The 71841-nt window shown below is 43.6% G+C and overlaps 5 protein-coding genes across 5 annotated transcripts; all 5 read left to right on the plus strand.

Moving 5' to 3' along the window:
* Positions 1-1239: 1239 nt before the first annotated feature.
* On the plus strand, positions 1240-2190 carry LOC114707781 (olfactory receptor 12-like). Its single transcript, XM_028890612.1, has one exon. It carries the CDS (start codon positions 1240-1242, stop codon positions 2188-2190), a length of 951 nt encoding a protein of 316 aa, XP_028746445.1.
* Positions 2191-9117: 6927 nt separating this feature from the next.
* LOC114707816 (olfactory receptor 12-like) lies at positions 9118-10110 on the plus strand. The gene has a single exon (XM_028890667.1). It carries the CDS (start codon positions 9139-9141, stop codon positions 10108-10110), a length of 972 nt encoding a protein of 323 aa, XP_028746500.1. The 5' UTR covers positions 9118-9138.
* Positions 10111-32352: 22242 nt separating this feature from the next.
* LOC114707820 (olfactory receptor 12-like) lies at positions 32353-33324 on the plus strand. The gene has a single exon (XM_028890672.1). The coding sequence runs from the start codon at positions 32353-32355 to the stop codon at positions 33322-33324; it is 972 nt and encodes a 323-aa protein (XP_028746505.1).
* A 14689-nt stretch (positions 33325-48013) lies between these two features.
* LOC114707780 (olfactory receptor 12-like) lies at positions 48014-49006 on the plus strand. Its single transcript, XM_028890611.1, has one exon. It carries the CDS (start codon positions 48014-48016, stop codon positions 49004-49006), a length of 993 nt encoding a protein of 330 aa, XP_028746444.1.
* A 20990-nt stretch (positions 49007-69996) lies between these two features.
* On the plus strand, positions 69997-71465 carry LOC114707805 (olfactory receptor 12). Its single transcript, XM_028890643.1, has one exon. The coding sequence runs from the start codon at positions 70087-70089 to the stop codon at positions 71056-71058; it is 972 nt and encodes a 323-aa protein (XP_028746476.1). The 5' UTR covers positions 69997-70086; the 3' UTR covers positions 71059-71465.
* The last annotated feature ends 376 nt before the right edge of the window (positions 71466-71841 follow it).

Here is a 71841-nt window from a genome sequence, read left to right on the forward strand (position 1 = left end):
TACAGAGCAGAGCTGGCAGTGAGATCAGTTTGAGGGCTCAAGGATGTCCCAAATATATCAAGGATGTCCCAAATATATCAAGGATGTCCCAAATATATCAAGGACCCATCCTGCTGTTTTTTATATGCTGAAACTGGGCTGTCTCCTCTCCAGGTCCTATTCAAAAAGACATTGACAGGAATTCCCTGGCACACACTGATGGCCACTGAATTCCATGTTCAGAATAAGAAGACTTGGTCCTGCATGGGACAGACAAGGCTCAGCCTCAGCCTGGGGAGGGCTGCTCTTTGCCTTTTGTTTTCAGCCTGGAGATGGAAGGATAGGACCACACAACCCAACTTCTGGAAGGGCAGGAGGCCCTTGTAATATTCTTGAATCAATGAGTATGATGAGGTGTGGGAGACACAGGGCAGGAGTCAGGAGACAGCTGTACTGATGACACAGGCATCCCTTGAAAGCCCCGAAGCTGAAGCAGAATAGAGACAGAGCTGGCAGTGAGGCAAGGTTCAATGCCATGAGCATGTCCTAAACATGTGTGGGCCCCAGTGTTGGTAATTGTCAGGACACGGATCTGGGTGAAGGTAAGGTTATACCCTCACCACAATCTCCAATTATTGACGTTTGCAGGGACTCCTCACATCCTCAAGGAAGCAGAGTCTGCGCATCAGACTTGGAGTCAGAGCTGCTGAGGCGAGGTCAGGAATCCTGCAGGGGACATGGGCACAGCCTGGAGAGAGCTATTTCCCTACTCTGAGCCCAGCCTAGAGATGACAAAGTCACCTACCCCATCTTCTGGGAGGTCAGCAGGTTCTGTTGTCCATTCTATGATTGGTGAGTAGGATAGAATGTCAGGGTAGGGTTTGGGGACATCTTTAAAAACGGTAACACTCTGGAGTGTCCACTCAGGTGGACAGCAAACAACTCAGAAGCAAGTGTAGAAGCATTGAACAGCTGTCTGCACCTAAAACTCAGCTCAGAAACCATCTTTATATCCTCACAACCCAGCCCAGGCTTCCGCACAGACAGGGCTCACTCAACACAGCCTCATGAATTATGTAAGTTGGAGGAAATGTCTCCTTTAATGCCACACTGGTCTATCCAGAAGGAGATCCAGGCCTCCTGGTTTGTGGGCAGCATGTCCCTGATGAGTCTCGGTACTCCACGGGACATGTGACTTTAGAGGGAAGGACTGTCTCCTTTCTGCCTCCACCACCACCCTCTCTGCATCCGTCCCCACTCATGGCCACACCAGTCCACAGAAATGCGAGTCTCTCAGCAGTGTCCTTGCAGGGGTTCGTGCTGGTGGGATTTGAGGGAAGCGCAGAGACCCAGGCCCTGCTCTTTGCTGTCTTCCTGGCTCTGTACATGGTATCCATCCTGGGCAACCTCACCATGATCGTGGTCATCACCCTGGATGCCCGCCTGCACTCCCCCATGTACTTCTTCCTCAAGAACCTGTCCTTTGTCGACCTCTGCTACTCCTCTGTCATTGGCCCCAAAGCCATGGCCAACTTCTATTCTTCCAACGCCATAGGTGTTGCTGGCTGTGCCACACAGTTGTTTTTCTTCTCCTTTCTGGGAACCACTGAGGCTTTACTCTTGGCCGTGATGGCCTACGACCGCTTCGTGGCCATCTGTAGTCCTCTGCACTACCCAGTGACCATGTCCCCCACAGTCTGTGCTTGCCTTGTGCTGGCTGCCTTCTGTGGAGGCTGCCTGAACTCCATTGTGGAGACCAGCCTCACTTTCCAACTTCCCTTCTGTCGCTCCAATCGCATCGACCATTTCTTCTGCGATGTGCCCCCTCTCCTCCAGCTTGCCTGTGCCGACACCTCTGTGAATGAGTTGGTGATGTTTGCTATCTGCGGTTTCATTCTAATGGGGGCCACATTAGTCATCCTGATTTCCTACGGCTACATCACCATGACCATCCTCGGCATGCACTCGGGATCCAGGCGCAAGGTCTTCTCCACCTGTGGCTCCCACATGACAGCTGTGTCCTTGTTTTATGGGACTGGCATTGCTATATACGGCCAGCCAGGTGGTGTGGCATCTAGAGAGCAAGGCAAAGTGGTCTCCATCTTCTACACCCTGGTCATCCCCATGCTCAACCCCCTCATCTACAGTCTGCGCAACAAGGATGTGAAGGACGCCCTGCAGAGACTGGGACAGAGATGTGGAGCTGTGTGAAGGAAGGTAGCCAGTAAAGGATGGTGTCTGGGAATGGAGGGAATGGTTGTGTGGAAGACACATCTCATTACTAAAACAGTTTATGTGTGTTTTGAGTCTTGCTTTCCGGCTTGCTTCTGGGTAGCTTCCTGTATGCTCTCCTCCCTCCCAAACCCTTGTTTGCCTCCTTCCATGACAAACAGCAAAGGCTCACGGGGCAGACACTACTATATTAGGACAATTATCCATGAGCAGAAATAATCACCCCCTGGGAACCAGCTTTTCCTTCAAACAGTGAGGGGTTTCTTAGGCCACTCTGTAGAATGGAGAACCCCATGGTGAGCATGACCAGCCACACTACACTGCTGTCCTCTGTCTCAATGCCTGTCCCATTCAACTTACAACTCCTGTCGGTACCCCAGAAATGGACTCATGTCACTAGACCTTGCTGTCCTCACTCTGCAGTGTCGTTACAATGGTCAAACTTCCTCTCCTTCACTCTAGCCATCACCGGACTCTGTAAATGGCATATTGGGACAGGTGGCTAAGCCCAGCCCATTGGGGCTGCTTGGAGCTTGGGTTTCTTTCTTAAATCACCTGCTACACTATGAGCTAAAGAAAACTTGGGCTAATTTTATGTGAACTCTCATTTTATGTGTCAATTTGAACTAGATCCTTTTTGGGGGAAGATTACTTATGATGTAAACACCAGCTAACACATATCATACCCAGACAGCATCGAGGAGCATACCCATTACCCATTTATGCAACTTCTGCATTAGAACCTTGGTCAGGACACCAACACAGCAGAGCAGATTTACCAGTCTCTGAAGGAACATTGAACCTACGCCTATGGCAGAACCAAATGCACTAGGATCACGTTTTTATCTGGGTCAGTTCACTCTAAAACCTCTTGCTATTGTTGTTGTGAAGCCCAAATAAACCTCAACGATGCAGTCCCAAGACAGACTGACACTAAGTCCTGCAGTTCTCGACTTTAGCTAGGATGGGTTTGAGGTGGCAATGTTGGATAACTAACTCTTTTTATTAGAATACATAAAAGAAAAAAGAAAGAAAACACCCAGATAACTAGCTTGAGAGGGGGAAATCAAAACTCTGTGTTAGTATCACATGGAAATATACATACAACAAGAACAGCAATTCAGAGACACATGCCAACAGCGAAACCAAATGGCATGTAAGGCTAACATGAGACTCTGCCCAAACTTCCCTTACACACCCTACCCCTGGCACCGACAGGTAAAGTGCCCCCAGGGCCCATCTCCAGGCCCAAACTTGCCCAGCCTGCCCAGCCCCTAGTGCTGATAGGAGAAGAGTTCTCAGACCCCACCATTGAGTCCAAACTTCCCTGTCTGCACAGTACCTAGTGCCAATAGGAAAGGCATCCCAGTGGGCTGGCTCGCCCCTGACTTGTGCAGTTCCGCCCAACCCCCATGCTGACAGACAAGCACCCCAAGGCCCTGAGGCCCACAGTTCCACTCACCCAGCCAATTCCAGATGTTCAACTGCCCTTACAAAAACAGAAACAACCCAAAAATGTGAGACAGCACGTCTCTTCCAAAAGGACTAATCCTATAATAACGGCCCCCGGTGAGAATGGCCTCCAAGGTCTCCCTGATGGAGTTCAAAAGAACAGTGATAGCTACATTTGAACAACTCAAAGAAGACATGGACACACTCCACAGAAAGAATACCAAAAGGGAGTAAAATAAGGAAGGCAACGCAAGGCATGAAAACAGAGCTCAGCAGAAAGGTAGAATTACTGAAGAAAAGCTAAACTGAATGATGGTAGAAATGGCTTTCTTTTCTTTTTGCTGTTTTGTTTTTTTTTTTTCTAAGAGACAGAAAAGACATGAGTTTGGGTGGGTAGGGAAGGGGGTGAGGATCTAGAAGGGGTTGGGGAAGGGGAAATAATAGGGTCAGAATATACTGTATGAAGTTTTCAAAAAGAAATAAAACAAAAAAATACGCTTTAAAAACAACTTAAAAATAAAAGTTTAATCAGATGACTCTTTCAAGAGCCAGGGCCACAAGAACCAGTTGGCTGAAATGGGCAACAAATAAAGAGAACTTGCCCATCCTCCCAGGGGCCTTTGGGCACCACCCTGGAACAAGATATATTGTTTTATCCAAACAGGGAATGTGGTTAGGAGGTCAAGACTGAGGCAAGTGGTGGCTGGCAGGGACACTGTCCCAAGCAGGGGTTTCCTTCGTATTGGGCTCAGATGTTTCCATCACCATCACAGGAGTCATGGTGGAGCCTGGTTAGCCTAGGGACTGTTGTAGGGCTGGGATCAAGGACATAGCATTTCATTAGGGAAACAGTTCTCAGAAGTATAACCACAAACATGTGAGACACAGGAACATGGATACAACCTCACTGAGAGGGATACAGGTGTTCACTAAACACAAGCTCACCTTGTCCACCAGACATGTTGTATGAAGATGGTGGAGAACAACTTTTTTTGAGGGATGGGAAACCCAGGCTTCCACGTGCCATGCAGAGACATACTCCCTGTTTCTGAAGGAAACAGGAAACAGTAGCGCTGTTGCTGACTGCTGTATAACATAAGATGCTGCTCAGGACACAAATGGCCAAAACACAGCAGAAGCACAGATGATCCATTCCTGATACATCCCAGGCCAGGACAGAAGGGGTCATGTCAGGCTGGCTGTCACTAGAGGAACAAGGAGGCGGTACCCTCGCCACCCACAGACGAGCTTGACAGAGGCAGCAAAGCCAGGCACCCATCATGAAGCGACTATCAGAAAGACCTTCTCAGGAAGACTCCAGCTTCTCAGGAGAACAGGCCAACAGTTAATAAGTACGACCTCATGAAATTAAAACAAACAAAACAAAATTCCGTACACCAAAGGACACAATTAATTGAATGAATAGATACACAGAATTGGAGAAAACATTCTCAACTTATAAACATGACAGGATTGGTGTTTAGAATATAAGAAAAACTAAAAAACAAAACCCAGAACCTAAACTACACATACATAGATGGTTCCACACCCATGGACGCACAGACAACACTAACTGAACTCCTGAATTAGAGAGAGAGCACGCTCATGAGCACACGTGAAGCTGGGACGGGAGAGGGATGGGGGGGGGGATAGGGGAGCAGTTGGAGCGTGGATTTGGCGTATGGATTTGATTTTTTAAAAAACATTATATTCCTGTATGAAATTCTTGATCAATAAAAAAGGAAATATGTTTCAACAAAATCAACCCAAACAATAGATGAAACAAATAGACATTGCTCAAAAGATGGAACACAAATGGCCAGTAAACATAGGAAATGCTCAGCGTCAGGAGCTGTCAGGGAAATGCAAACTAAGACTCCTGGGCGGGGGCAGGGGGGGGCAGGGGGGTAGAAGCGGTTCAGTGGTTAAATGCACTTGGCACCCCTGCAGAGGGACCAGCACCCACATGGCAGCACACAAACATCTGCGACTCCAGTTCCAGGAGATTCAGCTCCCTCTGCCAGCCTCCGTGGGCACTATACACGTGTGGTACACATACACACATGGGTACTATACATATGTGGTCACTATAGACATGTGGTACACATACACACATGGGCACTATACACATGTGGTCACTATACACATGTGGTGCACACAAACACATGCAGCCAAATACACATAAAATAAAAAATAAATAAATCTTAAAAGAAACAACACCAAAATTCATTTTTACCTCAGAATATGACAATTTTGTTAATGAAATGAAATCATCTTGATGACAGTCATTAAGAAAATAAAAAAACAATAAATGCTAGTGAGGACGTGGACCTAAGGGAACCCCCTATACACTGCTGGTGGGGATGTAAACTAGTCCAGTCACTATGGAAGTCAGCATGGAGGGTTCTTGAAAAACCAACAACAGATCTTCCACAGAATCCAGCTGCAGCTCTTGTGGGCGTTTCCCTGAAGGACTCTAAGTCAACGCATCACAGAGACATTTGCACATCACGGTTTACTGCGGCACCCGTCATAATAGCCGAATCATGCAGCCAACCGAGGTGCCCAGCAGCAGAGGAATGGATGGCGAAAATATGGTATGCATACACAATGGGACTTTTGCCAACCATAGGAAGAACCAAGCTATTTCATCTGCCGGAAAATGGATACAACTAGAGATAATCTTATTGAGTAACTTAAGACAAGTGCCACGTTTCCTCTGATCTGTGGATCCTAGATTTTATATAGACACATAAAGTCATGCTTGTACATACGTCACGGAAGTGGGACTGTCTGGGGAGAGAAGCCACAACAACAGACTAAGCTAAGTGAAGGGTGGGTCTAGGGGTGTGAGGGGGAAGCGGTTCAACACATGTATGTAGCCTGAAGATTAAATTATTAAAAGAGATGTGAGCACTGATGCATTATCGGGGTGCATGTCAAGTGTAGGATGAGTGAGTACTGTGATCCAGTTGTATGAAGATGCCAGCCAAAGCCACGGGGGTAGAGTCACCTGGGGATCACAAGGCCAACAGCTGAGGGAAACGAAGGGGTCACTGTAGTCCGGGAGAAGCACTTTCCCTTAGTTCCGATGGCTGTTACTACTACTGGCTTGGATTTTGAGTTCCTTTAAGCAGGAACTGTATGTTTCAAGGAGCTGAGTTCTTTAAGCAGCGGAGGAAGAGCCGTAGCTAGAGGTTAAACTGCATTGCCCTGATGACTGTTCTAGGCATTGGTCCTTCTGAACTGACTCAGCCATACTTCTGATGGTCCTTCTCTGGGTCTCTGAGGACCAAAACTTCCTGCCAATCAACCAGGAGAGGATGTGGTGAGGGAGAGATTAGCCAGAGCCAATTCTGAACCTCTGGAGCCCAGGAGTGGGGGTGGAGTTCCAGCCATCACAGAGGACAGTGTCTTCCTAATTGGACACTGGAGGCCAAAAGTCCCAACCCTGCCAGATGCAGAGAATCCTCCCAAGCGGAGTGAACCCGACACGCACTGCCCATCTAAGAGGGACCTGAGGGGAACCCGGGCAAAGGAGGCAGGAGCCCTCCCTCTTCACAGGAAGCAGAGTCTACTCAGCAAGAACGTGCATACCAGACCCTCACGGGGACCCTGGTACCCTCTTACACTCACCTCACTCCACCGCCAAGAAAGCCATAAATAACTTTAAGAACAGACAGCAACTGATGCCCATCTTCAGCGAAGACCAGGCTCGCCAGCCCGAGGACCCTGGGAGAGAGGTGTGGGCTGTGTGATCTTGCTGCAGACTGGACTCTCACCTAGAAATGGTAAGTGTGACACTGTCAGGACTGCAAGTGCAGGAGACTCCACGGCGACAAGGCAGCGGGGCCAGCATTCAGGAGGAAGGGATGGCTTGCCTCAGCAGCAGAAATCCTGTCCTGACCAGCCCCGGGCTTGGCCCAGTTCAAAGCTAGCAGTCCTGGAGCCTCCACCCTAGGCTTAGCTTGTTAGACATAAGCTCCGCTTCTGCAGTCAGGTGGAATAAAGCGCTGTGCCCGGCCAGCTCACCAGAGGCTGTGATGGCGCTGGCTCAGGAGGGGAAGGGCTGAGGAGAGCACAGGCTGCCCATTCACTGTCAACCAGCTGCTCTTTCCACTGATTCTGTGGGCACCCTGCGCCCTTGGTGAACTGAAAGATCAGACGTGTCTTTGCTCTAGCAGGAAGCAAAGGCCCAGATATGGCATGGGCATTTCCATCACATTTAGCACGGAAGAAACCTGTGTGGTCAGTACCAAGACCCCTGGTGGGTGTGTCAAGGCCCATGTACTCATTTGAGCTTGCACTGGGAAAGTTGGCTACATCATAAATGGTAGGCTCAAATGGGTACTCCAAGATCCATGTCTCCACTGTCAGTGGTCTATGGAGGATGGTAGTGGTGGGTTTCGCAATAACTGAACAGAGACTTCCTTGAGACCCCAGGGTAAGTAAATTAGACACCTGTCCCTATCTAGCCAAGCTCCTAATGACAGCAGCCTCCTGCATCCATCTCAGGGATTTTCAGAGTAGTGACCCATGACCAGTCCCAAACAGGATGTTCCTGTCCTACTGCTGTGGACCCTAGGTTTGAAGAGAAGGTAGCCACAGAGGGGCATAAGGTACTAGGCAGAGGCCAGTCTTGTCTGCTTTTCGAATTAGAAAGAGAAAAATGTTTTAAACTCCTAAAGCCGAAGTAAGGCAGGTAGCAGAGTTGGCAATGAGATCAGGTTGGAAGCTATGAGCAGGTCCCAGATATGCATGAGTACCGGTCCTGCTGTTTCTCAGAACACAGGCCTGTGCTGCCCACTTATCACATATAGATGTTGGTTGGCAGGAACGTTTCATATCCTCAAGCAAGCAGAGTTTCTGCATGTTGCTTGTGACTGTGGTCCAGGCTGGGGATTAGAGGTACCTAGGTGAGGTCAGAGTCCCGTGGAGGACAAAGGCACAGCCTCGGGGTGAGGGCCATTTTCCTACCCTCAGTCATGCCTGGCGATGACAAGATCACCCACCCCAGCTGCTGGGAGGTCAGCAGATCCTCGTGCCCATTCTATGGTCAGTGAGTAAGATGGAAGCGTAGGGTGGGGTTAGGGGCAGCTCGACAAACGACACCACTGAGGAATGTCCCTGGAGGTGATGAGAAAACCACCCGGAGGCAGCTGAAGGGACGCTGAAGGCTGTCTGCACCTGAGCATCACACAGCTCAAGCAGTCTCTTTGCCTCCTTAGATGCAGAGTTCAGCTTCCTGCACAGACAAGGCTCAGCACAACCTCATGAATTAAAAAAGTCAGAGAAAATGTCCCCTTTCAGGTCATCCTAGCTCAACTAAAAGGAGATCAGAGGAGCTAGCGACCTCTTGCACAGGGGACAGCATGTCATCAACAGGTTCCTGCAGCCTGTGGAACTTCCAACGGCACCAGTGAGATCTTCTCCCTATCACTGCCTCCATCTACCCCTCCGCATCTGTCCCCACTCATGGCCACACCAGTCCACAGAAATGCGAGTCTCTCAGCAGTGTTTGTGCAGGAGTTCGTGCTGGTAGGATTTGGGGGAGGTGCAGAGACTCAAGCCCTGCTCTTTGCTGTCTTCCTGGCTCTGTACATGGTATCCATCCTGGGCAACCTCACCATGATCGTGGTCATCACCCTGGATGCCCGCCTGCACTCCCCCATGTACTTCTTCCTCAAGAACCTGTCCTTTGTCGACCTCTGCTACTCCTCTGTCATTGCCCCTAAAGCCCTGGCCAACTTCTTTTCCACTTCCAAAGTCATCAGCTTTGAGGGCTGTGCCACACAGCTCTTCTTTTTCTCCTTGTTGGCTACCACTGAGGCTTTTCTCTTAGCCGTGATGGCCTATGACCGTTTCATGGCCATCTGCAGTCCCCTGAGGTACCCTGTGACCATGTGCTCTACAACCTGTGCTCATCTGGTTCTGGGTACCTACTGTGGAGGCTGCCTCAACTCCATCGTGCAGACCAGCCTCACATTCCAGCTGCCCTTCTGCAGTTCCAACCGCATCGACCACTTCTACTGTGACGTGCCCCCCCTGCTCCAGCTGGCCTGTGGCAGCACAGCGCTCAATGAGCTCCTTCTCTTCGGCCTCTGTGGGTTCATCATTGTGAGCACCACGCTAGCTGTCCTGGTCTCCTATGGCTACATCACTGTGACCATCCTCAAGATGCACTCAGGATCTGGGCGGCACAAGGTCTTCTCCACCTGTGGCTCTCATATGATGGCTGTGTCCTTGTTTTATGGAACTGTGTTTGTCATGTATGCACAGCCAGGAGCAGTGGCATCCATGGCACAGGGCAAGGTGATATCTGTCTTCTACACCCTGGTCATCCCCATGCTCAACCCCCTCATCTACAGTCTGCGCAACAAGGATGTGAAGGATGCCCTGCAGAGGCTGAGACACAGACACAGCCTTGTGCAGAAAGGAGGCAAGTAGGGATCATGTCAGCATAATGGAAAGAAACCATCCTTGGCAGACACTAGGTGCCTTTAGTTTGCTGTTTTCTTTATTATCCGGTTTCTCTTGCCTTTTGATTTAACATGTTCCTGCCTTATTCCTTTGTTCCACTCTTTAATCCATTTACCCATTCATCCATGAACACGCCCATCTGTCCACTGTCTACCCCCACTTTCATGAGTGCATATTATTCTCCAAGCATTTACAAAATGTGAATGAGGCATTTGTTTGCCATAACAAAGCAAATGGTTCATACTTGGAAGAAGCCTGAATCCCTTTCACTTTGGTTTGACAGAAGGCAGAGTTAAGACAAGAGTCCTTGAGAACAGCATGAGAACCGTTGGCAACATCTCCCATGAACTACACAACAGTGGACTTCTCAATGGTCCTTTCCTTTTCATTCATCACTGAATCTAATGTCAGTGTGGTAGGAACATCTAAGACTGTGGCCCTTAGAAGCTGTGTGTTGACCCATCCTTACATTGATCTAGTATAAGGATGGGCTAAAGGGATGGCAGACTTCTTCTTCAGCTTGTCAACGGTTCTGCCTCCTCCACCTTCCTCTGCTCATGGAGCTGCTCTTCTTGTGGAGTATCACAGTGCATGGCTGGAAGCAGGAGGAGCCCATAGCGCACAGGCTCCAACAAATTCCTTCAACCTGCAGCAGTATGAAGCCTCAGGGTCACAATTCAGGGAACCTTTAAAACCTGGCCTGGCAGGGCTGCAGAGATGGCTCATGGGCTAGGAGCATTGGCTGCTCTTCCAGAGGACCTGGGTTCAATTCCCAGCACACACATGGAAGCTTATAACTATCTATAACTCCCGTTCCAAGAGATAAGACACGGTCACACAAATTCACTTAAAATAAAATTAAATAAATAATTTTTAAAAAAGTTGATAATGGGTGTCTTTTCTTATCTATGTTCCATCAGGTGGCTTTATGCATTAAAAAAAGAACCTGGCCTGGCAGTGTGTGACTTTATCAAGGGCTCCTTGATCACCACAGATGTCTCCACATAGGGATAAAGTCTCAGTGGCTACAACAGTGTGAAGAGTGAAGAATGGAACATCATTTTCTTGTTGTAAATTCTGGAGTTCTGCTGAGTGTAGGTTCTCTCTGGCACTGACCAAGAGCCTGAGCCTGAGCCTGGTCTCCCAAGGGGCTCCCTGTCCTGTTCCCCATCCTCATCCCTTCAGTCCCTGGTTTGTGGCGGTGTGCCTTCTGGGATGTGTCTCCCTTTCTCACATCCATCCATTATCCTGTGTCTCACCAGCCAGCTGTCCTCCAGACATGGTCTGTGTCCCTGCCCTGTGTGTCTGATCCCAGCTCTCATTCTCCTAATGTACCTGCCCAGGAAGCCTGCAGAGAATGACCTCTAAGCAGGGCTGAAGGCTTCTTCCCATTTCCCCTCCCAGAACACCCTGTGGGTCTCCAGTTACTTCCTGTGGCCATCTGGTCTCAACTTCCAGACTCCAATCTCATTCCCTGGCTTTTCTGTCCAGTTGGTACCCTAGTCTTCCTTTGTTTGGGCGGTTCTGGGACATTCTGCTCTGTGAGTGGCATGCATCTCATGTGTAATGGCATTCTCTCCCCTATCTTCTTTTCCTCCATTCTTTCATTCTCTCGTGTAACCCCCACATGCCCAGTTGGTTTTAGCTGTGAGGATGGAGTGATCCACAACTTCCACTCTTCAGGTCCTCTCCAGTCTTCACCAGTTCTAATGAACACTTGTAATTTCCAACACTGTCCAATCTTTCTCTTTTTGAAAGTCTCCTTTCTCTAGTCTCCTGATCTCATTTGCTGTGCCACAGGGCAGCAGCTTCTAACTAACCTCTCAGCTTTCCTGGTGGAGATGGACATTTTCAGATGCCTTGTGCTGCTGCTTAGCAGCCTTTCCACCTGGGGAGCCTCTTCCAGCTCTTCCCATAAGCTAGGTCAGTTTTGAGAAACACCCTCTGTATCAGTTTCTCTGGAAAACCCCTTTCCTTGCCCGCATTATTATATCTAGACTAGAGAGTAAATGCCAAGAAACAACCAATGGTGTCTTGTCTGTCCTTGAATATAATGTTGCTTTTCAGTTGCTGCCTTAAAAATCCCCCCTTTCTATTTGTATTTTGATAATTTACCTCATGTAGGCATTGTTAGTTCTAGCCTCTGAAGGATCTTTAGAGCTTCTTGAATTGGGGTGTCCTTTTCTGCTCCCCATAGAGGAAGCTCTGTGTCAATATTTCTTTAAACAAATTTTCTGCCCTTTCTCTTTCTGGTCCCTTCGGTGTGTTCATCTCACCTGTTTTATAATGTAGGACTCAGGTCCTCTCTACATTCTTTTTCTTTTTGTTCCACTGACTGGGTGATTTCGACATATAATTTAATATACACTATAAAGTGTAATAGACCTCCACTTCCCTGTCCCTCACCCAGACTCAGGTCTTGGCTGCTCCTGCTTCCACCGTCCCTTTCTTAGCCCATCTTCCACAATGTCACCAAAGAGCTATGTATTATTTAAACGTTTTAATGCATCATTAACTTTTCCCAACAGTAAATAGTGTATCAGGATGAATAGATGTGGTAAGGGGCCCTGATATATCATGAACTCTTTCGAGAAGGAGCTAGCTGGCCTCCTGAGGGGCGTGTGGCAATCTAATATGGCAGCATAGGCTTTCTTGGACCCTATCACACAATAGTCTTGGATGGCATTGTCTCAGAGTCGTGGCCAAGACATCTACCCTTCTAGTTCCAGGATGGAAGCTACAAACTCTAAAGTTCCCTAATTAGTTCCTAACTCTCAGGTCAAGGAAGAAAAATATTGCCCAAATCCCTTTAATCCTTTTATGGCCTCTCCCAGTCATTATCTTTAAAGATTTAATACCATCATGACTATGTATTCAAGACTAGTCCAGTCTTGATTGAATTTTCCTAGCACAGGAGTGAACCAGTTCTAAAATGGTATGCGCAATGTCAATTGATTTATGAAAATAAGAACAGGAGGAGAAATAGAGCCTGCAAAAATAAAACTTTTTGATATCACAGTTACAGAACATAGAATACTATCAAATACCTAAGACAGAAAACAGTAAGCTGAATTAGAATAGACTGAAATCCTCTGGAAACTTACTGGAATTCTAAATGATCTATGTTATATACTTAACACACCCATCAAAATGGAGACAGATGGATAAACATGGAATTTTCTGGTAGTGTGTCATTAAGAATCACTTTAAAGAAATTCGGCAGTTACAGTGTGTGGTCATAAAAGAACTTACTATGAGGACGTTGCTCACCAGGGACATTCCGAATTCAGAATGCTTCCCAAAGAGTTCCTTTGCCTTCCTTTTCTTAGAGCTGTTGGGATCCCAAGCATGACAGACCCAGTTAGACTTGGTGAAGAATCACAAACAGAAGAGAGAGAAAGAAAGCATAAGGACAGACAGCTCTGCATCCCCACAGTTGGCCACCATGATGGCCTCTCACTTCTTATTTATTTTTCTCTGTCATTTTTTATTAAGGATTTTTTAATTCATTTTACATACCAACCACAGATCTCCTTCTCTTCCCTCCTCCCTCCAGCCTTCCCCAACCCACACTCCATTCCCTCCTCCAACAAGGTATGGCCTCCCACTGGGACTCAGCAGGGACTGGTACATTCAGTCAAGGCAGGTTCAAGGCCCTCCCCCTGCATCAAGGCTGTGCGATGTGTCCCACCATATGTAGTGGGCTTCAAAAGTTCATGCACCAGGGATGGATTCTGATCCTACTGCCAGGGGGCCCCTTAAGCAGATCAAGCTATCTCAACAACTGTCTCACCTATGCAGAGGGCCTAGTCCGACTAGTCCTGTGGAGGCTCCACAGGTATTGGTCTAAATTTCATGAGTTCCCACTAGTTGGTTTGGCTGTCTCTGTAGGTTTCCCTATCATGATCTTGATGCCTTTTGCTCATAGAATCCCTCTTCCCTTTCTTCAACTGGACTCAGGGGGCTCAGTCTGGTATTTGGCCGTGGATCTCTGCATCTGCTTCTATCACTTACTACAGAAAGGCTCTATGATGACAGTTAGGGTATTCACCGATCTGATAACTGGGGTAGGCCAGCTCAGGCATTCTCCCCACTATTGCTAGTAGTCTAAGCTGGGGTCATCCTTGTGGATTCCTGGGAACTTCCTAGCACCCAGGTTCTCCCTATCCCCATGATGTCTCCCTCTATCATGGTATCTTTTTCATTGTTCTCCCATTCCATCCCTGTTCCAGCTCGACAATCCCATTCCCTTATGTTCTTATCCCCATCCCCTACCCTCCATTGCTCACCCTCATCCCTAGTTTACTCATGGAGATATCATCTATTTCCTCTTCCCAGTGCGATCCATGCATCCCTCTTTGGGTCTTCCTTGTTAGTTAGCTTCTCTGGAGCTGTGGATTTTAGTCTGGTTATCCTTTGCTTTACAACTAGTATCCACTTATGAGTGAGTACATACCATGCTTGTTCTTCTGAGTCTGGGTTACTCACTCAGGATAATATTTTCTAGTTCCATCCATGTGCCTGCAAATTTCACAATGTCATTGGATTTTACTGCTGAGTAGTAGCCATTGTGTATTTGTGCCACATTTTCTTTATCCATTCTTCAGTTGAGGGGCTTCTAGGTTGTTTCCAGGTTCTGGCTATTATGAATAATGCCTCTATGAACATAGTTGAGTCTGTGTCCTTGTGGTTTAATTGAGCATTCCATGGGTATATGCCCAAGAGTGGTATAGTTGGGTCTTGAGGAAGATTGATTCCCAATTTTCTGAGAAACCACTATACTGATTTCCAAAGTGGCTGAAAAAGTTTGCACTCCCACCAACAGTGGAGGAGTGTTCCAACCTAAGGAAGTCAAAAGCACCAATGAAAACATAGGCAATAGATAACCCCACAGCAGCAAAACCCAAAGATACACTACCACATACACTACCACCAAAAATAACAGAAATCAACAATCACTGATCATTAATATCCCTTAATATCAATGGTCTCAATTCATCTATAAAAAGACAAAGGCTAATGGAATGGATATGAAAACAGGATCCATCCTTCTGCTGCATACAAGAAACACACCTCAACTTCAAAGACAGACACAACCTCAGAGTAAAAGGCTGGGAAAAGACTTTCCAAACAAATGAACTTAAGAAGCAAGTTGGTATGGCTATCCTAATATCTAACAAAATAGGCATGAAACACTCACTTCTTTCAAAGAAGTCCTCTTTGTAAATGAGATTGGAAGGTGGTCTATAAGGTACATTGGTTAGGTTTATGAATTAGATAGGAAAATACAGTTAAAACTGGTAGAAGTGTTGACTAGCTGTTTTATCACTCCTTTTCTTTTTTAAAAAAATTTTATTTATAATTTAATTTAATTTTACATATCAGCCACAGATTCCCTTGTTCTCCCCACTCCGGGACCCTTCCCCCATATCCCCCCCATCCCATCCCTCATTCCCATCTCCTCCATGGCAAAGCCTCCCCTGAGGATTGAGTTCAACTTGGTAGATTCAGTCCAGGCAGGTTCAGTCCCCTCCTCCCAGGCTGAGCCAAGTGTCCCTGTATAAGCCCCAGGTATCAAACAGCCAGCTCATGCACTGAGGACAGGACCTGGTCCCACTGCCTGGATGACTCCCAAACAGATCAAGCTAATCAACTGGCCTCACTTATCCAGAGGGCCTGATCCAGTTGGGGGCTCCTCAGCTAATGGTTCATAGTTCATGTGTTTCCATTCGTTTGGCTATTTGTCCCTGTGCTTTTTCCAAGCTTGGTCTCAACAATTCTTGCTCATACAAACCCTCCTCTTTCTCACCAATTGGACTCCTGGAGTTCCACCTGGGGCCTGGCTGTGGATCTCTGCATCTGGTTCCCTCAGTCATTGGACGAGGTTTCTAGCACGACCATTAGGGTGTTTGGCCATCCTATCACCAGAGTAGGTCAGTTCGGGCTGTCTCTCTACCATTGCCAGCAGTCTATTGTGGGGGCATCTTTGTGGATTTCTGTGGGCCTCTCTAGCACTTTGCTTCTTCCTATTCACATGTGGTCTTCATTTACCATGGTCTCCTATTCCTTGTTCTCCTTCTCTGTTCTTGATCCAGCTGTGATTTCCTGCTCCCCTAAGCTCTCTTTCCCTCGACCCTTGCCCTTCATTACCCCCACTCACGTCCAGGTTGTTCATGCAGATCTCATCCATTTCTCTGTCATTTGGTAATCCCTGTGTCTTTCTTGGGGTCCTGTTTTCCAGGTAGCCTCCTTGGAGTTGTGAGTAGCAGTCTAGCCATCTTTGTTTTACATCTAGTATCCTCCTATGAGTGAGTACATACCATGTTTGTCTTTCTGAGTCTGGATTACCTCACTCAGGATGATTTTTTCTAGATCCATCCATTTGCCTGCAGACCTCATGATGTCATTGTTTTTCTCTGCTGAGTAGTATTCCATTGTGTATATGTACCACATTTTATTTATCCATTCTTCAGTTGAAGGGCATCTAGATTGTTTCCAGGTTCTGGCTATTACAAACAATGCTGATATGAACATAGCTGAGCAAGTGCCCTTGTGGTATAATTGAGCATTCCTTGGGTATACGCCCAAGAGTGGTATAGCTGGATCTTGGGGGAGATTGATTTCCAATTTTCTAAGAAAGCACCATATTGATTTCCAAAATGGTTGTACAAGCTTGCATTCCCACCAGCAATGAAGGAGAGTCCCCCTAGCTCCACATCCTCTCCAACATAAGCTGTCTTCAGGGTTTTGATCTTAGCCATTCTGACAGGTGTAAGGTGGTATCTCAGAGTTGTTTTGATTTGCTTTCCCCTGATGATTAAGGAAGTTGAACAATTCCTTAAATGTCTTTCAGCCATTTGAATTTCCTCTGTTGAGAATTCTCTGTTTAGTTCTATAGCCCATTTCTTAATTGGACTGTTGGGCATTTTGATTTCTAATTTCTTGAGTTCTTTATATATTCTGGATATCAGTCCTCTGTCAGATGTGGGGTTGGTGAAGATCTTTTCCCATTCTGTAGGCTGTCGCTTTGCCTTGTTGACTGTACCCTTTGCTCTACAAAAGCTTCTCAGTTTCAAGAGGTCCCATTTATTAATTGTTTCTCTCAGTGTCTGTGCTACTGGTGTTATATTTAGGAAGTGATCTCCTATGCCAATGAGTTCAAGACTTTCTACTTTCTCTTCTATCAGGTTCAGAGTAGCTGGATTTATTTTGAGGTCTTTCATGCACTTGGACTTAAGTTTTATGCATGGTGACAGATATGGATCTATTTGCAATCTTCTACATGTTGACATCCAGTTATGCCAACACCATTTGGTGAAGATGCTTTCTTTTTTCCATTGTATAGTTTTGGCTTCTTTGTCAAAAATTATATGCCCATAGGTGTGCAGATTAATGTCAGGATCTTCAATTCGATTCCATTGGTCCACATGTCAGTTTTTATGCCAGTACCAAGTTGTTTTTATTACTGTAGCTCTATAGTAGAGCTTGAGGTCAGGGATCATGATGCCTCCAGAGGTTGTTTTATTGTACAGGATTCTTTTGGCTATCCTGGGTTCTTTGTTTTTCCATATGAAGTTGAGTATTATTCTTTCCAGTTCTGTGAAGAATTGTGTTGGTATTTTGATGGGGATTGCATTGAATCTGTAGATTGCTTTTGGTAAGATTGCCATTTTTACTATGTTAATCCTGCCTATCCATGAGCATGGGAGATCTTTCCATTTTCTGATTCTTCTTCAATTTCTTTCTTCGGGGACTTAAAGTTCTTGTCATACAGGTCCTTCACTTGCTTAGTTAGAGTTACCCCAAGGTATTTTATATCATTTGTGGCTATTGTAAAGGGTGGTATATCTCTGATTTATTTCTCAGCCTGTTTGTCAATTGTATATAGGAGGGCTACTGATTTTTTTGAGTTGATCTTGTATCCTGCTATGTTGCTGAAGGTGTTTATAAGCTGTATCAGTTCCTTGGTTGAATCTTTGGGGTCACTCAAGTATACTTTTATGTCATCTGCAAATAGGGAAAGCGTAACTTCTCCCTTTCCAATTTGTATCCCCTTAATCTCCTTATGTTGCCTTATTGCTCTGGCTAGAATTTCAAGTACTATATTGAATAAGTATGGGGAGAGCAGACAGCCTTGCCTTGTTCCTGATTTTAGTGGAATCACTTTGAGTTTCTCTCCATTTAATTTGATGTTGGCTGTTGGCTTGCTGTAAATTGCCTTTATTATGTTTAGGTATGTTCCCTGTAATCCTGATTGATTCAAGACCTTTATCATGAAGGAGTGTTCAATTTTGTCAAGTGCCTTTTGTACATCTAGTAAGACGATCATGTGGTTTTTTTTTTCTTTGAGTTTGTTTATATGGTGTATTACATTGACGGACTTTCATATGTTGAACCACCCTTGCATCCCTGGGATGAAGCCTACTTGATCATGGTGGATAATTGTTTTGATGTGTTCTTGGAGTCTGATTGCCAGTATTTTATTATTTTTGCATCAATGTTCATGAGGGAGATCAGTCTGTAGTTCTCTTTCTTTGTTGTATCCTTGTTTGATTTAGGAATCAGGGTAATTGTAGCCTCATAGAAGGAGTTTGGTAATGTTCCTTCTGTTTCTATTGTGTGGAACAATTTAAAGAGTATTGGTATTAACTTTTCTTTGCAGATCTGGTAGAATTCTGCGCTGAAACCATCAGGTCCTGGGCTTTTTTTGGTCGGGAGACTTTTAATGACTGATTCTACTCCCTTAGGGGTTATTGGACTATTTGAATAGTTTATCTGGTCTTGATTTAACTTAAGTATGTGGTACTCATCCAGAAAATTATCCATTTCTTTTAGATTTTCTAGTTTTGTGGAGTAGAGGTTTTTGAAGTATGACCTGATGATTCTCTGGATTTCCTAATTGTCTGTTGTTATGTCCCCCTTTTCATTTCTGATTTTGTTAATTTGGGTGCTCTCTCTTTGTCTTTTGATTAGTTTAGATAAGGGCTTGTCTATCTTGTTGATTTTTTCAAAGAACCAACTCTTCATTTCATTAATTTTTTTTGTGTTGTTCTCTTTGTTTCTATTTTATTGATTTCAGCTCTCAATTTGATAATTTCCTGGCGTCTATTCTTCCTGGGAGACTTTGCTTCTTCTTGTTCTAGAGCTTTCAGGTGTGCTGTTAAGTCACTAGTGTGAGATTTCTTCAACTTCTTTATGTGGGCATTTAGTGCTATGAATTTCCCTCAGCACTGCTTTCATAGTGTCCCATAAGTTTGGGTTTGTGGTGTCTTCATTTTTGTTGATCTCTAGGAAGTCTTTAATTTCTTTCTTTATTTCTTCCTTAACCCATTGGTGATTCAGTTGAGCATTATTCAGTTTCAATGAGATTGTAGGTTTTCTGTAGTTTTTGTTGTTGTTGAAATCTAACTTTAAACCATGGTGGTCTGATAGAACGCAGGAAGTTATTCCAATTGTTTTGTATCTGTTGAGATTTGCTTTGTGGTCAAGTGTGTGGTTTTAGAGAAGGTTCCATGGGGTGCTGAGAAGAAGTTATATTCTTTTTTGTTAGGATAAAATGTTCTGTAGATATCGATTAAGTCCATTTGAGTCATAACATCAGTTGAGTCCTTTATTTCTCTGTTAAGTTTCGATTTGTCCAGTGGTTAAAGTGGGGTGTTGAAGTTTCCCACTATAAATGTGTGGGGTTTTATACATGGTTTAAGCTTTAGTAATGTTTTTTTACATATGTGGGTGCCCTTGTGTTTGGGGCATAAATGTTCAGAATTGAAATTTCATCTTGGTGAATCTTTCCTGTGGTGAGTATGTAATGCTCTTCTTGATCTCTTTTGATTGATTTTAGTTTGAAGTCTATTTTGCTGGATATTAGGATGGCCACCCCTGCTTGCTTCTTAAGACCATTTATTTGATTGGAAAGTCCTTTCCCAGCCTTTTATTCTTAGGTAGTGTCTATCTTTGCATTTGAGGTGTGTTTCTTGTACGAAGCAGAAAGATGGGTCCTGCTTTCATATCCATTCTGTAAGCCTGTGTCTTTTTATAGGTGAAGTAAATCCATTGATATTAAGGGATATTAATGACCAGTGATTGTTCATTTCTGATATTTTTTGGTGGTATTGTGTGTGTACTTCTCTTCTTTGGGGTTTACTGCTGTGGCATTATCTATTGCCTGTGTTTTTGAGCATGTGTCTGACTTTCTTAGGTTGGAATTTTCCTTCTAGTGCTTTCTGTAGGGCTGGGTTTGTGGATAAGTATTGTTTAAATCTGACTTTGTCTTGGAATGTCTTGTTCACTTCGTCTATGATGATTGAAAGTTTTGCTGGGTATATTAGTCTAGGCTGGCATCCATGGTCTCTTAGTGTCTGCATTACATCTGCCCATGTCCTTCTGGTTTTCAAAGTCTGTTAAGAAATCAGGTGTTATTCTGATGGGTTTGCCTTTATAAGTCACTTGGCTTTTTTCCTTTGCTGCTCTTAATATTCTTTCTTTATTCTGTACATTTAGTTGTTTAATTATTATGTGGTGAGGGAACTTTGGGGGGGAGTCTAGTCTGTTTGGTGTTCTGTAGAGGCTTTTTGTATCTTCATAGGCATTTCCTTCTTTAAGTTGGGAAAGTTTTCTTCTATGATCTTGTTGAATATATTTTCTGTGCCTTTGAGTTGGTATTCTTCTCCTTTCTCTATCCCTATTATTCCTAGGTTTGGTCTTCTCATGGTGTCCCAAATTTCTTGGACATTTTGGGTTATGACTTTTTTGGCTTTAGTGAGTTTTTTTTGACTGATGAATCTATTTCTTCTACTGTATCTTCAATGCCAGAGATCCTCTCTTCCATCTCTTGCATTCTGTTGGTTATACTTGCATCTGAAGTTCCCGTTCGTTTACTCAGATTTTCTGTTTCCAGCATTCCCTCTGTTTGTGTCTTCTTCATTTTTTCTATTTTCCTTTTCAGGTCTTGGACTGTTTCCTTCATCTGTTTCATTGCTTTTTCATGATTTTCTTTCAGGGATTTATTGTTTTCTTCTGCTTTATTTGTCCTTTCCTGTAGTTTTTTATAGTGTTCTTCCCATTTTTTGTTTGTCTTTTCCTCAATTTCATTTGTGATTTCTTCTATATAAGCCTCTACCCTATTCATGATGTTATTCATAATGTTGCTTTCTTCTGCTTCTTCCATTTTGTGATGTTCAGGTCTAACTGTTGGAGGAGGGCTAGGTTCTGGTGATGCTGTATTGCTCTTCATTTTGTTGTGTGTACTTCTGCCTTGACATCTGCCCTTCTCCTTGTGGATTCATTCTTGGTCTTATCAGCACTCTTGGTCCAGACAGAGCTGACAGATTCAGGAAGCCTCTCTCTCTTGTCCAGATGGGAGCTCCAGGGCAGGATGGGAGATGGGAGCTGATCTTTAAGTCTCAGGAAGTGGCTGGGGTCTCAGGCAGATGGGCATGGGGGCAGGGTCTGCCAGGGGGTCTTGGTGAAGGGGAACCTTCCTGGTGGGGGGTGGAGGGGATCCTTCCTGATGGTCAGAACCTCGGACCAAGTTGGGCAGGTCTTCCCCGGAATGGCTGGTGCCCAGGGATGGGATCTAGGGGCAGACCTCTCTGGGTCTGAGCCCAGGCACTCACCTCTTGTCCAGATGGGAGGTCTGGGGCAGGAAGGGAGCTGGGGGCTGGTCTCTAAGTCTCAGAAAGTGTTTTATCACTCTTGTTTGAATCTCTCAGGAAAGAATATAGACTCTGTGCAGTGGTCTGATCAGTTATATAAAAAATACTCTCAACCAGTGTCATGTGACCAGACCCTAGGGGAGTAAAGCCTTTTTTATTCCTTTCTCATGCTCTCTAATTCCCCTGTCTTTCTACTCTGCTTCACCCCACCCTAGATTTTTACTCTTTTACTATAATTGTTTGTGGTGGTTAAGGGTTCATTTGCTGAACCTTCTTCAGGATGAACAGTAACATAGACTTTGACTATCCATGGAGCAAAAGCCTCTGCCCTCTTACATAGGACGTAGATGAGAAGTAGCATGGGCTTAAGGACTAAAGGAACATTGTTCAATCGGAACCTAGAAGAAAAGCTGTCATAACTAGAAAATAAAAATGGTCATTTAACATCTGCTGTGTGCTTTATTATTTGTGTGTTCTGATGGATTCCCAAAAGGACATTTTCCCACCCTACAGTGCCTGAGAACTAAGGTTAATGAGCAGTGATGTTAGATGGTAAGAACATGGCAGCACACAAAAGAACAGCCCACGAAGTAGGAGGGAAATAGTTTGAGTTCACAGTCATTGGTTACACGTGACAATACTAACATTGTCTAAAAGAAAAACAAGAAAGAAAATCAAACCACAGGTGTATAATTCCTGAGAGATTCAGAAGTGCAGATTCCATCTGCATTCAAGAAGTTGAGGTACATTTATTTGTTTGTTTGTTTGTTTGTTTGTTTGTTTTCTAATGAGAATCTTCAAGACTTTAAATGTTTATAGGAGTAAGAGCCTTTGGAATGCTCTGGAGTCTGCAGACACCTGGAAGCAACAGGTTTTATTCTGGAAACACAGATCCATGAAGATGATCCCTGAAGCTTCACTGAAGAGACTGTGTTCAGGAGGAGCTGGGCAGGGCCCTACCCAGCTACATGTGCCAGGATTTTAGTATTACACCATCTACTGGATGTCTCAAGTGGTTCAACAGAACCTGGAAGGCTCAGCCACTCCAAAGTTTTCCCTGTCACACAACAGAGAGCTGAGTGGTCCAAGGCTTGACAAACAAGTAACACAAATGCCCAATAGCTCCACGGAACTAAAATAGCTCAGAATCCAGAAGACAGATCCAGTCACCAAATAGCAGCTACTAAAATCAGAAAGAAGCCAAGCAGCTTAAGGGAAGCAAAAGCCTGAGGATCCTGACTGGGGAGAAACCCACCAATGGCCAAGCTTTCTTGGGAGTCCAAAACAAAGTCACTTGGTTCTCAGCTTCACCTACTAAGGTGGGAAAAGCGGCTGATGCTGGCTGGAGTGGGGAGATAAGAAAATTCACTGTAAAACAGTGGTTCCAGGAGCGATGGGAATTTACTAGCTTTCTTCCCTCTTCAGGGTCATCTTGAGATGAGTAACTAACACCCTTAGTGCTTCTTTTCTCCTGGCCATGGTTCACCAAAATTGTTACCAGAATTTTGAGGATCAAAGCCTGAGCCCTGGTAGCACTAACCACATGGGCTTGGTTACTTATCCTCAAATGAGCCAACTGAAGAAACATTGAAGATGAAAAGAAGAAAAAGAGAGGTGGTCATTACTTCTCAGCCTAGGCCTAAGATCAAGTGCAGGGTATGTAGTCAATGTGACCATATTTAAAAGGTGGGCAAAGATATCTAATGACTTTCAGCCAACTCCCGAGTCCCTCTCCAGGGTTCTAACATGTTTGGGTTTCAACAGAAGACAGAATGTATGGGTAACTAAACAGTCTGGTCAAGGTGCGACCTTGTACATCATCAGTGGGATTCAGAGAGATGACACTCCCAACAAGGTAAAGCTATTGAGAAAGTAGAGTCAGTGGTGGCAGGGGACAGTGGAGTGAGCAGAGGGAGTCTGGGGAATTCTAGATCACAGCAACTTCTTTGCATATTGTAATAGTGAGTTCATGCTACTACATGTTAGCCCAGAGCCTCAAAATGAATGACTCTCACATGTCAGTATGGGTCCATCCACCAAAACACATATCCCACTCTAGTGGAGGATGCTGATAATGGGGCTCCATGCATGGGGGTTCAGGACAGATGAGTAACCTCTGTCTTTTCTGTTTTCTTCTCAATCTCACTAGAAATCTACAAGTATTATACAAATGAAATTATATAAAATGGTGTTTGGTTTTCCGTGTGTATGTGTGTGTGTGTGTGTGTGTGTTTAGTAGAATAATCCAGGCTTCCAGGTAACGTAGATTAGAAGCCATGTATGAGTTGGAGATTGGTACAGTTAAGTGAGGCAGAAGGAGTAGGGCTGCCATGCTACCGGGTCAAGTCACTCCTGCGACCTCCACAACTCAGACCAACAGCACCCAACAGCACCGGTTCTGCATCCCAGCATCCTTCTTCCATAGCCCAGGACAGAATGCTTATGACTGCTGCCATCACTGGGGACCCTGCAAGCAAAAGCACTCGGGGTCAGCACTGCTCTTCCAGTGAGCTTGCCACAGAAGCAGCATGGGTGAACCTCTCCTCAGAAGGACCCCAGTGACCACTGCTGCTAACAGGACAGAGGCCAAACCCACCTTGGCTGCTTTTGTCAAGGCAGCCACCACCAGGCCAGGATCACGTTAACAACCCTGCAGTTCAGAGACAGTTGTCTCTACAAGTGACACCAGGCATGTCAGAGAGAAGAGCCTGATGAGTGAAAATGGAGATGAGAGCAGGCTGGGGTAATCACAGTGATGAGAGTGCACACACCAGACCGCTGGCCAGAGGAAATGAATCCCTGCTCCCACCATTGCTGCGTGGAGTTCCAAGACAGCACTATGCTCTGGATCCTGAATTCTGCCCCACACAAAGGTACTCAAGTGGGCTCTTATACATCCCTCCAGTCCTGATGGGAAAGTTCGACTCCTAATTCACTAGATTTTGTACTGCCAAGGAAGCTGCAAAACCTAGAAGAGGAAACTCTAACAGGCAGAAAGTCTATGTCTATGGAAGTCCTTGTCTGAAATGGCACAAGACTTAATTTGTGTAAACTTCTGAGCCTGGTAGTCCTACCACCCATGTGTGCAGATGGATGACATGGTGGTCCTCCTGCCCTCCTGTCTAGACTGGCAGATGGATGACATGGTGGTCCTCCTGCCCTCCTGTCTAGACTGGCAGATGGATGACATGGTGGTCCTCCTGCCCTCCTGTGCAGACTGGCAGATGAACGACATGGTGGTCCTCTTGCCCTCCTGTGTAGACTGACAGACAACAGACTAAGTGGGGAGAAATCACACCATCCACAGGAGAAAATTCAGACCTATTATTATACCTTTTATTTTGAGTTGCTGACTGTACTGGCTGGTTTTGTGTGTCAACTTGACATAAGCTAGAGTCATCAAATGAAGGAGCCTCATCTTAATCCTATCACTTGGGAGACAGAGATCTTTTGGATCTCTGTGAGTTCAAGGCCATTGTGAACAGAGCCAGGCATGGTGGCACACACCTTTAACCACAACACTTGAGATCTCATGCCTTTGCTTAAGAAGCACACACATCTTTAATCCCAGGAAGTAAGATGGCAGGGCAGAAAAAGGTATATAAGGCATGAGGAAACGGGAACTCACTGTCTTAAGACTGAGGATTTCCTAGAGGTAAGATCTTGTACCTGGCTTATTCTGCTTCTCTGATCTTTCAGCTTTCACCCCAATATTTGGCTCCAGGTTTTCTATTAATAAGACCGTTAAGCAATTCATGTTACAAGTCTCTGCATCATTATTTGTGAGCTGGCAGCCCAAGGGAAAATCCATCTACATATAGCACCCAACATGGAAGTTTGAATATCCAAACATAGGGCCTAAGAAAGCTAAGAAAAGTTCTGGATAAGGAGCCAGACAAGGCACCCTAGTCCTGAATTCTCTCAGGTGGGATAATGCTTGGTGTACAGAGGTGGGACTACTGGCCTCTACCTGCAGGTTGGAGTCAGCCACAGTGCCTTGTGCCAGCACCATACACTAAGCTGGGCTGCATAGTGACTGACATGCCAGTTTAAGCTTTGTCTCACTCAGTCAGAGAATGCTGCAGGCATTTAGTAAAGCAATATCCAGACACACACAAAAAAAAACCTCTAAAAAGGTACAGTATGTTTTAAAATGTTCTTAGATGCTAAAGAAAGAAAAGAAAATTGGCACAGACAGACATAGAAACAATAAATAGTTTAAAAATAATAAAGTATTTAAGGAGAAGGTAATATAAAAAGCATGCCACATAAAGATGGGAAATACGCAGGATGCCTGGATCCTGTATGTTGCTTTGTTGACCATGAATTTTTTTTTTAAAGATTTATTTATTTATTATGCATACAATGTTCTACCTGCATGTATCCCAGCAGGCCAGAAGAGGGCACCAGATCTCATTACAGATGGTTGTGAGCCACCATGTGGTTGCTGGGAATTGAACTCAGGACCTCTGGAAGAACAGTCTGTGCTCTTAACCTCTGAGCCATCTCTCCAGCCCGACCATGAATTTTTTAAATGATAATGTACAAGAGGCAATAGCTGCTGAGAGACATTGGATTATAAAAACTGCTAAACTGAACCAACCTATATATTTTAAGAATGTTTTAACTTCAAAATGCAAGTCAGAAAATATGGTGCATTGGAGGAGAGTTTGTGCCTTTGTTTCCAAAGGAAACACAAAGGTATGGTTCTCTTCAAAATTAGTAAAGATCAGATTTGATTGGGAGAGACCTTCTGAAATCTTGACTACAGACATGAAAAAAGAAACAAGAGAGACTACAGAACAGATGACATATATGCATATTCTTCTGCGATGGGAACAGCTCTGAGACTGGATGAGACATGATAAATCTTGTAGGCTAAAAAGTCCCCATGAATTATTATTATATGTCATCCTTTCATATGGCATGGATAGAGGTTTGATTATATAGTCCAAATGGACTTATAAAGTTGACATATCTATTTTACCTGCTCAAACATAAAACAAAAAATCATCTTTAACTGACTTGTACACACTGCACATTCCATACTTATGTTAATGCAGATATAAATGTTACCTTTAGTAGTTTGTGTGTTTTCAGGGAAAAAGGATCAGACATCAATGAAGATAATAAATAGCTCATGTGATCTAGCCTCTCAGAATGCATCTGTTGCAGTTTTCTCAGAAAAATCTACATCCAGAATAACTTCAAAGCTGCCAGCTAAGATGGTCCAGCCTCACAAACAACTTCAGTCAGACTTCAGATAAGCTCTACACTTTCCTATCACACAGAGACTAAACAAAAAATGATACAGCTAGCTCTCTCAGGACTTGACCATAATCTCAATTTTCTCAAAGTCCCCTAAAAATGGCGTCATCCCTCAGACAGCAAGAAGCGATTTTAAGAACACAACACTCACATTCCCAAGAGGTAGAGTGGGTGATATTTGGTCTTTCAATGGCTTATAGATGTTTATCATCATTGAGGGAGATTGGTTACAAGTTTCTGATCATGGGAAGGGAGGAAACAAAACAAGATGGTTGGATTCAAGGATCTGTTTCTGAAAAGGAAAGGAGGGATATGGAAAGGATAGGATAAAATGGTAGATTATTGAATCTACTTTAAACAAAAAAAGCAACTATTAATCTCAAATATTTTATATTGCTATGGATTTTTGTGTATTGATACAAATTTAAGGTTATTTTGTTAGAACATACTCTTTATATGTTTCTACTCTTGTGTAAGATATTTTTGTATATTGATACACATTTAAGGTTATTTTTATTACACTGTATATATGTTTCACTCTTTTCTAAGGTATTACATCTATGCAGCTCATTTAAAATGTATAATACAGGTGAGTAGTTAGTCATCTATAATAAAACTTGTAGTGATGTTAGATATGTTTTCAAGGTTAAACAGAGATATATTTTAAATTGATAGATGGTCTTCAAGTACTTCAAAGACCTACAGAATATGGCATTTAAAATTAATAACATGAGGCTTTTTCATGACAATGAGACATGTCTACTCCTGGCAGCACCAATTTACTTTAAAAAGGATGAAAGACATCGAAGAATTTCCATATGGAGTTTTTCAATATGGCAAAGCTAGCCATTTGGGCAAGAAACTGCTCTCGCCTCAACTACTGACAGTATGATGTCCAAACTGTACAAGCAGAACACAAGAAAGTGACTGCAGAACTTTGTCAAGACAAGGTAGGAGAGTCCTTCAGAGTTTCTGCTTCACAGAAAAGTCTGTCAGATATTCCAGGCCTGTAGACTGAAGATGGATGCTCCAACATTGCTGAGGAATGACTGTCCAGGCAGCCAGCTCTGTCTGTCATTGCTGTAGTTTTGGAAGTTGTTTGCTCTGCACTTCTTCTTATATTTTTGGTTGTGAGCCTAGCCTTTAACAGCTGAGCCATCTCTCCAGCCCTACACTTCTTCTTTACTCAAATAATATTTTACCTTTCTTGGGTCTCTGATGGGGATTGAAGACTAGATAGTCATACAGTTTTCTTTGTTACCAAATTTTTTAAAATCTTACATAAAAGTTAAAAATTTTATAAGGCTGAAAAACAAAAAAGTTAAAGTTATTTATCTAAAAAGATGTTTTAAGGTTAAAAAGATATTTTTAAAATGGTAATACAAGTTATGATAGAAAATGGCTTAGGTATAAAACTTTAAATTCATCAAGGTAGGATAAAGAATAGAGTATTTTCTCCAAATATGCTAAATACAAATGGACTGGACATTGTGAATGTAATTCTTATCTGATAATTTTTCTTACTATATAGAGTCTCACTGTGTTAGAATTAAACCCTTTCTTTTTTATTTAGACAATAAGAGAGAAATGTTATGGAATATTTGCATATTATGTGAAGATTTCTGTGACTGCTGTAATAAAGAGCTGAATGGCCAATAGCTAGACAGGGAGGATAGGCTGGATTTCCAGAGAGAGAAAAGAAGAGGAGGAGGAATCTAGACATGCAAATTGCACCAGCAAGACACCAATGAGAAATGGAGGTAGTCAGACATACAGAATTAAAGAAAGGTAAAAAGTCACATGATAAAAACATTGATTAATAAAAACAAGTTATTTTGTTTTAAGAGCTAGTGGAACAAACCTAAACTAAGGCTGAGCTTTCATAATGGATAATGAGTCTCCATGCCATTATTTGTCAGCTGGCAGTCCAAAGAAAAATCTTACTATAAGCATCAGAAAATTTAATTCATAATGTAAAGGCTCTAGAAGGGCTTGCACAAAGTAAAACAAACAACTAAAACAAATGAGAGATAAAAGGACAGAAATGATGCCTCTGGACTCGGCTCAGTTGCTGTATTCATGAGCTTAAAAAAAAAGGTGTGACTACTTGAACAGGCTTGGGCCATCAACATTGATAGCCAATGGGGAGGAGCTTATGAGGCCCATTCCTCCCCTAGGAGCTACTGGCTGTTAATGGCTGGTGGGGGAGGGAGGTCATATTAATCAGTTGTAGCCACAGGTAAGTTGCCCTTGATCAAGTAAATAAGCCCAACTCTCTCATGCTCAAGCAAAAAAGCCTAATGAAAATCAGTGAAACATGCACACACACACACACACACACACACACACACACACACACACACACGAGAATGAAGGGCGAAGAGGACTTGTTGGGTAGAAGAGATTCATAGCAAGTGGTGAGTAGTGAGAGAGGGTAATGGAAGAACTCAGTGGAGGCATCAGTCTCAGGCACTGGCCAAGTTGTCTCCCATGATGAGCTGTCAAGGTCAACATCAAGTGCAGAATGAAAGAGTATTGTGATCCCTCCTCAGAAAGACAGCAGAGGGAGTCTGCAGGGTTGAAAGCATGGGTGGGAGGCATAGCTACCCACCAAAGGATGGAGGGATCACTCACCAAAGAGAAGAGCTATCCCTGTGGTTTAGATCATTACTTACTGTCTTGAAGTTTTAATTCTTTAAATTGGAATTTAATCCATTAAGTAGGATTTGTGTTCAAATAAAACAACAAGAACAAAGGGACAGAAAGAGAGTTGAGACTACCCAGGTTCCTGGTAGTACTAAAGGGTCAATGGACTGAGAAGGCTGACTTGTGGTTGTAGGAGGAGCAGGCCGAGCAGTCCCACACAGGGCTCCTTATGTCCATTCCTCATATCGGTATAGCTAGCAGAGGTTGGAGAAAGAAATGCCATGGCCAGGAGGCCATGATGCCACTCAGGTAACAGCTTTAATGAGGGACAGTGGACTAGGATCCCTCTGAGTCATCTGCCATACTTCTGATGGAGCCTCCCCAGGTCCCTGAGGACCCCAGGCTTCCTGCCAACTCACCAGGAGAGTGTTGCTATAACGCAGAGATTGTCCACAGCCAGTGGTATACCTCTGGAGGCCAGGGAGTTTGTGTCCTAGATGCCACAGAGAACAGTGTCTCCTTAATTGGCCACTGGAGATTGCAAGTCCCAGCTCTACCATGCAGAGTACCCTTCACCACAGAGTGAACCCAAGTATAGACGCACACACACTGCCCTGATAACAGCTATGGGAGAGGAAGACAGGTCAGAAAACACAGACCTCACACTTCACAAGACACAGAACCTGCCTCAACCAGGACTTGCGCACCCAGACACTCATGAGGCTCAAGGTCTACAGCTCTGACTATATGACCTCATTCCACTGTGCAGAAAGCCATAGCTAGCCTAAAGGAGGACAAGGAATACTTGGTGTCTATCTTCAGCACAGACCAGCCTCAATACCATGGGGACCTAAGGAGCATTCGTGATTGTATCTGACTTTGTGTGAGTCCTGAGTCTCACCTAGATAAGGTAAGGTCAATGTGTTGCCTGTGAAGGATGTGGAAAATAGAACACATATATTGGGGATATCTGGGGTGGGTCCTCAGCAATAACTGTGGACTTAGCTCTGTGGAAAAAGGTGTCCTGTTGTGGTGAAGATTTACATTGTTCCAGGTCAGGGCTAGCAGTTCTCAGAGGCTCCACACAGGGTCACCATCTTGAACACCAACTCCAATCCTGCAACCTAGAAAACTGAATCTCTGCATCCACCACAGGACATGATGATGATGCTGGCTTAGGAGGGGCAAGGCTGAGATGAGCACAGACTGTCTCTTCACAGTCACTGTACCCAATCTCCTACAGCAGAGCTGTCCGTGGCCACCTGCCGTTTCCACTTATGTCTCTAGATAGATTACATCCTTGGCAAGCTGGAGAGATTATGCTTGCCCTTGCTCCAACAGGAAGCATAGGACCCACTATGACATGGACATATCTATACACATCACACTGAGTACAAAGAAAACCCATGTGGTAAGTACTTAGATCCCTGTTGGGTGTGTCAAGTGTGAGCACAAATCTTCATGCATACCTTTAAGCTTTCAGTGGGAAAGAAAGTTATGTATGTATGGTGGGCTCAGCTAGAGCACTCCAGATTCCATGCTCTCACTGTAGGCAGTGTATGATAGACAGTTCAACAACTGATCCATACAGGGACCTCCCTAAGCTCCCAGGATGATGTAGAAGAGACATTCCATTTGTCTATATCCAGGCTCCTGTCTCCAGCATCCTCTCATATTCCTCCTGGGGATTACCAATAGCAATCATAGCTAGCCCACAGGACATTTGTTTGTGTGTCCAGACTGTGGACATAATGAGAAGAGAAAGTGACATTGAATGGCCCAAGGACACTGGGCAGAGGCCAGCTTCATCTGTTTTTAAATGGCCAAGAGTAAGATCTTGTGGACCCCAAAGCTGAGGTTGGAGCAGGGAACAGAGCTAGCAATGAGATCAGGTTAGAGGCCATGAGCATGTCCCACATATGCCTGTGACACAGTCCTGGTGTTATTCAGGACATGGGGCTGCCCCTCACCATAATCCCCATCATCTAGACATTGGCAGGAACCCCTCACATCAGACAAGCAGAGTCTGCACATCGATTGTCACTGTGTGCCAGCATTTGAGCCACAGCTGCTGAGGTGAGGTCAGAGTCCTCTGAGGTTCAAAATGATAGAAAACTGAGTGTGGGAAGGGCAGTTTCCTGTTCTGATTCCATCCTACAAAGGAAAGAATCACCCAGCTCAGTTTGTTGGAGGACAGTGGGTCTCCATGAACGTTTTTGAATCAGTAAGATGAATAACTGGGTGTTTAATGGGACTCAGGAGACAGCTGCATCAATGGCACTGCTCAGGAGTGTCCCTTGGAATGAGGGAACGGGGCCCAGAAGCAGGCATGGGGGTACTGAAAGGCTGTCTGTACTCGAGAGTTACAAAGTCTGTAACCTTCTTTGTATCCTCAGAGCACAGCTCAGGCATGTACACAGAGAGGGCTCAGCACAACCTCATGAATTAAGTAAATATGAGGAAATGTCCCCTTTAAGTTCACAACAGCTCATCATGGAGATCAGAGGAGCTAGTGAATTTTGCACACTGGACAGCATGTCACCAACAGGTTCTTGCAGCATGTGGAACATTTGACTGCATTGGTGAGATCTGCTGCCTTTCGCTGCCTCCACCAAAATCCTCTCTACATCTGTCCCCACTCATGGCCACACCAGTCCACAGGAATGCAAGTCTCTCCATAATGTCCGTGCAGGGGTTTGTTCTGGTAGGTTTCGGGGGAGGTGCAGAGACCCAGGCCCTACTTTTTGCTCTCATTCTGGCTCTGTATATGGTGACCATCCTTGGCAACCTCACCATGATCGTGGTCATCACCCTGGATGCCCACCTGCACTCCCCCATGTACTTCTTCCTCAAGAACCTGTCCTTTGTTGACCTCTGCTACTCCTCTGTCATTGCCCCTAATGCTCTGGCCAATATCTTATCCTCTTCCAAAGTCATCAGCTCTGAGGGCTGTGCCACACAGCTCTTCTTTTTTTCCTTGTTAGCTACCACTGAGGCGTTCCTCTTATCTGTGATGGCCTATGACCGTTTCATGGCCATCTGCAGTCCCCTGAGGTACCCTGTAACTATGTGTCCTAAGACTTGTGCCCGTCTGGTTCTGGGTGCCTACTGTGGAGGCTGCCTCAACTCCGTTGTCCAGACTGGCCTCACATTCCAGCTGCCCTTCTGCAGTTCCAACCGCATCGACTACTTCTACTGTGACGTGCCCCCCCTGCTCCAGCTGGCCTGTGGAAGTACAGCTCTCAATGAGCTCCTTCTCTTTAGCTTCTGCGGATTCATAATTTTTAGCACCACCTTAGTCATCCTCATCTCCTATGGCTACATCACCGTGACCATCCTCAAGATGCACTCAGGATCCAGGAGGCACAAGGTCTTCTCCACCTGTGGCTCTCATATGATGGCTGTGTCCTTGTTTTATGGAACTGCATTTGTCATCTATGCACAGCCAGGAGCTGTGGCATCCATGGCACAGGGCAAGGTGATATCTGTCTTCTACACCCTGGTCATCCCCATGCTCAACCCCCTCATCTACAGTCTGCGCAACAAGGATGTGAAGGACGCCCTGTGGCGGCTGGGTCAGAGACACAGCCTTGTGCAGAAAGGAGGCAAGTAGGGATCATGTCAGCATAATGGAAAGAAACCATCCTTGGCAGACACTAGGTGCCTTTAGTTTGCTGTTTTCTTTATTATCCGGTTTCTCTTGCCTTTTGATTTAACATGTTCCTGCCTTATTCCTTTGTTCCACTCTTTAATCCATTTATCCATTCATCCATGAACACACCCACCTGTCCACTATCTACCCCCACTTTCATGAGTGCATATTATTCTCCAAGCTTTACAAAATGTGAATGAGGCATTTTGTTTGCCATAACAAAGCAAATGGTTCATACTTGGAAGAAGCCTGAATCCCTTTCACTTTGGTTTGACAGAAGGCAGAGTTAAGACAAGAGTCCTTGAGAACAGCATGAGAACCATTGGCAACATCTCCCATGAACTACACAACCTTGGACTTCTCAATGGTCCTTTCCTTTTCATTCATCACTGAATCTAATGTCAGTGTGGTAGGAACTTCCCTCTGAGCATCTAAAACTGTGGCCCTTAGAAGCTGTATGTTGACCCATCCTTACATTGATCTAGTATAAGGATGGGCTAAAGGGATGGCAGACTTCTTCTTCAGCTTGCCAACGGTTCTGCCTCCTCCACCTTCCTCTGCTCATGGAGCTGCTCTTCTTGTGGAGTATCACAGTGCATGGCTGGAAGCAGGAGGAACCCATAGTGCACAGGCTCCAACAAATTCCTTCAACCTGCAGCAGTATGAAGGCTCAGAGTCACAATTCAGTGAACCTTTAAACCCTGGCCTGGCAGGGCTGGAGAGATGGCTCAGGGGCTAGGAGCATTGGCTGCTCTTCCAGAGGACCTGAGTTTAATTCCCAGCACCCACATGGAAGCTCATAACTGTCTATAACTCCCGTTCCAAGAGATAAGACACGGTCACACAAATGCACTTAAAATAAAATTAAATAAATAATTTTTTAAAAAGTTGATAATGGGCGTCTTTTCTTATCTATGTTCCATCAGGTGGCTTTATGCATTAAAAAGAGAACCTGGCCTGGCAGTGTGTGACTTTATCAAGGGCTCCTTGATCACCACAGATGTCTCCACATAGGGATGAAGTCTCAGTGACTACAACAGTGTGAAGAGTGGAGAACGGAACATCATTTTCTTGTTGCAGATTCTGGAGTTCTGCTGAGTGAAGGTTCTCTCTGGCACTGGCCACGAGCCTGAGCCTGACGCCCCAAAGTGGCTCCCTGTCCTGTTCCCCATCCTCATCCCTCCAGTCCCTGGTTTGTGGCGGTGTGCCTTCTGGGATGTGTCTCCATTATCCTGTGTCTCACCAGCCAGCTGTCCTCTAGACACGGTCTGTGTCCCTGCCCTGTGTGTCTGATCCCAGCCCTCATTCTCCTGATGTACCTGCCCAGGAAGCCTGCAGAGAATGACCTCTAAGCAGGGCTGAAGGCTTCTTCCCATTTTCTCTCCCAGAACACCCTGTGGGTCTCCAGTTACTTCCTGTGGCCATCTGGTCTCAGCTTCCAGACTCCAGTCTCATTCCCTGGTTTTCTGTCCAGTTGGTACCCAAGTCTTCCTTTGTTTGGGCGGTTCTGGGACATTCTGCTCTGTGAGTGGCATGCATCTCATGTTTAATGATATTCTCTCCATTCTTTCTTCTCTTCCTACATTCCCCTGTACCTCCCACTGCCCCCACCCTGGCTTGCCTAGTTGATTTTAGAGGTGGGCATGGAGTGTCCTACATCCTCCACTCTTCAGGTCCTCTCCAGTCTTCACCAGTTATAATGAACACTTGTAATTTCCAGCACTGTCCAATCTTCCTCTTTTTGAAAGTTTCTTTTCTCTAGTCTCCTGATCTCCTTTGCTGTGCCACAGGGCAGCAGCTTCTAACTAACCTCTCAGCTTTCCCGATGGAGATGGATATTTTCAGATGCTTTGTGCTGCTCCTTAGCAGCCTTTCCACCTGGGGAGCCTCTTCCAGCTCTTCCTGTAAGCTAGATCAGTTCTGAGAAACACCCGTGCTATCAATTTTTTTCTGGAAAACCCCTTCCCTTGCCTTCATTATTACATGTAGACTAGAAAGGAAATGCCAAGAAACAACCACTGGTATTTTGTTTGTCCTTGAATATAATGTTGCTTTTCAGTTGCTACTTTAAAAATTCCCCTTTTATACTTTATTTTGGTAATTTACCTCATGTAGACATTGTTAATTCCAGTCCCTGAAAGATCTCTGCAGCATCTTAAATTGGGGTGTCCTTTTCTGCTCCCCATAGAGGAAGCTTTGTGTCAATATTTCTTTATACAAATTTTCTTCCCTTTCTCTTTCTGGTCTCCTTTCATCATTTCTCTTTGGTGTGTTCATCTCACCTGCTCTTTAATAATGTGGGACTCACACCCTCTCTACACATTTTGACACTTCAGTTACAGAAAGCAGAATGCTACCAAATACCTAAGAGAGAAAACAGCAAGCCAAATTAAAACAGACTGAAGTCTCTTGTAAACCTATTGGAATTCTAGGTGATCTACATTATATACTTGTCACACTCATTCAAATGGGGACAGATGGATAAACAGGCACTTTTCTGAATGTGTGTCATTAAGAGTCACTTTGGAGTGAGTGAAGACAAAAGAATTCCTAAGATGTCTTTGCTCACCAGGGACAGTCTATATTTGAGGTTGTTCCCAAAGAGTTCCTTTGCCTTTCTGTTCTTAGAGAAAGTGGGAACACAAGCAGGACAGAAGCAGAGAGACTTGGTGAAGAATCAAAAACAGAAGAGCCGAGTGTCAGGACAGACAGCCCTGCATCCTCACAGTGGGCCACTATGATGGCCTCTCACTTCTCTTAAACAAGTTCTTTATGTAAAAGATAATGGAAAGTGATGTATAAGGTGCATTGGTCCAGGTGATGAATTAGATAGGAGGAAAATCGGTAGAAGCGTTCACTAGCTGTTTTAACAGCCCCGTTTGAATCTCCCCAGAAAGAGTATAGACTATGTGCAGTGGTCTGGTCAGTTATATCAATATATATTAACTCTCAGCCAGTGTCCTGTGAGCCAGACCTTGAAGGAGTAAAGCCTTTTTTATTCCTTTCTCATGCTCTCTAATTCCCCTGTCTTTCTACTCTACTTCACCTGACCCTAGATTTTTACTCTTTTACCATAATTGTTTGTGGTGGTTAAGAGTTCATTTGCTGAACCTTCTTCAGGATGAACAGGAACATAGACATTGCCTATCCATGGAGCAAAAGCCTCTGTCCACCTATATAGGAGGTAGATGAGAAGTAGCATGGGCTTAAGGACTAAAGGAACATTGTTCAATGGGAACCTAGAAGAAGAGCTGTCATTACTAGAAAAAATGGCCATTTAACATCTGCTGTGTACTTTACTATTTGTGTGTTCTGATGGATTCCCAAAGGGACATTTTCCCATCCTACAGTGCCTGAGAACTTAGGTTAATGAGCAGTGATGTTAGATGTTCAGAATGTGGCAGCACACAAAAGAACAGCCCACGAAGTAGAGAAATAGTTTGAGTTCACAGTCATTGGTCACACTTGCTCATATGTGCAGACTGGTAGATGGATGTATGTACTGGCAGATAACAGGCTAAACAGGATACGGCATGAGGGGCAATCACATCACCCCCAGGGGAAATGTCAGACCTTTTATTATACCTTTTATTCCACGTTGATGTCTTCTTGTATTTTTTTTTATTTTTTTTATTTTTTTAAGCTTTATTTACTTATTACGTATACAGTACTCTGCCTGCATGTGTCCCTGCACGCCAGAAGAGGGCACCAGATCTCATTACAGTTGGTTGTGAGCCCCCATGTGGTTGCTGGGAATTGAACTCAGGACCTCTGGAAGAGCAGTCAGTGCTCTTAGCCACCGAGCCATCTCTCCAGCCCATCTTCTTGTATTTTTATATATTTTTACACATTTGGGTACCAGAATTTCTGTTTATATTAGCTTTGTGTTTATGTACAGTTTTGGATGCTGATTTTAAGTTACCATGCTCTAACTTCTATCTCACCAGCAGAGACCATCATGACTACCCCTTACCTTTCTATACTAAACTTCTTTACTGTATTTCTCCTTCAGTGACCTCTCCATGACCTCTCATACCTCCAAACCACGTGCTCTCCTACTAAGTCACACTTCACCACCTCTTTCTTTTCTTCTTTGTTTTTTCTTTGTTTTCCTACTTAAATACTGATACTCTTTGCTCTAGAAACTATCTATAAACTACATCTTCCCCAGGCACCACTGTAAGGCCACTGTTTCTGTGATGCAAGGGTCTCCTAAACTAGGGAGTCATAACTGCTGGTAAATGAATAAGAGCACTACTGTGTGCCTCCCAAATAGCTTCAGAAAATTTAATTCTTAGTAGTGAAAAGCCTCTAGAAGGGCTCACACAAAACAACCAAGAACTGAAACTATTAAGAGTATGAAATCCAGAGAAATGGGATGAGCTGTGAAATGATGTCTTCCAGGCTTGACCTGGCTGCTGTACTCATGAGCTAATAAAAAGGCATTTCTACCCACACAGGCTTGGGCCAATCAACACTAATCATGAATGGGGAGGAGTGTATGAAGCCCCATCTCTCCCACAGGAGCTATTGGCTGTTAATATTGTTGAGAAAAGGACCTCATATTAATCAGTTATAGCTATGGATAAGTTGTCTTTGATCAAGTAAATAACTCCAACCCATTCAGGCTCGTGCAAACAAGCCTAATGAAAGTCAGTTGAACATGCACGCACACACACACACACACACACAAAATGAAGGGAGAGGAGGACTTGTTGCTAGAAAGGATTCAGAACAAGTGACAGGGGCATGGTGAGAGAAGGTAATGGAGGAGATCAGTGGAGGCGTCAATCCCAGGAACTGACCAATCTGCCTCCAGTGATGAGCTGTCAAGGACAATATCAAGTGTAGAATGAGTAAGTATTGTGATCCATTCTCATAAAGACAGCAGATGGAGACTGCAGGGATGAAAGCAAGTATGGGAGGCATAGCTAACCTCCAAGAGAGAGAGTTATCATTCAACAAAGAAAAGAGTCACCACTTTGTTTGGATCATTACATACTTTCTTGAATTTTTAATCCTTTAAGTAGGATTTGTGTGGAATTAAAACAAAAACCATAAAGGGACAGAAAGAGAATTGAGGTCATCTACCCAGGCTCCTGATAGTACTGAATTATCAATGGACTGAGAAGGCTATGTTGTAGAATATTAGTTTAAGATGTTTACATATGTTTATGCTTTGGAACATTAGTTTAATGATGTAAAGATGTGTTGAATTCTTTTATGTTGCATTTGTTTAACTCTTTGAAGCTGTGTTACTGTGCCTGTATAAAACATTTGATTGGTCTAATAAAGAGCAGAATGGCCAATAGCAAAGCTGGAGAAAGGATAGGGCTGGCAGGCAGAGAAAATAAAACAGGAGAAATCTGGAAGGATAAAAATAAAGAGGAGTGAGAAAAGAAAGGGTCAGTCACCCAGACACACAGCCAGTCATGGAGTAAGAAGAAAAGAAAGATATGCAGAAGTAGAGAAATGTAGAAGACCAGAGGCAAAAGATAGATGGGATAATTTAAGGTAAGAAAAGCTAACTAGAAACAAGCCAAGCTAAGGCCAGACATTTATACTTAAGAATAAGACATGTGTGATTTATTTGGGAGCTTGGTAGCAGGACCCCAAAAGAGTAAAGACTAAAAAGAGTAAAAAAGAACAACCAGTAATATTCTGGTACCCAACATGAGGCCTAAATTTCCACTTAGAACTTAAGAAAGCAGGGGAAAAAAATGCATACATGACTTCTTTAAGAGTTTCTGCCTGCTGATGAGTCAGTACATTAAAAAGGAACAAAAAAACTAAATAAAATCATCTGCCATAGTGCAAGCATTCTAGAGCTCTAGGAAGATTGAATGTAGTTCTTGGTCAACTACCTCCTCATGGGCTGTGAGCTTAGAAGTGGCTTTCATGACCTGAAAAGCAGGCAGAGCCAGCCAAGAGCCTCAAGGAGGAGTCAAGTGTAACTTAACAGTTTAAAATTTGCTTGTGTAGTCACAAAAGGCTAAAAGATATGCAGTAGAAGAAGTCTGGATGGAAAAACCTTTAAACAGATTTCAGGGTGTTCAACAATGTGCATAGGCTTATGCAAAGAAAAAGGATATAGTCATAGGAAAAAACAAATAGTTTAAAAATAATAAAATAAAGTCTTTAAAGACAGATTAAAAGTAATTAAAAAAAGAATAAGCCATGTAAAGATAGGAAATACATAGGAAGTCTTGATCCTATATGCTGTTGTGTTGATTTTGAATTTTTGAAGCTGATGGGCAAAAAACAGCTGCTGAGAGACATGGGATTGTGAATAGGACTGCAAAATTGAACAAACCTAGATACTTTAGGGCTATCCTGACTTTAAAAAAAAGAAGTAAAAAATGTATTTGTCAAATGGAAGTCAAAAATGCTTTGGAGAAGAGGTTTTGCTTTTGTTTCCACAGGAAACAAGAGGCTGTGGATTCATTCCAGGTTAATATGGATCAGGTTTGATTAAGGGAGACCTTCTGAAATTTTACAGGTGATATTTATCAATAAAGGTTATAGCTGGTCTTCCCAGGACTTGGTAATTATCTTAATTTTTCTCAGGGACCTCTAAAGATGCTTTTCCCACAGACAACAGAAGCAGTCTGGAGAAAATGACAACCACATTCTCAAAATGTGGGGTAAATTGTATTTGGTCATTTGGTGGGTTATGGGTGTTTGTCATCATTTAGGGTAGTTGTTTATTAATTGTTACTGGCATTGGTAAGGGAGAAAACTATACAAAGGAGATTAGATACAGGGATCTCCTTCAAAAAAGAAAGAAGGGATATAGGAATAATAAGATAAAAGGAGAAATTATTGAATCTGTTTTAAATAATAGGGTAGATTATTGAATCTACTTTAAACTAAAAAGCAACTATTTCTCTCATATTTTGTATTTGTATGGACTTTTGCATTTTGATACAAATTTAAGGTAAATCTTGTTATGACATAATATATATATATATATATATATATATATATATTCTTTTTTAAAGGATTTTTGTATATTGATAAAAATTTAAGGTTATTTTTGTTACAACATATTGTATAGATGTTTCAATTCTTGTTTAAGGTATTGTACCTATGGCAGTTCATTTAAAATATAAGGTCAAGTTCTAGTTTTTGAAAGCTTTTACTATAAACTATTTAGGATAATCAAGAAACATGTTAGTAGTTAGGCATCTATAATAATCAAATTTGCAGATATGTTAGATATGTTTTCTAGATCACATAGAGATATATTTTAAATACATAATTGGTCTTGAAATATTCCAAAGACCTATAAATTATGGCATTTAAAATGTTTTGTTAATTTAGGACTTCCCATGACAATGAGATACATCTTCTCCTGGCAGCACCAATTCACTTCATAAAAGGATGATAGTCATCCAAGAAACTCCATAGTTTGCTTTAATTGTGGCAAGATTCATCATTTGGGCAAGAAATTGCTTTTACCTTGATTGCTTTACAGCATGCTATGAAGACTGGACATGCAGAAAAGTGACTGCTGAAATTTGCCAAAATAAGATGGCATGGAACTTCAAATCTCCTGCTGCACTGAAAAATCTGCCAGATACTCGAGACTGAAGGCTGAAGATGGGTGCCCCAATGCTGCAGAGAAATTCTGGGTAACTGTCCAGGCAGTCAGATGTCTCTGGCATTTCTAGAGTTTTGTAAGTTACTTGCACTGTACTTCCTGTTTACTCAGGTGATATTATACCCTTCTGAGTCTTTGATGGAGTTAAAGACTAAATAATTAGAGTTTCAGTTTTTTGTAGTTATGATAGAAAGTAAATTAGGTATAAAACTTCAGACTCATTAAAATAACTGACAATGTATTATTTTCTCTGAATTTGTTAAATGCAAATAGACTGAATATTATAAATTAATTCTTACTTGATAACTATTTCTGTTGTACGTAGTTTTACTATGTTAAAGTTAAAACCATTCATTTTTATTTAAATGAAAAGGGGGAAATGTTGTAGAATATTATTTTAAGATGTGTTCCGTTTGTTTATGCTGTGGAACATTTGTTTAATGATGCAAAGATGTGTTGCATTATTTCATGTTGCATTTGTTTAACTTTGTGAAGCTGTGTCTAAAACAATTAATTGGTCCCATAATGGTCTGAAAGGCCAATAGTAAGACAGGAGAAATGATAGGTAGGGCTGGCAGGCAGAGAGAATAAAATAGGAGAAATCTGAAAAGAGCAAAAGAAGGAGTGAGAAAAGAAGGGGGCAGCCACCCACCCACACAGCCAGTCACACAATAAGAAAAGAAAGACATGCAGAAGTAGAGAAAGGTAAAAGACCAGAGGCAAAAGTTAGATGGGATAATTTGAATAAAGAAAAGCTAGCTATAGCCAGAGCAATAAGACAACATAAGGAGATCAAGGGGATACAAATTGGAAAAGAAAAAGTCAAGCTTTCACTATTTGCAGATTACATGATAATATACATAAGTGACCCCAAAAATTTGACCAAGGAACACATACAGCTTATAAACACCTTCAGTAATGTGTCAGGATACGAGATTAACTCAAAAAAATCAGTAGCCCTCCTATATACAAATGAAAAATGGGCTGAGAAAGAAATCAGAGAAACATCACCCTTTACAATAGCCACAAATGGTATAAAATACCTTGAGGTAACTCTAACTAAGCAAGCAAAGGACCTGTATGACAAGAACTTTAAGTCCCTGAAGAAAAGAAATGAAGAAGATGTCAGAAAATGTAAAGATCTCCCATGCTCATGGATAGGTAGGATTAACACAGTAAAAATATTTTGCTAGAGTTTTTCTGGTCTTGCCTGACTGATGGTCAGGACAAATCTCTCTCACCCGCCAGTCCCACAGTCACTTTGACCCAAACAAGTAAACACACAGAGACTTATATTGCTTAAAACTGTATGGCCGCAGCAGGCTTCTTGTTATCTAGTTCTTATGTCTTAAGTTAACCCATTTCTATTAATCTATAAGTTGCCATGTGGCTCATGAAGTAAGTAACTTACTTGCTTACCTTACATCTCACTTTCCATGGCAGGGGCTGGCAGTGTCTCTCTGCCTCAGCCTTCTCTTCTCTGCTTGTCCCTCCTGTACTTCCTGCCTGGCTACTGGTCAATCAGTGTTTTATTTATTCTTTAATTTTGCCAGATAAACTAATTATTATAAATAGACTAGATATTGTAACTGTTCTTGCTTGATAATTGTTTTGTTGTCTGTAATTTTACTCTGTGAAAGTTAAAACCTTCCTTTTGGAAAAAAAAGAAAAGGGGAAGTGCTGTGGGATGTTCTATATGTCAAATGTGTTGCTCTGATTGATTAATAAATAAAACATTGATTGGCCAGTAGCCAGGCAGGAAGTATAGGCAGGACAAGCAGAGAAGAGAATTCTGGGAAGTGGAAGGCTGAGTCAGGAGAGACACTGCCAGCCGCCAGCATGACATGCAAATGTGAAGATGCCTGTAAGCCACGAGCCACGTGGCAAGATATAGATTTATAGGAATGGGTTAATTTAAGATAGAAGAACTAGATAACAAGAAGCCTGCTGTGGCCATACAATTTGTAAGCAATATAAGTCTCTGTGTGTTTACTTGGTTTGGTCTCAGCAGCTGCAGGACTGGCAGGAAAAAGAGATTTGTCCTGACTGTCAACCAGGCAGGACCAGAAAAACTCTAGCTACAAAAATGGCAATCTTACTAAAAGCAATCTACAGATTCAATGCAATCCCCATTAAAATCCCAACACAATTCTTCACAGAACTGGAAAGAACAATACTCAACTCCCTATGGAAAAACGAAGAACCCAGGATAGCCAAAAGAATCCTATACAATAAAACAACCTCTGGAGCCATCACAATTCCTGACCTCAAGCTCTACTATAGAGCTACAGTAAATATAAAAATAGCTTTGTACTGACATAAAAACCAACATGTGGACCAATGAAACTGAACTGAAGACCCTGACATTAATCTGCACACCTATGAACATATGATTTTTGTCAAAGAAGTCAAAACTGTACAATGGAAAAAAGAAAGCATCTTCAACAAATGGTGCTGGCATAACTGGATGTCAGCATGTAGAAGACTGAAAATAGATCCATATCTGTCACCATACACAAAACTTAAGTCCAAGTGGATCAAAGACCTCAACATAAATCCAGTTACTCTGAACCTGATAGAGAAAGTAGGAAGTAGTCTTGAATGCTTTAGCACCAGAGATCACTTCCTAAATATAACACCAGTAGCACAGACACTGAGAGAAACAATTAATAAATGGGACCTCTTGAAACTGAGAAGCTTTTGTAGGGCAAAGGATATGGTCAATAAGACAAAAATGACAGCCTACAGAATGGGAAAACATCTTCACCAACCCCAAATCTGACAGAGGGATGATATCCAGAATATATAAAGAACTCAAGAAATTAGACATCAAAATGCCCAACAGTCCAATTAAGAAATGGGCCATAGAACTAAACAGAATTCTCAACAGAGGAAATTCAAATGGCTGAAAGACATTTAAGGAATTGCTCAACATCCCTAATCATCAGGGAAAAGCAAATCAAAACAACTCTGAGATACCACCTTACACCTGTCAGAATGGCTAAGATCAAAAACACTGAAGACAGCTTATGTTGGAGAGGATGTGGAGCTAGGGGAACTCTCCTCCACTGCTGGTGGGAATGCAAGCTTGTACAACTACTTTGGAAATCAATATGGTGCTTTCTTAGAAAATTGGGAATCAATCTCCCCCAAGATCCAGCTATACCACTCTTGGGCATATACCCAAGAAATGCTCAATCATATCATAAGAGCACTTGCTCAGCTATGTTCACATCAGCATTGTTTGTAATAGCCAAAACCTGGAAACAACTTAGATGCCCTTCAACTGAAGAATGGATAAATAAATTGTGGTACATATACACAATGGAATACTACTCAGCAGAGAAAAACAATGACATCATGAGGTTTGCAGGCAAATGGATGGATCTAGAAAAAATCATCCTGAGTGAGGTAACCCAGACTCAGGAAGACAAACATGGTATGTACTCACTCATAAGTGGATATTAGTTGTAAAGCAAAGGATAACCAGACTGCAACTGACAACTCCAGAGAGGCTACCTAGTAAAGAGGACCCTAAGAAAGACACAAGGATCGCCCAGTGACAGAGAAATAGATGAGATCTACATGAGCAAACTGGGGGGTGGGGGGGGGTAATGGAGGGCAAGAGTCAGGGGAAAGAGAGCTTAGGGGAGTGGGAGGTTCGCGCTGAATCAGAACAGAGTAGGAGAACAAGGAAACAGATACCATGATAAATAAAGACTCCATGGGAATAGGAAGAAGCAGAGTGCTAGAGAGGCCTCCAGGAATCCACAAAGATGACTCCATTATAGACTACTGGCAATAGTCGACAGAGTGCCTGAGCTGACCTACTCTGGTGATCAAATGGCCAAACATCCTAACTGTCATGATAGAACTTGCATCCAGTGACTGATGGAAGCAGATGCAGAGATTCATGGCCAAGCCCAAGGTGGAGGTCTAGGAGTCCAATCAATGAGAGAAAGGAGGGATTATATGAGCAAGAAATAGTGAGACCATGATTGGAAAAAGCACAGGGACAAATAGCTAAACTAGCGGAAACACATGAACTGTGAACCAATAGCTGAGGAGCCCCCATGGAACTGGACTAGGCCCTCTGGATAAGTGAGACAGTTGATTAGCTTGAACTGTTTAGGAGGTCCGCAGGCTGTGGGACCAGGACTTGTCCTTGGTGCATGAGTCGGCTTTTTGGAACCTAGGGCCTATTGAATGTACCACGCTAGGCTGACTCCTCAGGGGAGATCTTGCCTTGGAGGAGGTAGGAATGGGGGGTGGACTGGGGGGAAGATTGAGGGGTGGGAGGAGAGAGGACAAGGGAATTCATGGCTGATAGCTAAAATGGCTATATAAAATATATATAAAATATATAGAAAATCTCTTATATACATTTTTTAAAAAGGAAAAGCTAGCTAGAAACAAGCCAAGCTAAGGCTGGACATTTATAATTAAGAATAAGCCTCTTTGTGTGTTTTACTTGGGAGCTGGGTGGTGGACCCCTCAAAAAGAGTAAAAAAATTAAAGAGCAAAAAGAGTTTAAAAAAAAGAGGAAGGCTAACTCTTGGTTGTGGGAGGAGCCGGCTGAACAGTCCAATACGGAATCCTTACCTCCTTTTCTCATATCAGTATAGCCAGTGGGAATTGGAGGAAGAAATGCCATGGCCAGGAGGTCACGATGCCTGAATCAGGTAACAGCTTTAATGAGGGACACTGGGCTAGGATCCCTCTGAGTCATCTGCCATATACATAATGGAACCTCCCCAGGTCCCTGAGGAACCCAGGCTTCCTGCCAACTCACCAGGAGAGTGTTGCTATGAGGCAGAGATTGTCCACAGCTAGTGGTATACCTCTGGAGGCCAGGGAGTTTGTGTCTTAGATGCCACAAAGGACAGTGTCTTCTTAATTGGCCACTAGAGACTGCAAGTCCCAGCTCTACCATGAAGAGTATCCTCCCCAACAGAGTGAACTCAACTATAGACACCCACACACTGCCCAAACAGCAGGTATGGGAGAGGAAGAAAGACCAGGAAATCCACCTCACACATCACAAGACACAGAAACTGTTGCTGCCAGGACTTGCACACCCAGACACTCATGAGGCTCAAGGTCTACAACCCTGCCCATACGACCTCATCCCATTGTGCAGAAAGCCATAGCTAGCCTAAAGGAGGACAAGGAACCCTTGGTATCTGTCTTCAGCACAGACCAGCCTCCATACCATGGGGACCTGAGGAGCATGGGTGTATCTGACTTTGTGTGAGTCCTGAGTCTCGCCTAGATAAGGTAAGATCAGCATGTTACCTATGAAGGATGCTTTCAGTAGGAGATACCGCATGTATCTCCTTCAGGCATATGTGGGACATGCTCCATGGTCCTCTAATTGAGGACCATCAGGGTGGGTGCTCAGCAATAATGATGGACTAGTTCTGTGAACAAAGCTATCCAATTGTGGCCATTTCTCACATTAGTCTAGGTCAGAATAGCAGTTCTGGGTGCCTCCAAAGTGTGTACAATCTTGAACTTCAGCTCCAGTTCTGCATCCATGTGGGATGAAGCTCTGCATCCATCACAGGACATGATAATGATGCTGGCTTAGGAGGGGCAAGGCTGAGATGAGCACAGGGTCACTGTCACCATACCCTGATCTCCCACCACAGAGCTGTCCACAGCCACCTGCCATTTCCACTTATGTCTCTAGATGGATTACATCCTTGGCAAGCTGGAGAGATTATTCTTGCCCTTGCTCCACCAGGAAGCATAGGACCCACTATGACATGGACATATCTATACACATCACACTGAGTACAAAGAAAACCCATGTGGTAAGTACTTAGATCCCTGTCGGGTGTGTCAAGTGTGAGCACAAATCTTCATGCATACCTTTAAGCTTTCAGTGGGAAAGAAAGTTATGTATGTATGGTGGGCTCAGCTAGAGCACTCCAGATTCCATGCCCTCACTGTAGGCAGTGTATGATAGACAGTTCAACAACTGATCCATACAGGGACCTCCCTAAGCTCCCAGGATGATGTAGAAGAGACATTCCATTTGTCTATATCCAGGCTCCTGTCTCCAGCATCCTCTCATATTCCTCCTGGGGATTACCAATAGCAATCATAGCTAGCCCACAGGACATTTGTTTGTGTGTCCAGACTGTGGACATAATGAGAAGAGAAAGTGACATTGAATGGCCCAAGAACACTGGGCAGAGGCCAGCTTCATCTGTTTTTAAATGGCCAAGAGTAAGACCTTGTGGACCCCCAAAGCTGAGGTTGGAGCAGGGAACAGAGCTAGCAATGAGATCAGGTCAGAGGCCATGAGCATGTCCCACATATGCCTGTGACACAGTCCTGGTGTTATTCAGGACATGGGGCTGCCCCCTCACCATAATCCCCATCATCTAGACATTGGCAGGAACCCCTCACATCAGACAAGCAGAGTCTGCACATCGATTGTCACTGTGTGCCAGCATTTGAGCCACAGCTGCTGAGGTGAGGTCAGAGTCCTCTGAGGTTCAAAATGATAGAAAACTGAGTGTGGGAAGGGCAGTTTCCTGTTCTGATTCCATCCTACAAAGGAAAGAATCACCCAGCCCAGTTTGTTGGAGGACAGTGGGTCTCCATGAACGTTTTTGAATCAGTAAGATGAATAACTGGGTGTTTAATGGGACTCAGGAGACAGCTACATCAATGGCACTGCTCAGGAGTGTCCCTTGGAATGAGGGAACGGGGCCCAGAAGCAGGCATGGGGGTACTGAAAGGCTGTCTGTACTCTGAGAGCCACTAAGATGGGAAGCCACTTTGTATCCTCAGAGCACAGCTCAGGCTTGTACACAGAGAGGGCTCAGCACAACCTCATGAATTAAGTAAATATGAGGAAATGTCCTCTTACAGGCCACACCAGCCCATCTGGAAGGAGGTCAGAGCAACTCGTGAACCTTTGCACAGTGGACAGCATGTCACCAACAGGCTCCTGCAGCCTGTGGAACATCCAATGGCACTAGTGAGATCTGCTGCCTCTTACCACCACCATCCTCTCTACATCTGTCCCCACTCATGGCATCACCAGTCCACAGAAATGCAAGTCTCTCATTTGTGTCTTGCGGGGGGTTTGTGCTGGTGGGATTTGGGGGAGGTGCAGAGATCCAGGCCCTGCTCTTTGCTGTCTTCCTGGCCTTGTACATAGTGACCGTCCTGGGCAACCTCACAATGATCATAGTCATCACCCTGGATCCTCGTCTACACTCCCCCATGTACTTCTTCCTCAAGAACCTGTCCTTTGTTGACCTCTGCCTCTCTTCTATTATTGTGCCCAATGCCCTGGCCAACATCTTCTCCTCTTCCAAGGCCATCAGCTTTGCAGGATGTGCCACTCAGTTCTTCTTTTTCTCCTTGTTGGCTGCCACTGAGGCTGTTCTCTTAGCTGTGATGGCCTATGACCGTTTCATGGCCATCTGTAATCCCCTGAGGTACCCTGTGACCATGTGCTCTATGACCTGTGCCCGTCTGGTTCTGGGTACCTTCTGTGTGGGCTGCCTGAACTCCATCGTGCAGACCAGCCTCACATTCCAGCTGCCCTTCTGTAGTTCCAACCGCATCGACTACTACTTTTGTGACGTGCCCCCACTGCTCCGGCTGGCCTGTGCAGACACAGCTCTCAACGAGCTTGTCATGTTTGGCATCTGTGGGTTCATTATTGTCTGTGCTGTTCTTGTGGTCATCATCTCCTATGGCTACATCACAGTGACCATCCTCAGAATGCACTCAGCATCAGGGCAACACAAAGTCTTCTCTACCTGTGGCTCCCACATGACAGCTGTGTGCTTGTTTTATGGAACTGGCTTTGTTATATATGGCCAGCCAGGAGGTGTGACATCCATGGAGCAGGGCAAGATGGTGTCCATCTTCTACACCCTGGTCATCCCCATGTTCAACCCCCTCATCTACAGTCTGCGCAACAAGGATGTAAAGGCTGCCCTGAGGAGGCTGGGTCAGAGACACAGTCTGGTGAAGGAGAGTGGCTGGTGTCATCATCTGAAACTATGCTAGGATCATAGAAGAAAAACGTCCTTGGGAGATAGAGTGTCTTATTTTGTTTTTATGTCTACCTATCCTGTTTTCTTTGTCCTCTTGTTTCCTACTTTCTACCTTCCTGGCTTCTTTTCTTCATTCATTCATGTATTCATTCACCCATTATTCTACCAATACACCCACCTGTTCACTGTCTACCCTGGCTTTCTTGAATGTATATTATTGGGCAAGCATTTACAGAATGTGAATAAGGCACATTCTTTGCCACCAAATGGCCCAAAGTTGGAAGAATCCTGAATCCCTTTAGTTTGACAGAGGACAAAACACTATAACAGGAACTAGATTTGGGGACCATTGTCAACATCTCCCAGTGAAGCTACATAGCTGCAGATTTCTCTATGGCACTTTCCTTTTCTTTCATCATTGAATCTAATGTCAGTGTGATAGGAACTTCCCTCTGAGCATCTAAGACTGTGGCCCCCTAGAAGCTGTGTGTTGGCCCATCCTTACATTGATCTAGTATGAGGATGGGCTAAAAGGATAGCTCTGCAGACTTCCTCCTCAGCTTTACAATATTGCTGCTTCCTCCTCCTTCCTCTGCTCCTGAAGCTGCTCTCCTCATAGGGTATCACAGTGTACTGCTGGAGTTGTGAGAATCTACCTACATGCAATTGGCTCCCAGCATATCCCTTCAACCTCCAGCCATGAGTTAGAGAAGAAATCTTAGTTATGTTCACAGTTCAGGGAACCATTAAAATCTGGCCTGGCAGCTTGTGATGATATCAAGGTGTTGTTCATCCTCCAAATAAGGATGAAGCCTTGGTGGACTCCACTTCACAATAGCCTGCTGTGCTCTGCACATAGGACTTCTCTTTGTCCCTCCCTGCCATGTGTGTCTGATGCCAGCCCTCAATTCCTTGCTGCTCTTGCCTAGGAGACCTTCAGGGATGGAACTGACCTCTAAACAGGGCTGAAGGCTTCCTCCAAATTTCCCTCTCTTGTCATGATATATTTTGTATCCTAATAAAATTTGCCTGAAGACCAAAGAACAGAACAAGCCACTAGATTAAACATAGAGGCCAGACAGTAGTGGCACATACCTTTAATCTTAGCACTCGGGAGGCAGAGATCCATCTGGATTTCTGTGAGTTCAAAGCTACCCTGGACTATATGAGATTGACTCAGTCTAGAAGAGAAACAAAGCTAGGCAGTGGTGGCACACACCTTTAATCCTAATACTTGGGAGTCATGTGCCTTTAATCCCAGCACTTGAGATCTCACACCTTTAATCCCAGTGTTTGGGAAGCACACATGCCATTAATCCCAGCACTAGGAAGGAAGTGATGGCTGAGTGGAGAAAGGTATATAAGGCATGAGGAGACATTAACTAAAGGCTTTTTGGCTGGAGAGCTTCAGAGACATTTAGTCAGAGGATTTGTGGAGTTGGAGGGGTGAGAAATGGCAGTGGTTTGTTCCTTTGTCTCTCTCATCTTTCAGCGTTTACCCCAATATCTGGTTCTGGGATTTTATTTATAAAAAAGACCTCTTAGAATTCGTGTTACATCTGGTATCCAACTTTTGGGGCATGGATTAATGAAAAAGCCACTTTCCAGAGCGACACATGGCCAGAGTCCCTACCCTGCAGGGTAAGTTTTTGTTTCAGCCTCTCTGCAACAAACTCCATAGTTTTTTGGGGGCTCCCCAAACCACAGGAGTTATCAGCTTTCACACACTTCCCCTGTGCAGACAGCTGGATCTTTCGCTTCTTTCCTCTCCTGGGGATTCTGGCTTTCCTTGGGCCCCCTCCTCAGGCTGCTGCCACACCGTCACCTGAATCATCATTATCAGAGGATTTGGTGAGTCAATTAAGATTTCTTAAAGGGAGGAATTAGTTAAAAGGAAGTTTTTTTCCCACATTAAAAAATGGCAAACATTGTTACAATGGAGGGAGTTTTGTCTCTGTTTGATAATACGACTGATGGTCTGAAAATGGAGCAATTAAATGAGAGGATAATTAATGTTGATGGGATTTATGTAATATCAATTATAAATAGTATTTGTTTGATCATTTCTGTTTTATCATTTAAAAAGTTGGTTAATATGAGTGCCAGGATAAAAGTTTTAGAAAAACTTGTTCAAACTGATCATAGAGATATTTAGACCAAGACAGAGAAATTTAAAGAACCAATTTCAGCATCGCATTATAAGGTTATGGAGAAACAGCCAAAGCTTTCAAACAGCCAACCTTAATTTATCCAGTAACCTTACAGGAACTACCAAATAACAGATATCCCCAAGACTGGGTACAAGCTGATTGGATTCCTGTGCAAATGTTAGATTTGAGGAGATTCAAAGAAGCAATAGTCTCATATGGCATCTACTAATCTTTTGTGAAGCAGATGTTAAGCTCATGGTCAACTTATAATAGAATTATCCCTCAAGACTGGGGAGATTTGGTTTTAGCAGTCTTACAGACTATTCCCAAATTACAGTGGAGGACCTGGTAGAAAAATGAAACTAAGACAATTGAACAATGGAGTAGGCTAGAGGTCTTAAATTCTTTCAAGATCAACTTCTTGGAGAAGGTGATTATGCTGATATACAAAGATAATCTTTATATGATGACCACACCCTGGCTTTATGCTGCATGGCAGCCTTGAATACTTGGGATAGAATTGAAGAAGTAGGAAAGAAAATTGAGCCATTTACTAAAGTTATACAGGGCCCAAAGAAACCTTCACGAATTTCTTACAAAGATTGACTTCAGCAGCAAATATAATGATACCAAATCCAGAAGCTAGAAAAATAATAGTTGAATCTCGGGCTTTTGAAAATGTTAATGCACAATGCAAAAGAGTAATTAGACCAATAAAGGCAAGATCAGCACCCTTGGAGGAATGGATCCAAGATACAATTAATATTGACTCTCATGACCATGATGATGCTTAGATACGAGAGGTGATTTCCAGAGGTTTGAAAAAAAATAGTAATGTCAAATGTTCAATTGTGGTAAATGAGGTCACCTAAAAAGGGACTGTAAACAGGGCATTTCTAGAAACAATGCTTTTTCAAGGAATAATCCCAATAGAACGCCCCTCCCTTCTGGATTATGCAGAAGGTGTGGCAAAGACAGACATTGGACTAATGAATGCAGGTCAACAAGGGACAGACAAGGTAATCCATTGCCTTTGGCATTGGGAAACTCCCTGAGGGGCCTCTCACAGGCCTCCATGTCAAATTCCATTCAGTCCTTTCCTGCCATCGTGGAAGAAACTCCTTACCAGAGCAATTAAAGAAACTAATGCCTGTTGTTAAAAAAAAATAAATAAATAAATAAAAAAACATATTTCTCAGGATGATAGAACAGCTATGGAAGAGAGAACAAAAAATTCAGGAAAACCATAAATCAAAATTGATAAAGAATAAAAAGGGAACCTCTCCAAAGTTAGGTTTGAGGAAGGGTTTTGTTTTTATCCTTCAGGAATCTGAAGAACACTGGACAAATGAGATATTTGAAGAAAAAGGACAAATCATCCAGAAAAAATAATGTCCCACGGAAAAGATTTTCTACAGTGAACCATGACCATGCCTAACAGCAACCTTTGAAATCTCCAAAAAGTATGATGGGACTCCACAACAATGATTCCTTCGGGACAATGATAATGCCATTAAGCTGACAACAGCCACCCAAACATCGGCTTTGGACTACAAACTGCTCAGGGCAATATTGAGATGGCTAGCTGAAATGATACAGCTTCACAGACTGCTAAAATCAGGACTTGACCATAATCCTAAATTTTCTTTGTGTCCTCATAAGACTACCAGTGCCCCTAATCCACAGAAAGTAGCCTAGAAAACTACACCCACATTCCCAAAAATGGGTTATGGATGTTTATCTTTGTTTAGGGATTAGTTGAAAATTGTTTTTGGTCATAATCAATCTCTTGCTAAAAGAAGAAAGGGGGTATGACATAGAAATATATAATATAGAAATGATAGGATAAAAAGTAGATTATTGAATTTACTCTAAAAAAAATACAGAAATAATAGGATAAAAGAGTAAATTATTGAATCTACTCTGAAAAGAAAAAAGAAAATAAGACATGATAAGATAAAAGGTAGATTATTGAATCTATTCTGAAAAAAAAAGATTTAGAAATGATAGGATAAAGGGTAGATTATTTAATCTACTCTGAAAAGAAAAAAGGGAGGATATGGATATGATAAGATAAAAAGGCAGATTATTGAATCTACTTTTTAAAAGCAACTACTAGTTTTAAATATTTTACATTGGATTGGATTTTTGTATATTGTATACAAATTATGTGTATTGATACAAATTTGAGATTGATTTTGTTAGAAAATACTGTACATATATTTCTAATCTTGTTCAAGGTATTGTACCTATACAGTTCATTTAACAACATAATGCAAATTACTAGTCCTTGAAAGTTATTATTACCAACTAATTAGGGTATAAAGAAATGGAAATTAGTAGTTAGTCACCTATTACAATTGAACTTGAAGTCATATTAGGTATGTTTTCAAGGTCAAACAAATATATTTTAGACAGACAGGTCATCTTCAAACACTTCAGAAATCTAAAGAATATGGCATTTAAGATGTTTTAATAACATAGTTTTTTTATGACAATGAGAGATGTCGGCTGCTGTGGAATAATGCTTTTGTATACTGGTTTAATAAAACACTGATTGGCCAGTAGCCAGGCAGGAAGTATAGGCGGGATAAGCAGACAAGGAGAATTTGGGGAAGAGCAAGGCTGAGTCAGGAGATGCCAGCCCACCATCCAGGGAGCAGCATGTAATGACACACAGGTAAAACCATGGAACACGTGGTGACCTACAGATTAACAGAAGTGAGCTGAGTTTAAGTGTAAGAGCTAGTCAGTAGTAAGCCTGAGCTAATGGCCAAGCAGTTTTAATTAATATAAGCTTCCATGTGTTTAATTGGGTCTGAGCAGCTACTGACCAGGTGGGACAAAGCAAAACTTCTGGCTACAAATGGTGCCAAAACATGAGGCAAGAGTTTCCACCTAAAACCTGAGAAAGCTTTAGAAAAAAAAAGAGAGAAAGAGAAAGAGAGAGATTCCAGTCTAAAATGTAACCTAAAACAGCTTCCTAGTAGTCTCTCTCAGGAGACTGTGGGCTTGAGCTACTTTGTGGTGGGTCCGTGGTGTGTGGGCTTGACCTGCAGCATGGTAGATTCCTGCAGTGGTACACAGAGGCTTCTCCAAGCTGCACAGTACAGTGCCTGGTAGCTTTAGCATTTGCTAGTACAGACAAAAAAAAAAAGTTTCTGGGCTACACACTGCTTTGATAGAAGCATAGACCCACTGCCTCCCAGAGTCAGCAGAGAGCATGGCTCCCAGAGCTGGAGGAGAATTATCTCCACCATGTTGAAAAGCTGAGATGGGCGGGGTCAGCAGCCAAGGCTGCAGCTTCAGTACTAACCACTGCAGTGTAAAGCAATAGATTCACAATAAGGCAGACTCAGGTGGAATAAGACTTTAAATGGTTTACAGTGTGTGTAAAAATGTACATGGGCTTGAAAAAGAGAGAGAAAAAGAAATATAGACAGTTATATAAAAATAGATACTTTTAGAAAATAGTCTTTAAAGAGACAGTAAAAGTAATATAAAAAATAAGCCACGAAAGATGGAAATCACACAGAGAGTATGGATTATGTTGTCTTTGGAATTTTTTACTGCAGAGAGACATTTGATTGTAAAAGCTGCTGAGTTAAATCAATATATATATTTTAAAGGTATCTCAGTTTCAAAATTAATGTCTAAGGATACGCTGCTTTGGGAAAGAGGTTCTGCTTTTGTTTCCATAGAAGATGAAAACCTGTGGATTGCTTCCCAGGCTAATATGGTTTGACCAAGGAAGACACACCCCCCCACCCCCGAGATGCTCAGATGATCCAACATCCAAAAACAGCTTCAAGGCAACTGGCTCAGAGAATACAACATCACAGTCGGCACTTGACCATAATTCTTAATTTTCTCAGGATCCCCATAAGCATATAGCACCCTCTATCAGCAGGAAGTAACCTAAAAAACTATTCCCATATTACCAAAAAAAAAAAAATAGATTATGGATGTTTGTCTTTGTTTAGGTTGTTGATTACAAATTGTTATTGGCCATAGTCAATATCTTTCTAAAAGAAGAAAGGGGGATATGATATGAAAATATAGGATATAGATAATATAGGATAAAAGGGTGATAAAACAAGAGCAACTTGTTTAAAATGTTTTACATTGGTATAAATTTTAGTTTATTGATACAAATTTAAAGTTAATTTTGTTATACTGTATGTATATTTCTACTCTTACTTAAGATATTATGTTTGTGCCGCTCATTTAAATTGTAATGGATAATTAAAAAATACAGATTAATAATTAGTCTTCTATGATAGTCAGACTTATAGTAATGTTAAGTTTTCTAGATATACATAGATATAATTCAGTTAGGTAGGTAATCTTCAACTACTTCAAAAACCTACAGAATATAGCATTGAAAATGTTTTAAAAACTTAGACTTTCTGGACAATGAGACATGTCTGCTCCTGGCAGCACTGATTTACTTCAGAGAGAAAGATGGGCATTGAAGATACTCCATATGAAGTTTATCTTCTTCTTGGCAAAAATAGACATTTGGGCAAGAAAATGTTCTTGCCTGGACTCCTTGACAAAATGTTTTATTGACTGGACATGCAGGACCCACAGGAAGGTGACCACTGAACTTTGGAAGGCAAAATGGCCCTTTAGGTTCCTGTTTCACAGAAGAAACTGCCAGATATTCTACAGGACACAGAGAGAAACGACTGAGAGACTCTAGGCTTATGGGCTTAAAATGGATCCCCCAATATTGCAGAAGAACTTTGGATGACTGTCCAGGCAGGCAACTGTCTCTGTTATTCTAGATTTTTGGAAGTTTCTTATAATGTTCTTCCTGTTTACTTAGATAATATTGTATTCTTCTGGGGTCTTTGATATAGTTGAAGACTAGATAGTTATAATTACGGTTTTTGTTGGTTATAATAAGAGATAAATTAGATATAAAACTTTAGACTCACAAATATAGGATAGATAAAATACTTGCTTTTATTTTGCCAAATACAAATAGACTAGATATTATAAATGTAATGCTTGCTTAATAACTGTTTTGTTACATGTAATTTTACTATGTTAAAGTTAAAACCTTCCTTTTTGATTAGCCAGAAAAGGGGAAATGCCGTGGGATAATGCTGTTGTACACTGGTTTAATAAAAACACTGGTTGGCCAATAGCCAGGCAGGAAGTATAGGTGGGACAAGCAGACTAAAGGAATGCTGGGAAGAGGAAGAGCAGAGTCAGGAGTTGCCAGGCAGACACAGAGAAAGCAAGATGTGAAAGCAGAACTGAAAAAAGCCACCAGGCCACATGGCTAAACATATAAGAATTATGGGTTAAGAGCTAGTCAGTAATAAGCCTGAGCTAATGGCCAAGAAGTTATAAATAATATTAAGCTTCTGAACGATTATTTTATATGTGGCTGCATGACCATGGGTGAGAGAGATTTGTCTGGACCATGCGGGGCTGGGCAGGACAATGGAAAACTTTCAGCTGCAGTATGCTCCTGGCAGCACCAATCTACTTCAGAGAAAATGATGGACATTGAAGAAAACCCCATATGGAGTTTACTTTCTTTGTGGCAAAAGTTAGCTGCTGGGCCAGAAAGTGCCCTTACCTCAACTGCTGACAATATGCTGTCCAAATGGACAAGCAGGACACAAAACAAAGGACTGCTGCACCTTGCAAAGACAAAGTAGGACAGCCCTTCAGAAAATCCTGCTTCACATATGAGTCTGTCAGATATGCTAAGCCTGTAGGTCAGAGATGGGTGCCCCAACATTGCAGAGGAATCTTGGGTGACTGTTCAGGCAGCCAACTGTTTCTATCATTTCTCACATTTTTTGGAAGTTGCTGAACTTCTTGTTTACTTAGATAATATTATATCCTTCTCGGGTCTCTGAGGGAGTTGAAAACTAGATAGTTATAGTTATAGAAAGTGAATTAGGTACAACACTTTGGACTCACCCAAATAGGATAAATAATGGAGTATTTTCTCTGAATCTGTCAAATGTTAATGGACTGGACATCATTAATGTAATTCTTGACTGTATATATTGTATGTTGTAGCTGTACTTATTGTATATAGTTTTTCTTATATTAGTTATAACCTTTTATTGTTTTAGACAAAAAAGGGGAAATGTGGTGATACATTGTGTTCCCTAATAAAATTTGCCTGAAGACTAGAGAACAGAACAAGCCACTAGATTAAACATAGAGGCCAGGCAGTGGTGGCACACAACTTTAATCCTAATACTTGGGATATAATCCCAGCACTTGAGATTTCACACCTTTAATCCCAGTGTTTGGAAAGCACACATGCCAATAATCCCAGCACTAGGAAGGAAGTGATGACTGGGCAGAGAAATGTATGTAAGGTGTGAGGAGACAGGAACTAAATGCTTTTCGACTGAAGCTCTTTTGGCAAAGGCTTTTCAGGCTGAGGAGTCCTAGAGGTGGCAGTGGCTTGTTTCTTTGTCTCTCTGATCTTTCAGCATTTACTCCAATATCTGGCCCTGAGTTTTTATTAAAAGACCATTTTCAGAAATTTTGAGGTCTAGTCTCTTTAATTTCCTTCCCAGGGGCCCAGAAGAGATGCTACTAATAGAGCGAATGATTTACGGGAAAAGAATCTAAATACACGGAGCTCTTTCATCCAACTGGTTTATTCATCTGCCACCCTAATTCTGACCTGTCCTCTCAGGAAACCTGTCTATATCTCCCCCAAACAGCAACACTCTCATGTTTATAATACAAGACTTGCAAGGTCCCCATCAGAGCCTTTCTGGTTGACTTCATTTGCAACTCAAAGAGGGAATGAATAGAGGTGGAGTCAGGTAAGGGCTGGAATAAATCAGAAAAGGAATTTGCATGCTAGAAATACATTCTTATAAGTGGTTAGGTGAAAACGTTATGAGTCTATCATAAATGTGCTCAAACTCCAGGTGGTTGGGTAAAGAAATCTGTAAGTCACTAAGATAAAACTGCCTCTATTTTCCTATGCTGCAGTTTTTCTGACAGGGCGGGGGAGGAGTACTGATTGCCAGTCAATTTTCAACACAGCTTGAAGCATCTGGTATGAAGAAAACCTTTTTATTCTGAGAAGTTGCACTAGGGCTGTAAGAGGAGGGGAGATCTGAGCTTGATTTGCACAAGAAGCAAATCTATGCACCCAGAAGCCAGGTGCTTGGCCTAGGAGTCAGGCTGTGTTTCCACAAGGATGTTTTACCTTAATTCGGGGTCTTCAGGCATCTAGCAGGTAGTCTGGCCAGCTATTCTGTTCATCCCTTGTCCTTTGATACTTTGTTTGGAGCTGGCCCTGTCTTTGGATGTTAGCTAAATGGGATTTTTGCAGAAGGCAGATATCCAATTCAAATGTTAAAAAGGGAGCAGGGAGCCGGGAGGCAGAAAGCCTTGTCTATGTGACCTTTTCCAAATACTTTAAGCATATATGCCTAAGAAATGGTCCATACATACTGTTCTTGGGGAAATTATGAGCACAAGAAATTCAAAGCAACAATCAGCTGACATATTAAAAGCCAAATAACACCAAATATTCCTTGATATATGGCTTCCTCCAGAAGAGTTCCTTGATCCTTCTAGGTACAGCTTTATCATACAGCTTCTATTTCATATCCCTGTGGCCTGTAACAGACCATTTAGGAATTTGAGCAACATCTCTGGGCACCCTGCAGATCTCCATCTAGTTCTTGTAGTCATCTATTTGCAGCCTCCAGACCCCAGCATCATGTCCTGGTTTCATGTTTAGCTAGTCACAGTCTTCCTTTATTTGAGCAGTTCTGGAATGTTCTGTTCTGTGATTGGCATGAATCTCAACTTCAGTGATATTCTCTCCCCCACCTTCTCTTCCTCTGCTTGCTTCTGTTCTCTATTACACTATTCGTTTTTGCCACCCTCTGAGGTTTTTAGCAATGAAGGAGCAACCTAGGTGGTGTCCTCCATACTATTCAATGTTAGAACCGTTGACAGTGTCTTTGTGCTGGCCCGTCCTCAAGTGTAGCCTCATCTGCACCTTGTCAATGTGAGTGGTGCAAACAGCAAGGGATCAGCTCCCAGCCTCCATGTGAGAGTATTTCTCCTTAGTCAGGAGCCAGCTGACACCACAAACTCACAACAGTATAGAAGAGAAAGATCCAGAAAACCAGAGCTGCATTAAGATGCTGTGCATGCCACTGACCAAGTATCAGGGCTTGGTTTTGCTCTGTTGTCATATTTGAGACTTTCTGCTGCTGCAAGCAGAGTGTCATCTAATGTTCCCTCACAAAACTGGGGAGGCAGGTCATGAGAAGACAATGTCGTTCAGGCACTCCTCCCTCACACTCTGAAGATGCACAGGGTTCAGGTGTGGTGGGGCAATGTATTGAGGAGGTGGCAGGCATTTTATACAGGTGTTGGGAACTCCAACACAGGTCTCCTGCTTGCCCAGCAAGCATTTTGCCCACTGAGAAATCCCTAGTTTCTTTCCTTCTTGCTGTGACATAGAGCACCTGACCAAAGCAACTCGGGGTTTATTTTGGCTTACAGTTCAGGGGGGTGCATAGTCCATCATGGCTGAGAAAGCACAGCAGCGGGAATGTAGGCAGTAGGTCACATTGCATCTGCAATTTGGAAGTGGAGAGCTGACAGAAAGGAGCCAGGGTGTAAAACCTCAAGGACTTTTAGTAGTTACCCACTTAACCTACAGAGACTCCATATTCTAAAGGTTCCAGAACCATCAATGGTATCTCTAGCTAGGGACCACCAAGTATTCAAACACATGAACTTGTGTATATCATGTTCAAAACCACCCCAACCCTCTAAGGAACCCTCTGTTTCCACAAGCACGGGGCTCAGCAAACCTCACAACTCCCCACGACTTTGGGCTCTGACACAAGGGCATGAATATCTAAACACCAGGAATCTCAGCCCATTTTCTTTCCTCTTGTGAAATCTCACTGCAAGGTTTTATCATAGCCCAAGGGCCCATCTTTTTTAAGCTGAGTTTCTCTACTTCCTGATTTATATTGATACCAAACTATGTTATAGAAAAAAAAATTCTGTTTTTATCCATCTGCCTTTAAAATGACCTCCATTGTGGAAGTGCAGACTAGTGGGGAGTTCCTAGAAAGAGATGTTCTGTTGTTAGAGTTTCTCTCTGGCTCCTGCCAAGCCCAGCAGTCCTACGGCCCACTTATAAAATAAACACACAGACACTTATATTATTTAAACTGTTTGGCCTAATGGCTCAGGCTTCTTATTATCTAGTTCCTATATCTCAAATTAACCCATATCTATTAGTCTACAAGTTGCCTTGTGGCTTGTGGCTTACCAGTACCTTACATCTCGCTTTTCATGGCAGCGGCTGGCAGCGGCTCTCTGCCTCAGCCTTCTACCTCCCAGAATTCTCCTCCTCCTTATCCCACCTACACCATCCTTCCTGCCTGGCCTTTGGCCCATTCACCATTTTATTTATCAATCAATCATAGCAACACATATTTACAGCATACAGGGTACCCCACAACACTTCCCCTTTTCTGTTTTTTCAAAAAGGAATATTTTAACTTTAACATAGTAAAATTACATATAACAAAACAATTATCAAGCAAGAATTATAGTTACAATATCTAGTCTATTTATAATATCTACTCTATTGGCAAAATTAAAGAAGATATTCTATCTATCCTATATTTGTGAGTCTAAGATTTCATATCTAACTTATCTTTTATCATAACTAAGGAAATTATAACTATCTACTCTTCAACTACATCAAAGACCCCAGAAGGATATACTATTACCTGAGAAATGGGAGAAGGACGAAAGCAACTTTCAGGAGTCTTGCAGGAGTAGACAGAATTAACTGGAAGCCTGGACAGTCATCCAAAGTTCCTTTGTAAAGTTGGGGCATTTGTCTTCAGTTCACAGGCCTAGAGTCTCTCAGTCACTTCTCTCTGTGTCCCGTAGAATATAATTCTTGCTTGATAATTGTTTTGTTATATGTAATTTTACTATGTGAAAGTTAAAACACTCCTTTTTGAAAAAAAAAAAAGGGGGGAAGTGCTGTGGGATGTTCTGTATGCTCTGAATGTGTTGCTCTGATTGGTTAATAAATAAAGTGCCAGTGGCCAGGTAGGAAATATAGGTGGGACAAAGAGAGAGCAGAATGCTGGGAACAAGAGGGCTGAGGGAGAGACGCCCGCCTGCCATCCAGGGAGCAACATGTAAAGGCAACAGGTAAAGCCACAGAACATGTGGCGACTTATAGATTAATAGAAATGGGTTGATTTAAGATATAAGAACTGGATAGCAAGGAGCCTGCCATGGCCATACAGTTTACAAGTAGTACAAGCATCTGAGTGATTATTTTATAAGTGGACTGCAGGGGTTTGGTGTGACCCAGAGAGAAACTCTCCAGCTACAGATGTTCTCTTGTTGCTAGAGTTTCTAGAAAGAACTTGTCCCTGTGTTTGCTAAAAGAATAGGGAAGAACAAAGAAAATAGTGAGAAGAATCATGAGACCTTTCTGAGGCCCCACATTTCTCGCCTGCCTGGCACCAGCCTATCCTACACTGCCATCTCCTGGGCACTGGGTGTCCCCACCAGTCAAGTGACTAATTTTCCAGCTGTGCTGAAGAGGCCACACACACAGACCACATCACAAGTCTTTACTGTCGTTGTTAGAGGCATTATCCGATGCATGTGGCAGCTGCGTTCTTTTTTTTTGTTGTTGTTGTTTTGTTTTGTTTTGTTTTGTTTTTTGAGCTTCGTTCTTAATCTCTTGTAATGAGAACCTATGGAGTCTAAGCTCATTATTTGTGAGAAGAAAATGAAGCATCCATGGAAAGACAGTTTCAAAGAGAGTGGTGAACTTCCTGTTGATGTCATAAATAGGAATAATTTAAGAGAGTAAATCTTAAAAAAGAAAGACAGTAAATACTTTGAGCCATTGTTAGATTTTATGACCAAGAAGAGGAATTCCCATAGCTGTTTCCCCTTTGAATGCCAGGCCCTACACAAAGAGGAGTGTGCCTTTATATGGGTGTGGTCACTCCTAGAGGAGGTGCAGTAACTTTATCCCACAGATGGTACCAATAAGAAAATGGCTCTGAATACAAAGGACCCTTCCTTCCTGAGCTGTGGGCAACAAATTAAAGTGTCATGGTCCCTTTCCGCAAAACACCGTTCACGTAGGACCCAGAAGTAGTAGCAAGAATGGGAATCTTCCAAGAACAACATGGCCAGTGCACTCTTGGATCCCAGCAGCTGTGACCTAGAGGTCACAGGACTTGTACAAGAGTGGGTTTGACTAGGTTTGTGGTATCAGATGTGAATTCGCTCCTGTAGAGTGGGCCTGGAACCCAGAATATGGCGGGTTTCTCACATAACACCCATGCCACAATTGCACCAGCTCATCTTGCCTGGCAGGTCAGGGAGCATGTGATGTCTGCTACTGAGTAAAACTATGTAAGACAATTTTCAAGCAGCTTGTACAGCACTTTCTGCCACTATTATTTCCAGGCAGCAGGGAGGAAGTTTCCAGCTCAGTTCCAGCTTGATTTCTCTAATGTCCTGCAACCAAAGCATGTGATATCCTCAGCCATCCACTTTATATATTCAGATCACTTTTGGCTATAGACAAAATAATGTTTTCACCTGTCCAATTTGATCATTTTACCATGAAACATATCTTTATAGGTGAACATCTTCCCTTAAGCCCTACTTGAATAGCCACGTCAGAGTTTTCATGGCTTAACAATTTCAGGCATTTTACTTTCATGTTTTCTAAATATTCATATGAAAGTCACGTCTCTTCAATAGCCTGATTTGGCTTTTACATCCCAGATGACAAAAACTCTGGGTCATTGTTTGGCTTTTGTTGGTCTCTGCTTCTGAGACAGGGTCTCACTGGTAGCTCAAGCTGACTTTGAACACGTGACCCTTCTGACTGACGTAGCCTCCACAGTTCTGTGAGTACAGGCATCCTAGGCCACCATGCACAGCCTGATACTTTACATCAATCCACTCTTTAACTCTATTTAGTTGATTATGAAGTGACTTTTACTTGATTAAAGTGACTCCCAATGGGTAAAAAATGAGAGACAGTTTTAGAATGAGTAGAGCCACAACTCCAGTAGAGTGAAAACCAGATTCACTCGAGTTCTTGCTGGCACAAAAAGTACTGACCACTAGAGGGCACTAAGAGCCAACTTGCCGTTTTGAAATGGTCTCTAATGAGCTAGATCAGTGGTCCTCAGTCTATGGATCACATTGCATGTCTGATACCCTGCTTATCCGATATTTACATTACAATTCATAACAGTACCAAAATTACAGTTATGGAGTAGCAATGAAATAATTTTATGGTCGGGGGTCACCACGACATGAGGAACTGTATTAAAGGGTCTCAGCTTTAGGAAGGTTGAGAACCACAGAGCTAGATGGACCCAAAATTTCTCTGGTATTCCCCATATAAACATACATACCAGGACATGGTGGCCAATGAGTAAATGCCTACTCTAAGGCCCAAAGACAAGACAAAGGTGGTTTCTCAGAGAGCAGTAGTTATCTACACAGCCAAAATTGACTTCACAGAAGCCCTGTAATCGCCACCATTTTAGAAACCTCATTGAATTAATAAAGCTGAGAAGTGCAGTCAGTGGCTGTTTCCTTACAGAAGAAGACAGCCAGGTACAGTTCTCCTGAGAGAAGAGCCCCAAGCCTCCACAGTCCACAATGTCCATTTGTTGACAATAACAACTGGATTCCAACCAGGCCTCTAGGTTCAACTGACAGGGGGCACACAGCATGGAGGAGGCTAACAGAGAGTTAATAGAACAGCACTATCAAGTTTGATCCATGGGAAATTCCACACATCTGCTTTAAAAATAAATGCAGCCAACATCCTCTGCTTCTTCATAAACGATAGCAACGGAGCAAAGTGATCGGATGGCCCTGCATACGTAGAAGGCATTGGAGATCTGTAAGAAATTTTTTTTAGCTTATTTGAATTGCCACACAAAAATCACATTATATCATGGGGTCGTTGCATGGGTGGACCCTGAAAGATACTTGATAACACTGAGGAATTATTTTCCTTTAGGGAATGCAAATGCTACTCTGCACTTTTCTAAAAGTAAATGCCTTATGTTTTGGAGATGTGCAGAAAACACACGTCAAAGAAATTATGTAATGTTTGAGACTTTGTTTTAAAATAATGCAAGGCTCTGGGTGCTGGAGGAGGAAGACTGCGTAGTTCTTGCCCAAGCTGACTGAGCTGGTTACTATTGAAGGTGAGTGAGAGGTATTTAAAGCTCACTATGCTATTCTGATTTTGTGCCTATTTTAAATTACCATAATCACAGCTGTCAGAATGCCTCTCTTATTTTTTTCTGTGGCGGTGAGGTCTCAGTGTGCAGCCTAGGCTGGTGTCAAACTCGCAGTCCCCCTGCCTCTGTCTTCTATGGGCTGGGATTTTTGGAGTTCCTTGTGCTTCACGCCTACACACTTGGTTTCGGATGTTTTGCATTCTTTCCTTTCCACACCTAAATTGCTCTTTAACCAGCCAACTCTCTATTCTTCCTCAAAAATCACCTCCTCACATGGTGGTGGTGGCACACACCTTTAATCCCAGCACTCGGGAGGCAGAGGCAGGCGAATCTCTGTGAGTTCAAGGCCAGCCTGGTCTACAAAGTGAGTTCCAGGAAAGGCACAAAACTACACAGAGAAACCCTGTCTCAAAAAAAAAAAATCATCTCCTCTCTCTGCCACCTCTTCTCTGTAGGGCCACAAGTTTGCTTTGATGGATGCTGTGAACTGGGAGTCACAGAGTAGGATCTGGGCCTCTCATTAATTTATATATTTTTTGGTCAAATTAAAAAATATTGTAATATATTAAAATGTTAGGAGATTGAATATAAAATGCAACTTATAAATTTACTTACAATATTGGTGTTTTAGTGTGTTCTGGTGCTGAGATAAATACTGACCAAAACCAACCTTGTGTCTTGGTTTGCTTTCTGTTGCTGTGATAAAGATCATAACCAAAGGCAACTTGGGGAGGAGAGGATTTATTTGGCTTACATATCCTGAGTCACAGTCCACTGAGGGAAGCCTGGGCAGGAACTCATGGCAGGAACCTGAGGGTAAAAACTGAAGCAGAGGCCATGGAGGGGCACCACTTTATTGGTTTGCTCTCTATAACTTGTTCAACCTGCTTTCTTACACATCCAGGACCATCTGCCCAGGGATGGCACTGCCCTCAGTGGGATGAGCCCTCCCACATTTCATCAGTCAAGAAAAAGCCCCACAGGCCAATCCGTTGGGAGCATTTTCCCAACTGAAGTTTCTTCTTCTCAAATGAATCTCGCTTATGTCAAGTTGACCAAACCAAACCCAAGCGAAGCACCCAGGACAAGCTCCCAGGCCTGGAGAGCTTGTGACACAGATTCCTAAGGAAGCAGGGGAAGCAGATTCCAACTCAGAAGCAAACACAGTGAGCAAATATGGACTGTGGTACAAGAACCGACTGGTCACTTCGTTCTCAACCTTCCTAATGCTGTGACTCTTTAATACAGTTGTTGTGACCCCTAACCATAAAATTATTTTCATTACTATTTCATAACTGTTATTTCACTGCTGTTAAGAATCATAATGTAAATATCTGATATGCAGGATTCTGATATGTGACCCCTGTGAAAGGGTCATTTGACCCCAAAGGGGTCATGACCCACAGGTTGAGAGCCATTGGTCTAGAATGACCTTCAGGGTGGCTGCCCCAGCCTAAGCAGGGTGTTTAAATATAATCTTCATTCACTGAACTAGAATTAAAATTGTGTGGTCCAGGGATGCACTTGGGGATTTCTCAAAGACTGTGGCCTACTGGACTGGTAGGGCCCCCGTAGAAAGAAAATTATGTATCCTTATAGGAAGGGTTGTTTGGAATCATAGCCCCCTGGCCAGAAGGTTGGACAGAATAGATTCAATCTAGCTGTATTGTATTCCAGGATGTGGCCTTAATTTGGTCCAGAGAGTCATTAGCAAAAATACGTTAGCTCCACTCCAGGTCAGGATGGGGTAGCGCAGATCTGACTCTCAGAAGACACGGAGAGGTAAACTTTCAACTCCCTCCCCACAGAAGAATTTTACTTGTGTGGTAACAACAACAAAAGAATGAAGAAAACGGATGTCCTCTACCTAGGTTCCTAAGAGTACTGAGGGGAGGCAAGTAAGGGCTTGGCAGGAGTGGGATAACGATGCTGCAGGCCAGACTCCTCCCACATCCCCCTCACATCAACATGGGAAGCAGCAGAGGCAAGGGCTACACCATGAGGCCGGATCATCCCTACCCAGGGTGACTGCTCTGATGAGGTACACGGGACACAGGGTCCCTCTGAATTCCTTTTGTTGAGGTCTTCGGCCTTCCTGCCAACCCACCAGAGAGAGTAGCAATGAAGTGTGATGGTTAAAGAAAGTCCACTTTATGCATCCATCTTGGTACCCACTGCTAATTGTCTCTGATACCAGTCTCTGGAAGTTAAGTTCCCAGGAACCCTGACTCAGTGAGCCCCACCCATAAGGATACAGCCGTGACCATCTACTTGTTGTGATATGAATAACTGCTTTTTTCTTTTTTGGCTTCTGTAACTTGCTTATAGAGATATCAAAAATTGTTTGGGGTTACTTAACCTCACAGAACAGACCAGTTTTTGCTTGATCACTGTGGTAGCTTGAATGTAATTGGCCCCCATAATCTCATAGGAAGTGGCACTATTAGGAGGTGTGGCTTTGTTGGAGTGTGCATGACCTTGTTGGAGGAAGTGTGTTACTGTGGGGGCGGGCCTTGAGGTTCCCTATGCTCGGGATACCGCCCAGTGTCTCAGTCGACTTCCTATTGCCTGAAAGATGTAGGACTCTCAGCTCCAGCACCATGTCTGCCTGCATCCTGTCATGCTCCCTCATGATTATAATGGACCGAACCCCTGAAACTGTAAGCCAGGCACCCCAATTAAATGTTTTCTTTATAAGAGTTGCTGTGGTCATGGTGTCTCATCACAGTAATAAAAACCTTAACTAAGACATGGATAGGGGCAAGGACTATGCCATAGGTGATATTTTAATTGTGCTGAAATGTGATTTAATTTGTATGTTAATAAATAAAGTTTGCCTGGAGATCAAAGGTCAGCAAGCCATAAACAGAAGTCAGGTGGTAGTAGCCCACACCCTTAATCCCAATCATATGGCAGGCAGAGTCTCTGTGTGGTCAAGGACACAGACAAGAGTGGTGACATGAGCCTTTGATCCCAGTACCAACCATAGAGACCTGGAGGTCTGTATAGACAGGCAGTGATGAGGAAGTTATGTGGCTAAGCTTAGAGCCAATGAGAAGGCAGAACAGGAAAGCAATAAAAGCGCAGGTTAGACAGGAAGAAGCTCTCTCGTGTGGGGAACTACAGCTTGGTGGTAAGCTAAGGGTGGTCAGTGGCTCTTCCCTATTTCTCTGATCTCTTCGTCTATTGCCCCTGTATTTGGCTCCGTGTTTCTTATTTACTAAGACTGTTTAGAATTCATCTACAGAGGCCATATCATCTCCACCTGGGGGTGATATCTTACATAGCTATTGAACATCTTCTTGAGGTTCTCTGCTTTAAAAATCCTTCCCTCACCACCACCCCACCCCACCTTCCCTGTTTTCTCACAGCAATCTCGAATTTGGCTCAGAGAATGGTCATCCTGCCAGCAGCTAATCAATAAATCTTTTAATTCTAATTGGATTGAGTCTGTGGTCTTTTCCCGGGAGTCACAAACTCCATAACAGAGGCAGAGATGGGCCACAGGCACGCTGCAGCTCTGAAGCCCAGGAAATTGGAATCCCAGCTGCCAGAGGCCAGTGCCTCCCTAATTGGCCACTGGAGGCCACAAGTCCCTGCTCTACCAGGTGCAGGGAATCTTCTCAAGCAGAGTGACCCCAAGGGCAGACGCCTCCACACACTGTCCTGCTAATGGGGACAAGACAGGAGGCAAGACCTACATCCCTCTTCAGAAGACCTGCAGCTAGTGTAGCCAGAACCTGGACACCTAAAGTCTTGCAGGGACCCTGGTGTCCACCTGTGTGCATACTCACTCTGCTCCACTACCCAGAGCCATGACTGATCTAAGAAGAAACAAGAGCAACTGGTACCCACTTCTCCACGTTCAACAGAGACCAGGCTCAGCAGTACTGGGGCACTGAGAGCGTGGACGTTGGCTGTGTGATCTTGGGGTAGACCTGACTCTCACCTATGAAAGGTAAGTTGGGTAAGTCACCTGTAAGGAGTAGGAGACCATATGGGTAGAGAGCAGAATGATAGCATGAGTTCACAGTGTGCACTTGGGGCTTGCCTCAGTATGCTAACATGCTCTGTCCTGATCATCCCCGGCCTTTGTACGGGTCAGGGGGTGGGGGGACCTCTACCTTTATTTAGTTCTGCAGACAGGTAGGCTGAAGCTCTGCATCCAACCAGACCGCAGGACACAATGATGCTGCTGGCTGCAGAGGGGCAGGATCAAGGGGTACAGAAGCTGTCTCTTCACAGACAGTGGCAGTCGGCTCTCCCGCAATGGAGCAGCATCCTCAGCCCTTGGCCAGTTGTGATTTCCACTGACACTGAAGATACCCTGCATCCTTGGCAAGCTGGAGGGGTCATACTCGTTCTTCCTCCAGCAGGGAACAAGGGTCAGCCTTGACATTAACATTTCCCGGCATTTCACACTCCCTGGGAAGGAACGTGTGATCCGGCAGTGGGAGCGTTGTGGGAATTGCTAAGCATGTGAATGCAAAGCCAATACGTTTATACCTTTGAGGTAGCAGTGAGATGGTCATGGTTGAGACAACAGTGCATGTTTGTCTCAGCTAGGTTCCTCCAACCCCCTCCCACACCACACACATACACAATGGAGGGAAAGAGTAGGTGTATTATTGGGGCTCACCCAGCCCAGACCTCTGAGACACCCCAGGACAATGGAGCCTCTTGCATCCCTTCTGGGAACAAACAGAAATGTGACAGCCACCTTCACATAGGACACCCCTGTGTTGTCAGTACTGTGACCACTGGGAATAAGAGAAAACGATCATGAATGGCCCAAGGATGATGGACAGAGGACAGTTTTGTCTAGTTTTCAAACCTTAGAAACTCTCAAAGCTGAGTAGAGCAGAGAGAAGAGCTGCCAGTGAGATGGGGTTGCAAGCCATAACCAGGTCCCGAATACATCTGGGCCCCAGCCTTGGTTTCTCAGTACATGGTTCTGGGTTACGGCCTCACCACTACCTCCAACATCTAGACATTAGCAGGAACCCTTCACAATCAACCCGAAGGTCTCTGCACACTGATTGTCACTCTGGATCAGGCTTGGAGCCAGAGCTACTGAAGTGTGGCCAGCATTCTGCAAGCCACAAAGACATGCAGCTTCAATGTAGGGATGGCTGATCCCTGCTCCAGGTTCAGTCTTACAGATGGAAGGGTCAGCTAGCATGAGGCTTGAAGGACAAGAGACCCTCATAAACATTCTTTCATCAGTAAGATGAAGTGTGGAAAGTGTAGGTGGTTCTCGGCAGCCGGGTGTACCAAAGGCACTGCTCAGAAGCATCCTCTGCCATGGAGAATGAGCAACTCAGATGCAACACAGGGATGCTAAAAGGTTGTTCGTACCCTGAGGGTCATCAGGGTCTTGATACCTCTTTGAATCCCTAGAGCATAGCTCCGTCTCATTCACAGAGAGAGCTTGAGACAAATTAGGTAAACTAGAGGAAATGTCCCTCTTTCAGGCCATTCCAGCTCATCTGGTAAGAGATCAGAACAGCCAGTGAACTTTTGCACAGTGGACAGCATGTCACCAACAGGCTCCTGCAGCCTGTGGAACATCCAACGGCACCGGTGAGAGCTGCTCCCTCTCACTGCCTCCACCACCATCCTCTCCGCATCTGTCCCCACTCATGGCCACACCAGTCCACAGAAATGCAAGTCTCTCAGCAGTGTCCTTGCGTGTGTTTGTGTTGGTGGGATTTGGGGGAGGTGCAGAGATCCAGGCCTTGCTCTTTGTTGTCTTCCTGGTCCTATATGTGGTGACTGTCCTGGGCAACCTCACCATGATCATGATCATCACCCTGGATGCCCGCCTGCACTCCCCCATGTACTTCTTCCTCAAGAACCTGTCCTTTGTTGACCTCTGCCTCTCTTCTATTATTGTGCCCAATGCTCTGGCCAACTTCTTTTCCTCTTCCAAGGTCATCAGCTTTGAGGGATGTGCCACACAGTTCTTCTTTTTCTCCTTGTTGGCCACCACTGAGACTTTTCTTTTAGCCGTGATGGCCTATGACCGTTTCATGGCCATCTGCAGTCCCCTGAGGTACCCTGTGACCATGTGCCACATGGCATGTGTTCGTCTGGTTCTGGGTACCTTCTGTGTGGGCTGCCTGAACTCCATCGTGCAGACCAGCCTCACATTCCAGCTGCCCTTCTGCAGTTCCAACCGCATCGACTACTTCTACTGTGACGTGCCCCCCCTGCTCCAGCTGGCCTGTGGCAGCACAGCGCTCAACGAGCTCCTTCTCTTTGGCCTCTGTGGGTTCATCATTGTGAGCACCACGCTGGCTGTCCTGGTCTCCTATGGCTACATCACCGTGACCATCCTCAGGATGCACTCAGGATCCGGGCGGCACAAGGTCTTCTCCACCTGTGGCTCTCACCTGACGGCTGTGTCCTTGTTTTATGGGACTCTTTTCGTCATGTATGCACAGCCAGGAGCTGTGACATCCATGGAGCAGGGCAAGGTGGTCTCCGTCTTCTACACCCTGGTCATCCCCATGCTCAACCCTCTCATCTACAGTCTGCGCAACAAGGATGTGAAGGACGCCCTGTGGCGGCTGGGTCAGAGACACAGCCTCGTGAGGGAGGGTGGACAGTGAAGGGCTGTCCCGAAGCTGGGGGGGAAGTATTCTGTGGGGATCGCTGATCAGTGAAAACCACCCCCTTCCTGTCTTCAAAATGGAAATGAACAGGTGTGAAATCTATTTGCCCATTGACATTCGGTCTTCTTTTAAACTATTTCACGGACACAACATTGACCTACTGTGAGCTACAAAATTGAGCAGTTTACTCTGCATGCAGAATCCTAAAGGTTGAAAGGAATGAGATCTCCAATCACAAGGATCTACTGAGTACTTCAACCATCCACAAGTCGAAGCAGGGCTGGCTCTTCTACCAACCGCTTCTCAGCTTCTCTGGGCCATGTGCTGGCTTCCTCCAGAGGAGAAGTTACGCATTTTTTATCTTGATCAAGCTTGTCAGTAAACAAAATGTTTCTGTCCAATTAACCCTCCAACACCATGCCTGCTCTGGTGGCCATTTTTGAGAGGTAATTCCAACTGCCTCTCCTCTTCTGACACTTCTCAGGCCATTTTCCACACTACCACCAAGAGATCTTTCGAAACAACAGCTTAGTCAGTGGCCAAGGCATCCTGGCTAGTGAAGTTGGTGTCAAGAAGGAGGAGATGGGCTAGGGCTGTCTCAGAACTAACAAATGATACCTCTTTTAAGAGAGACGACCCCCCCCCCCCGCTCCGCGACCTGGGTCTAGAGAGATGGCTCAGTGATTCAGAGCACTTGCTGCTCCTTCAGAGGACCTGAGTTCAATTCCCAGCACCCTTTGTCAGGCAGCTCACAACCGAGTGTTACACAGGTATTAAGTC

The sequence above is a fragment of the Peromyscus leucopus genome, chromosome 13 (genome assembly GCF_004664715.2).
Source record: "Peromyscus leucopus breed LL Stock chromosome 13, UCI_PerLeu_2.1, whole genome shotgun sequence".
In the NCBI taxonomy this organism is placed as follows: Eukaryota; Metazoa; Chordata; class Mammalia; order Rodentia; family Cricetidae; genus Peromyscus; species Peromyscus leucopus.

What these genes read in the sequence shown, in the direction of transcription:
- LOC114707781 (XM_028890612.1), top strand. Translation starts at nt 1,240, where the DNA reads ATGGCCACACCAGTCCACAGAAATGCGAGTCTCTCAGCAGTGTCCTTG.
- LOC114707816 (XM_028890667.1), top strand. Translation starts at nt 9,139, where the DNA reads ATGGCCACACCAGTCCACAGAAATGCGAGTCTCTCAGCAGTGTTTGTG.
- LOC114707820 (XM_028890672.1), top strand. Translation starts at nt 32,353, where the DNA reads ATGGCCACACCAGTCCACAGGAATGCAAGTCTCTCCATAATGTCCGTG.
- LOC114707805 (XM_028890643.1), top strand. Translation starts at nt 70,087, where the DNA reads ATGGCCACACCAGTCCACAGAAATGCAAGTCTCTCAGCAGTGTCCTTG.
- LOC114707780 (XM_028890611.1), top strand. Translation starts at nt 48,014, where the DNA reads ATGGCATCACCAGTCCACAGAAATGCAAGTCTCTCATTTGTGTCTTGC.